Genomic DNA, 72,089 nt, shown 5'->3' on the forward strand with positions numbered 1-72,089 from the left:
ATTGCTTCAACTTTAGCTCTATCAACTTCAATACCTCTCTCAGAAATTTTATGTCCCAATACAATTCCTTCATTAACCATAAAGTGGCATTTCTCCCAATTAAGAACAAGGTTAGTTTCTTCACATCTCTGCAAAACTTTATCAAGGTTTCGCAAGCAACTATCAAAAGAATTCCCATAAACAGAAAAATCATCCATGAATACTTCCACAATACTCTCACAAAAACCATGAAAAATGGCAGACATGCATCTTTGAAAAGTAGCAGGAGCATTACATAAACCAAAAGGCATACGTCTATAAGCATAAGTTCCATAGGGACAAGTAAAGGTGGTTTTCTCTTGATCTTTAGCTTTAACGAGCAATTTGTGAAAATCCAGAATAACCATCAAGAAAGCAAAAATGAGTATTTTTAGACAATCTTTCTAGCATTTGATCAATAAATGGTAAAGGGTAATGATCTTTCTTAGTAACTTTATTAACTTTTCGAAAATCAATGCACATTCTATACCCTACAACTACTCTTTGAGGAATGAGCTCATCATTATCATTAGGCACAACAGATCATACCTCCTTTCTTGGGAACGCAATGCACAGGACTAACCCATCTACTATCGAGCAATAGGATATATAATACCAGCTTCAAGAAGTCGTAATACCTCATTCCTTACCACTTCCTTCATCTTCGGAATTAGACGACGTCGAGGTTCAACAACGAGCTTTGCATCATCTTCCATATTAATAGCATGTTGGCAAATAGATGGAGAAATCCCCTTCAAATCATCAAGAGTGTAGCCAATAGCTCCTCGGTGTTTCTTCAATATTTGCAATAATCTTTCTTCTTCAAACTCTGTAAGCTTAGAACTAATAATAACAGGATATATTTTCTTATCATCAATATGAGCATATTTAAGATTATCAGGTAAAGGCTTTAAATCAAAAACAGGATCTTCCTTAGGCGGCGGTGTTGTACCCAAATCTTCCACCGGTAAATCATGCTTGAGAATAGGTTGGCGAAGAAAAATCTCCTCAAGCTCCTCTCTTTCTTTCCTAAAAATTTCACTCTCGCTATCCTCCAAATGTTGCTGCAAAGGGTTGTTAGGAACAAGAACAATAGATGCACACTGCTCCATTTTAAAATCATTACTAGGCAAATCAGCTTTATAAGGAGTTTTAGTAAATTTAGAGAAGTTAAACTCGTAAGATTCACCAGCAAATTTAGTCAAAATTTTCTCTTTCTTGCAATCTATAATAGCTCCACAAGTATTTAGAAAAGGTCTACCAAAAATGATAGGACAATAATCACTAGCAGCAGAACCAAGTACCAAAAAGTCAGCAGGATATTTAATCTTACCACATAGAACTTCCACATCTCGAACAATACCAATTGGAGAAATAGTTTCTCTATTAGCCAGTTGAATAACCACATCAATATCTTCAAGTTCACAAGAATCAATTTCATGCATAATCTCCGTGTAAAGCTCATACGGAATAGCACTAACACTTGCACCAATATCACATAATCCATAATAGCAATGATCACCAATTTTAACGAGATAGCATAGGAACACTAGCTTGTTTGGGTTTATTAGGATGTGAAACAATATTAGAAGCATCTTCACGAGAAAATAATATGACCATCCTCCACATTTTCGAGTCACAAGATCTTTAACAATTGCAACAACGAGGTTCAACTTTTATTTGTTCTTCGAGTTCTCTAGGTTTCTTTTCACTTTTATGAACCGCACTATTTATAACGAGTACTCTTTCATTTTAGCGGGGAAAGGAGTTTTTTCAATATAAGCCTCGGGAATGACACGATCGGCAGTTTCAATTACAACACACTTATTAATAGATGAATCAATTTTATCTTTGTATGGTTCATGATACTTATCAAAATTCTTCTTAGGCAATTCATAATGAGAGGCAAAAGCTTTATAAAGATTTACGAGCAACTTGGGAATCAAGACCAGATGTAGCACTCATATTGCGAAATAAATCAGTATGCATAAAAGCTTCAATGCATTTATAATCATAAATTATACCCGATGCTCTATCCTTGTCGTTCTCCCAACCTTCGGTATTTTCTTGGATTCGATCAAGAAGGTCCCTTTTAAACTCTTCTTTGTTGCGTGTAAATGATCCAGAACAAGAAGTATCCAGCAAGGTCTTGTCTTGAAAAGAAAGTCTTGCATAGAAATTATCAATAATAACATTACCGGGAAGCTCATGAATGGGGCATTTGAGCATTAAAGACTTCAATCTCCCCCAAGCTTGGGAAATACTCTCTCCATCATGAGGCCAAAAATTATATATGCGATTCCGATCTTTGTGAATTTCACTTGGAGGATAAAATTTGGAATAGAATAAAGGCACAATGTCCTCCCAGTCAAGAGAATCACCATTCTTCAGCAATTTATACCAATGCGCCGCTTTACCGGACAGCGATATAGAGAATAGCTTCTTCCTAACTTCATTCATAGCAATACCTGCACATTTGAATAACCCGCATAATTCATGCAAAAACAGTAAATGATCACCGGGGTGGACAGTTCCATCCCCTTCATAGCGGTTATCCATAACACGTTCAATAATTTTCATAGGTATTTTATATGGTATCACTTCCTCACCTGGCGCCTCATCTACTACCGTTGCAGTAGTAGTATATTTCCCAAATAGAAATCGAAGAGAAGATCTCTCCATAATGACTTATAGCAGCAGGCAGAAATAAAATCAGCACAAACAGTAAAGGTTTTCTTTACCAATTCTACTTACCAATAGCGCTTCACTCCCCGGCAACGGCGCCAGAAAATAGTCTTGATGACCCACAAGTATAGGGGGTGTATCGTAGTATCTTCGATAAGTAAGAATGTCGATCCCAACGAGGAGCAGAAGGTGTTGACAAGCAGTTTCGATGAAGGTTTCACTCGTAAATGCTCACGGACAAGTATTCGGGGGTTTTGATGTAACGAGATGAAATAAATACGAGTAAGTAAAATGCGAGAGAAATAATTGCAGCGAGTGGCCCAATCCTTTTTAGCACAAAGGACAAGCCGGTTTGTTTACTTATAATGACCAAACGTTCTCGAGGACACACGGGATTTTAGTCTAGTGCTTTCGCTACATACGGCTAAATAATCTTCATTGTTATGATAAGTGTTGTGTGGGTGAACCTATGCTAATGTACCGCCCTTCCTAGGACTAAATACATACTTGTGATTATACCCCTTGCAAGCATCCGCAACTACAAGAAAGTAATTAAGAATAAATCTAACCACAGCCTTAAACTCGAGATCTTGCGATCCCTCCTCGCATCGATATACCAACGGGGGTTTAGGTTTCGTCACTCCGGCAACCCCGCAATTAGCAAACGAATACAAGATGCATTCCCCTAGGCCCATAAATGGTGAAGTGTCATGTAGTCGACGTTCACATGACACCACTAGAAGAATAACACCACAACTTAAATATCACACCATTGAATATTACTCAACCATAGTTCACTACTAACATTTAGACTTCACCCATGTCCTCAAGAACTAAACGAACTACTCACGAGACATCATATGGAACATGATCGGAGGGGATATGATGATGAATAACAATCTGAACATAAACTTGGTTCAATGGTTTCACTCAATAGCATCAACAACAAGTATAGATCGATACCGGGAGAGTTTCCCCTATCAAACAATCAAGATCAAACCCAAATTGCTACGGCGGTGACGAGGTGCTGCGGAGGAGATGGCGGTGATGATGGTGGAGATGATGATGATGATGGCGATGATGTCCAGCTCGATGTCGGTGACGATGGCGTCGATTTCCCCCTCCCGGAGGGGAATTTCCCGGCGGATTCCCGCCCGCCGGAGAGCTCTTTTCTCTCGGTGTTCTCCGCCCCGCAGAGGCGGCTGTAACTCTTCGTGAGGTACCCTCTGTGGCTTAGGTCTTCGGGACGAAGGGTTTGGCGAAGAAAAGGAGGCGAAAGGGGTCGTGGGCCCCTCACACCACATGGTGGCGCGGCCAGGGCCTGGGCCGCGCCGCCCTAGGGTGTGGGCCCACCCTAGCTCCTCCTGGCTCCTCCTTCTGGCTTCCTTCGTCATCTTGAAAAATAGGATTTTTGGTATAATTTCCTTCCACAGCTTGATCTTCCGAAATATTGCGTTCGACGGTGCTTTTTCCAGCAGAATCTCGGCTCCGTGTTCGATCCTCCAATAATGATGAAACATGCAAAATAGATGAAATAACATAAGTATTGTGTCCCAATATGAAATATATCGATGAATAACAGCAAATTATGATATAAAATAGTGATGCAATTTGGACGTATCGTATTCACGTGAAATATAGCCTAAGAGACCCACACGGTGCACACACTCGTCACCTTTACACACGTGGGACAAGGAGTCTCCGGAGATCACATAAGTAAAACTCACTTGACTAGCATAATGACATCTAGATTACAAGCATCATCATATGAATCTCAATCATGTAAGGCAGCTCATGAGATTATTGTATTGAAGCACATAGGAGAGAGATGAACCACATAGCTACCGGTACAGCCCCGAGCCTCGATGGAGAACTACTCCCTCCTCATGGGAGCAGCAGCGGTGATGAAGATGGCGGTGGAGATGGCAGCGGTGTCGATGGAGAAGCCTTCCGGGGCACTTCCCCGCTCCGGCAGGGTGCCGGAACAGAGACTCCTGTCCCCCGGATCTTGGCTTCGCGATGGCGGCGGCTCCGGAAGGTTTTCCTTATCGTGGTTCTTCGCCTCGGGGTTTTCGCGACGGAGGCTTTATATAGGCGAAGAGGCGGCGCAGAGGGTCGAAGGGGTGGCCACACCATATGGCGGCGCGGCCGGGGCCCGGGCCGCGCCGGCCTATGGTCCGGGGGCCCGGTGCTCCCCCTCCGGTCCTTCCCGGGTGTTCGGATGCTTCCGGTGAAAATAGGAACCCGGGTCTTGATTTCGTCCAATTCCGAGAATATTTCGTTACTAGGATTTCGAAACCAAAAACAGCGAGAAAACGAGAACCGGCACTTCGGCATCTTGTTAATAGGTTAGTTCCAGTAAAATGCACGAATATGACATAAAGTGTGCATAAAACATGTAGGTATCATCAATAATATGGCATAGAACATAAGAAATTATCGATACATCGGAGACGTATCAAGCATCCCCAAGCTTAGTTCTGCTCGTCCCGAGCAGGTAAAACGATAACAAAGATAATTTCTGAAGTGATATGCCATCATAACCTTGATCATACTATAAACATATGAAATGAATGCAGCGATCAAAACAATGGTAATGACATGAGTAAACAAATGAATCATAAAGCAAAGACTTTTCATGAATAGTACTTCAAGACAAGCATCAATAAGTCTTGCATAAGAGTTAACTCATAAAGCAATAATTTAAAGTAAAGACATTGAAACAACACAATGGAAGATTAAGTTTCAGCGGTTGCTTTCAACTTGTAACATGTATATCTCATGGATAATTGTCAACATAGAGTAATATAACAAGTACAATATGCAAGTATGTAGGAATCAATGCACAGTTCACACAAGTGTTTGCTTGTTGAGGTGGGGAGAGATAGGTGAACTGACTCAACATAAAAGTAAAGAGAATGGTCCTTCAAAGAGGAAAGCATCGATTGCTATATTTGTGCTAGAGCTTTTATTTTGAAAACATGAAACAATTTTGTCAACGGTAGTAATAAAGCATATGAGTTATGTACATTATATCTTACAAGTTGCAAGTCTCATGCATAGTATACTAATAGTGCCCGCACCTTGTCCTAATTAACTTGGACTACCGGATCTTTGCAATGCACATGTTTTGACCAAGTGTCACAATGGGGTACCTCCATGCCGCCCGTACAAAGGTCTAAGGAGAAAGCTCGCATTTTGGATTTCTCGCTTTTGATTATTCTCAACTTAGACATCCATACCGGGACAACATGGACAACAGATGATGGACTCCTCTTTAATGCATAAGCATGTGGCAACAATTATTATTCTCATATGAGATTGAGGATATGTGTCCAAAACTGAAACTTCCACCATGAATCATGGCTTTAGTTAGCGGCCCAAAGTTCTTCTCTAACAATATGCATGCTCCAACCATAAAGGTGGTAGATCTCTCTTGCTTCAGACAAGACGGACATGCATAGCAACTCACATGATATCCAACAAAGAATAGTTGATGGCGTCCCTAGAAACATGGTTATCGCTCAACAAGCAACTTAATAAGAGATAAAGTGCATAAGTACATATTCAATACCACAATAGTTTTTAAGCTATTTGTCCCATGAGCTATATATTGTAAAGGTGAATGATGGAATTTTAAAGGTAGCACTCAAGCAATTTACTTTGGAATGGCGGATAAATACCATGTAGTAGGTAGGTATGGTGGACACGAATGGCATAGTGGTTGGCTCAAGGATTTTGGATGCATGAGAAGTATTCCCTCTCGATACAAGGTTTAGGCTAGCAAGGTTATTTGAAACAAACACAAGGATGAACGGTACAGCAAAACTCACATAAAAGACATATTGTAAACATTATAAGACTCCATACCGTCTTCCTTGTTGTTCAAAACTCAATACTAGATATTATCTAGACTCTAGAGAAACCAATTATGCAAACCAAATTTTAGCAAGCTCTATGTATTTCTTCATTAATAGGTGCAAAGTATATGATGCAAGAGCTTAAACATGAGCACAACAATTGCCAAGTATCAAATTATTCAAGACATTCTACCAATTACTACATGTAGCATTTTCCGTTTCCAACCATATAAAAATGAACGAAGCAGCTTTTAACCTTCGCCATGAACACTAAAAGATAAAGCGAAGAACACATGTGTTCATATGAACCAGCGGAGCGTGTCTCTCTCCCACACAAGCATTTATTCAAACAAAAACAAAAACAAAAGCACACAGACGCTCCAAGTAAAGTACATAAGATGTGGCCGAATAAAAATATAGTTTCAAGAGAAGGAACCTGATAATCTGTCGATGAAGAAGGGGATGCCTTGGGCATCCCCAAGCTTAGACGCTTGAGTCTTCTTAGAATATGCAGGGGTGAACCACCGGGGCATCCCCAAGCTTAGAGCTTTCACTCTCCTTGATCATAGTATATCATCCTCCTCTCTTGACCCTTGAAAACTTCCTCCACACCAAACTCGAAACAAACTCATTAGAGGGTTAGTGCATAATCAAAAACTCACATGTTCAGAGGTGACACAATCATTCTTAACACTTCTGGACATTGCTCAAAGCTACCGGAAGGTAATGAAACAAAGAAATCCACCCAACACAACGAAAGAAGCAATGCGAAATAAAAGACAGAATCTGTCAAAACGAACGAATCCGTAAAGACGAATTTTAAAAGGGCACCAGACTTGCTCAAATGAAAATGCCCAAATTGAATGAAAGTTGCGTACATATCTGAGGATCACTCACGTAAATTGGAATAATTTTCTGAGTTACCTACAGAGAATTAGACCCAGATTCGTGACAGCAAAGAAATCTGGAACTGCGCAGTAATCCAAATCTAGTATTTACTTTACTATCAAAGACTTTACTTGGAACAACAAAACATAAAACTAAGATAAGGAGAGGTTGCTACAGTAGTAAACAACTTCCAAGACACAAATATAAAACAAAGTACTGTAGCAAAATAACACATGGGTTATCTCCCAAGAAGTTCTTTCTTTATAGCCATTAAGATGGGCTCAGCAGTTTTAATGATGCACTCGCAAGAAATAGTATGTGAAGCAAAAGAGAGCATAAAGAGGCAAATTCAAAACACATTTAAGTCTAACATGCTTCCTATGCTTAGGAATCTTGTAAATAAACAAGTTCATGAAGAGCAAAGTAACAAGCATAGGAAGATAAAACAAGTGTAGCATCAAAAATTTCAGCACATAGAGAGGTGTTTTAGTAACATGAAAATTTCTACAACCATATTTTCCTCTCTCATAATAACTTTCAGTAGCAACATGAGAAAACTCAACAATATAACTATCACATAAAGCATTCTTATCATGAGTCTCATGCATAAAATTATTACTCTCCACATAGGCATAATCAATTTTATTAGTTGTAGTGGGAGCAAATTCAACAAAGTAGCTATCATTATTATTCTCATCGAGTGTAGGAGGCATAGTATAATCACAACAAAATTTACTCTCCATAGTAGGTGGCACCAAAAGACCACTATCATTATCATCATCAGAAATAGGTGGCAAAGTATCATCAAAGAAAATTTTCTCCTCAATGCTTGGGGGACTAAAAAGATCATGAAAACCAGCTTCCCCAAGCTTAGAACTTTCTATATTATTATCAACAATGGTGTTCAAAGCGTTCATACTAATATTACTACCAGCATGCAAATAATATTTCATAGGTTTTTTAATTTTCGCATCAAACAATCCATGTTTTAAATCAGGAAATAGAATAAGAAGCTCATTGTTGTCCATTATGCCAAACTAGTGTAAACAAGAAACAAAAAGATGCAATTGCAGGATCTAAAGGAAATAGCTTCGAGCACAAATACAATGGCGCCGTAAAAGTACCGTTACCTGGGACCGGAGTATGAGTGCCTTTTACCTTTCCTCCCCGGCAACGGCGCCAGAAAAGTGCTTGATGTCTACGGGAGCTTCTATTCTTGTAGATAGTGTTGGGCCTCCAAGAGCAGAGGTTTGTAGAATAGCAGCAAGTTTCCCTTAAGTGGATACCCAAGGTTTATCGAACTCAGGGAGGAAGAGGTCAAAGATATCCCTCTCATGCAACCCCGCAACCACAAAGCAAGAAGTCTCTTGTGTCCCCAACACACCTAATAGGTGCACTAGTTCGGCGAAGAGATAGTGAAATACAGGTGGTATGAATAAGTAGTAGCAACAAGCACCGGAAAAGTGCTTTGCCCAGGACAATAAACAAGCAGTAGTAATGCAGACAAGTAGTAACACAAGAAAACAAGTAAACAAGCAGCGATAGCGATATTTAGGAACAAGGCCTAGGGATTACACTTTCACTAGTGGACACTCTCAACATTGATCACATAACGGAATAGATAAATGCATACTCTACACTTTTGTTGGATGATGAACACATTGCGTAGGATTACACGAACCCTCAATGCCGGAGTTAACAAGCTCCACAATAATGCTCATATTTTAGTAACCTTTAGTGTAAGATAGATCAAAAGACTAAACCAAGTACTAGCATAGCATGCACACTCGTCACCTTCATGCATATGTAGGAGGAATAGATCACATCAATATTATCATAGCAATAGTTAACTTCGCAATCTACAAGAGATCATGATCATAGCATAAACCAAGTACTAACACGGTGCACACACTGTCACCTTTGCACACATGCAGGAGGAATAAAACTACTTTAATAACATTGCTAGAGTAGCACATAGATAAATTGTGATACAAACACATTGCAATCATAAAGAGATATAAATAAGCACCTCACTATGCCATTCAACAGTGAATAAGTATTCTGTGAAATATAGCCTAAGAGACCCACACGGTGCACACACTCGTCACCTTTACACACGTGGGACAAGGAGTCTCCGGAGATCACATAAGTAAAACTCACTTGACTAGCATAATGACATCTAGATTACAAGCATCATCATATGAATCTCAATCATGTAAGGCAGCTCATGAGATTATTGTATTGAAGCACATAGGAGAGAGATGAACCACATAGCTACCGGTACAGCCCCGAGCCTCGATGGAGAACTACTCCCTCCTCATGGGAGCAAGCAGCGGTGATGAAGATGGCGGTGGAGATGGCAGCGGTGTCGATGGAGAAGCCTTCCGGGGGCACTTCCCCGCTCCGGCAGGGTGCCGGAACAGAGACTCCTGTCCCCCAGATCTCGGCTTCGCGATGGCGGTGGCTCTGGAAGGTTTTCCGTATCGTGGTTCTTCGCCTCAGGGTTTTCGCGACGAAGGCTTTATATAGGCGAAGAGGTGGCGCAGGAGGGTCGAAGGGGTGGCCACACCATATGGCGGCGCGGCCAGGGCCTGGGCCGCGCCGGCCTATGGTCTGGGGGCCCAGTGCCCCCCCTCTGGTCCTTCCCGGGTGTTCTGGATGCTTCCGGTGAAAATAGGAACCCGGGTCTTGATTTCGTCCAATTCCGAGAATATTTCGTTACTAGGATTTCCGAAACCAAAAACAGCAGAAAACGAGAACCGGCACTTCGGCATCTTGTTAATAGGTTAGTTCCAGAAAATGCACGAATATGACATAAAGTGTGCATAAAACATGTAGGTATCATCAATAATATGGCATAGAACATAAGAAATTATCGATACGTCGGAGACGTATCACCGGGCAGCCTCCTCCTGGCTGGCGTCCCAGCCCCAACTACAAGGGCAAGAATCCGATGTACTGGCCGCCGCGATCTGCCACTCCACCAGCCGCCTCGACGCCCGCGCCAGCACCTGCCGCTCCTCCCGCTTGGCGCCCGCCACCGGCGGTACCGACGCCTGCGCCGGCACTCGCCGCGCCGCCTACCTCGGCGCCCTCCTCATGATCCCCGGACCGGCATGGTTCAGGCTTGGTCCATGCCCCGGGCGGCCCCCTCTCCGATCGGTGCTCCTCCGGCCTACGCGGGTGCTCGGGCGCCGGGTCTTCGCCCCCACACCGGTTCCCCTGGACTCCTCGGCCGGCGCGCCCCGCCGAACGCCTACCACGCCGCCCCGGCCTACTACGACGGGGGATGCCATACATGCCATATCAGCACCCCCGGATGTTTCAGCCTTCGCCCGTCCTCATGCCGCCCTGCTCCAACCGCCCCGATGCATCAACCGACCTCCGCTCCTTCACCGAGCTGGGACCAATCTGCGTTCTTGCAGGCCATGAACAACTTCGCTGCCTGGGGAAACTCGGGTATGGACTGGATTTTCGATTCCGGTGCTTCTAGTCACATGTCTGCTTCTAGTAATATGCTGTCAAATTTGTCCACCACACCACTTTCATCCATAGTCCTAGGAAACGGCACTACTATACCTATATATTGCACCGGCCAAACCACCATACCTACACCCACCAAACAACTCCTCCTCCGTGATGTCCTTATTGCACCCGCGCTGATCAAAAACTTAATTTCTGTTCGTCAGTTCACCCGTGACAATCTTGTTTCTATGGAATTTGATCCGTTTGGTTTATCTGTGAAGGACTACCAGACCAAAGCGGAGATCGCTCGGTTCAATAGCTCCGGCGACCTCTACACTCTCCATGGCGCCGCCACCCACGACCCACCCACCTCCATGGCGGCGTCCGTCGACCTCTCGGCATCACCGTCTCGGCCACCCCCACAACGCTACCTTGTCTTCTATACTTAGCGAATTTTCAATAAATTGTAATAAGGATAGTCATAATACCTCCATGTGTCCCTCTTGTCGGCAAGGAAAACATGTTCGCTTGCCCTTTAGTTCCTCTACTACTGTTAGTACCTTTCCTTTTGAACTTTTGCACTGCGATTTATGGACATCTCCCCATACTAGTGTCTCCGGCTTTAAATATTATCTAGTCGTTCTAGACGATTTCACACACTTTGTCCGGACTTTTCCTTTACGCAACAAATCGGACGTACACACCATTTTCCTAAACTTTCAAAAATATGTCGCCACACACTTCTTTCTTCCCATTAAATTTATCCAATGTGACAACGGCAAAGAATTTGATAACTTTCAAAACCGAAACTTCTTTCTTCAACATGGCATTCTTCTCCGATTTTCTTGCCCATACACTTCACCTCAAAACGGCAAGGCGAACGCTCGCTTCGCACAATAAACGACATCATTCGCACCCTTTTAATCCACTCCTCAATGCCACCAAAATTCCGGGCCGAAGCCTTACGCACAGCCACCTACTTACTTAACATCCGGCCTCACAAGTCCAATACAAACTCTACACCATTCTACTCTCTTTACCTTAGTCATCCCAACTACTCTGAACTTCGCGTCTTTGGCTGTCTTTGTTTTCCAAACACTGCCGCCATCTCCACCAACAAACTATCACCTCGCTCCATTCCATGTGTCTTTCTAGGATACTCTGATGAACACAAGGGTTATCGCTGCCCGGATCTCGTCTCCGGCCGCGTCCACATCTCTCGGCACGTTACTTTTTCCGAGCATATCTTCCCTTTCTCCACACCGGACACCCTCCCAAACTCCCATTGACCCATCGCCTACCCTACATCATCCCATAGCTCACCCCGCTAGGTTTCCTCACCACTACACCGCTCCTACCGCCACCCCAGTGCCCTCCTCGCCCTGCCGCGGCAGACCCTTCAGCCGACTCCACCGCCGCGACGGCCGGGTCGGCCGCTTCCTCCGCCGAGTCCGCACCTCCACCCGATACACCCATCTCCCCCGCCGCTCCTTCTCCACCTATTCCACCATCTTCGACGTCCGACTCATCCGCTCGCGCCCGACGTCGTTGTTCATCCCACTCCACCTCTACCACCCCATGCTCGTTCCTACCCAAGCTCCCACAAATGATCACACAATGCGCACTCGGGCCAAATCGGGATTTCACGTTCCAAAAGGGCCGCGTCTCAATCTTCATGCCACCACTTCTCCGATCTCCCCCATCCCTAAAACCTACAAAAGTGCTCTTCTCGATCCTAACTGGGCTGCCGCTATGCGTGATGAGTATTCTGCTCTCATTCACAATGATACATGGCGCCTTGTTCCTCGCCCTGTCGGTGCAAATATTGTTTCCGGCAAATGGGTTTTCCGCCAAAAATTTCTCTCCGACGGAACTCTCTCTCGCTACAAGGCTCGCTGGGTTTGTCGTGGTTTCTCTCAGCAGCACGGCATCGACTACGATGAGACCTTCTCTCCCGTTGTCAAGCCTAGCACTATTCGCACTGTTCTTAGCATCGCCACTTCCTCTTCTTGGCCCATTCACCAACTCGATGTCAAAAATGCCTTTCTTCATGGTGCTCTCCAAGAAACTGTTTATTGTCAACAACCTTTAGGCTTCGAAGACTCCTCTCGCTCCCGATCATGTTTGTCTCCTTCAAAAATCTCTTTATGGTCTCAAACAAGCCCCTAGGGCTTGGTTCCAACGTTTTTCAACTTACATTCAAACAATCGGTTTCACTCCCTCTCTCACCGACACCTCTCTTGTTGTCTATCACACTTCCACACACACAGACTTATCTTCTTCTTTATGTTGATGATATCATTCTCACTGCTTCCACTAAGACTTTTCTTGATCATATTATTACACTGCTTAACTCTGAATTCTCTATGACTGATCTTGGTGTGCTTCATCATTTTCTTGGCATCACTGTTACACGTGACTCTAATGGTCTTTTTCTTTCCCAACGTCAGTACATTCTAGATCTTCTCAACCGCGCAGGCATGATTGACTGTCAGCCTGCTCGTACACCTGTTGACACTAGCGCCAAACTCTCTGCCGATGGCGAACCATTCTCGGACCCAACTCTCTACCGTAGCATTGCGGGTGCACTACAATACCTTACTCTAACACGCCCGTAAATATCTTATTCTCGTCCAACAAGTCTGCCTATATATGCATGATCCACGAGTTCCTCACTACAATCACATGAAACACACTCTTAGATATCTAAAAGGAACATTAGATTATGGCCTTCACATAAACACCACTTCACCTACCAGCTTTGACAGAGATACTCCGATGCGGATCGGGCTGGATGCCCCGACACTCGTCGGTCCACGTCCGGATACTCGTGTTTTTATGGGTAACAATTTGCTTTCATGGTCTTCTAAGCGACGAGTTACGGTTTCACGCTCGTCCGCGTAAGCTGAGTATCGAGCCGTTGCACATGCAGACTTGCCGAGACAAGTTTGGCTACGGCAGCTTGTTGGCCGAACTTCATCGTCCCATCCAGCAGGCCACTATTGTTTATTGTGATAATATTTCAGCGGTTTACATGTCCAGCAATCCAGTTCAGCATCGGCGGACAAAGCATATTGAGATAGATATTCACTTTGTCAGGGAGAAAGTTGCTTTGGGCCAAGTTCGAGTTCTTCATGTTCCCACTACAGCACAGTTCGCCGACATCTTTACCAAGGGACTGCCAACACAGCCGTTTCATGACATTCGTTTCAGTCTCAACGTGATTGAACCCCACGTTGACACCGCGGGGGGATGTTAGATTATATGTTTTGGTTAAGCTAGACTTGTAACGCAAGCTAGGGTTTTAGGCTTAGTCGGTTGGCTCTACTATTTATATCCCTTGTACCCCAAACAGTTTTGTATCAATTGTGAGACATAATACAATCTTACACTCTAGAGTGCATAATAGACCGTTGCAATTTAGACCGAGTAGACCGTCCACGAATAGGGTAACCGTCCACGAATAGGGTAACATGAAGATTGGTGGTAACCCCTGTGCATTCTTCGCCAATAGGTACCTAAGATTGAGATCCCTTTTGGCCCCTCCATTATTGACCTTCAAGAACTTGTTTTCCCCTCTATTGCCCCAATAAATCTTGCATATACTTGAGGCAAAAGAAAGATTAGATCTAGTTCTATAATTCATCTACACAAACACATATATTTGAGGCAAAAGATAGTAGACCTAGATCTAATTAAACGCTTCTCCAGTGGTGGAGAAGGCGGCATTCACTCTCACTTGTAAGGGATTCATCGGGCAGCACCCCACTGAGTTATACCACAACTTTGAGCGCGCCGTATGCAATAAGCAAATCACAAAAAGTAAGGTCTTTACCCGCCATCCTCTTAGACATGGACATGCTCATATCCTCGAGTTTTTGTAGCGCTTTCGCGTGTGCCAACCCATCGAATTTTAGTCTCATCCTTAAAGAGCACTAAGCTCCCAGGGTTGCGCTCGTCTCTGATCGCGCTGCGCGTCGTTGTCGCGGGTCCCATCTCGCGCGTTTGCATGTGTCAACGCGTTCCAGCGTGTGGGCGGTTGTGCGCAACGTGTAAGCCAGAAGAGGCTTCCCGGGGTCGGTTTCAGATTGCTTTGACCGTGGCTTCCGTCTTTCTCCTTCTTCTCTGTTCTTTTTGTCGCGGCAGCAGGATTTGCTGAGTGGGTGATCTGTTCTTCCTTTGGGTGGCGCCGCCCCTCTTCTCCATGGCGGCCGTTCCTTCTCGCTGGTATGTTTCCCTCTTTCCTTCTCTGATTTTTCTCGCGTTGGCCGATGAGATTGGAGCAGTTTGTGGGTACTGGATCTGTGATGCTCCTGTGTGCAGCCATCTTTTGGGGATTGGGCTCGACCTGCATCTGGTCGGGGCTTGATTGCTGTGGATTCACCGGTTTATTGTCGCAATTTGCTACCGTTCTTTCCGGCACCGCTGCTTTCCTGTGCTCATAGTTTTCTGGGCGCCTATGGCATGCTTTCTCAGCGTGCTTTGTTGGGGGGATAGACGTGGGGAATGAGAGTTGAGGGGATACGGGGCTAGAAGTCCCTTGTTTGATTGAGGATATGTGAAATTAGGTGGGAAGTGGATTGGGAGTTTATGGAGCAAACTCCTCAAGATTTCATCCCAGGGAGGATCCTGGTAATTGATCGAGATGAGAAAAATGCCTATGTTCTATTGCCCACCTCTGAACTGCAAAAACGCATGAAACCTGTCAAGAGATAAACAGAAAATGGGCAGTCAATGACCGACGATGACGAGCTTCATTCTTTTCTTTGTGTTGCAATCAGCGATTTCTTTGCATTGTGTTGTGCTACCTGCCCACAACAAGAACTGAGTCGTTTGACTTGCTAGCTAGGAAGAAGGCTGTGTACGTAGTAACTTTGCCGGCCGGAGGCTAGCTTTGCACACACGTTCGGATCGTTCAGGCTGCTCCAAATGCAGCGTCCGGCAAGCTAGCTTTGCACACGTTTGGATTGCTCGGATCGAGATCAGCGTCAACGCTTACGACAACAAGGCCTCGGTTATTGTCGGCGAGCTCTACGTGTATGAGCTTTTTTTGTTTTTTTGCTGCCGGTGGAAGTTTACATCTGACGACACAACATACCCGGTGGAGGAACCCATGGAAACACGACGATCGGGCAGACCATGGGTAGTGGCGGAGACAGGGGACCAGCAGGGCCCTGGCCCCCCTAACACGGTTGATTTGCTGCTAAATTTATGTGAACAGTGAAGAATTTGGAAATTTTCCTCTAACCGGACCCCCTTAACTTCAAAATTAGTGAATCCTGCCTCCGCCACTGGTCGTGGGGGACTGACCGTGGCCGCCGGCGACGCAGCGTAGTCGTGCACTCGGGTTGATGGAGATGGCGAAGGACACACAAAATTTATTGATGGAGGTGTCAACCATTAAAGATGGGGTGGAAGACACAATCCACAAACATAGAACATTGTCGTCTCATTTCCCCATATTAATTCCACCTCATACTAAATGTGGGACCAAGAGTAATAATCAATTTCACAAGCCTAATCCTCCATCTAACTCCCCGTTTCATACTCCCACTCCCATTCTCCACGGCTGCCAATCATGCAGTCTAGGGATTTAGGTGGGTGGGTTTGAGTTTTGACTGATTCGTGTCCATGCAGGCATGACTGCTTGTGATTGCAGCGGTGGCTCGTGTTTGTATATCTTTTTCGCCTGATGCAGGCTTATCTTTTTTGTTTAGTTGTTTTCGAGTTGGATGGGATTAGTTTCATGTTCTTCCAGAAAAAAATTGTGTGTACCTTGCTTGAAGTTTAGGGATTTCAGTAGCAACACTGACTTATAGCAATCTTCCGTGTCGTCTCAGGGTTTTGTTCATAGCTATTCTGAGGTAGGTGTTGCTTACTGTCTCTGTCCAGAGATGTTCTATATGGGAGCCATGTTGTGAAATTTTGAATCTTTGGCTGTAGTATGTGTGAAAGAATGTTGGTTGACTACACAACTAATGTACTGAATGAATCTGCTGCGCAGTCCTTTGATACTGAAGTTACCTACATTTTGTTGGTATATTATAGCTATGCTCTTACTGGCCTTATTTTTGAATGGTTAAGAGTATGTGTTTGTATCATGGCCTATGGTGTTTTTTTAGCTTGATGCTTTCGAAGTAAGATCATGTCGTATTACCTGTACAGTTGATGTTTCTATACAGGCTATATATATGTTCTTGGTGTTGTGTATAATGTTTAGATTGAGGTTCTTGCCTCTAGGGGCAAGTCATAAGAAATCTTCTTTTGATTCTCACATGAATTCCTGGTAGAGGTTTATCTTTATGTGTGTGAGGGCTCTGACCAGACAATAGATTGTGGATCTTATCTGTTATCCGTGTATGGCGCAATCTGAATGATGTATTCCAAATCTAAAAGGCAAACTTTGTAATGAGATCGTGGGTTTGCTTTCCCTAGCTTGATATCTGTTGGGCCATGTGTTACATACACATGGCATGTCTATAGTTTTTGGTCTGCTGCAGAGTATGCTATGTTTGTTCTTTACTTTCTTGCAGTATCGAAAATGAGAGTGTCCTGCTATGTCAGGTTTGGATTGATTGACCACTTTTTCATGCTTAATTGGCGTTACGGTTGAAGTGCCATGTGAACAAGGGCCTGCCATACATAGGGGACGATTATGTGTGTCTTAGCTCGCAAGTGCAAACTTGATGCATCAACTGTTAAACCTTTGTGGAAGAAAGAATTCTACACACGATCTCAATGATGTGATAACCATTTCTTCTATTCCGAATGCCTCTTGGTGCTGTGTTTTTCCACCTCAGATTATGTGACCTGATTTTTTTTTTCCTTCCGTACGCACAGATGATTTATTTGGTTGAGCAAAAGTTTAGATGCCCACTGCTTAATCCATGTTGAGGTAAGAAATTGTCTCATGCGGTCCTGCTTCTTCCTTTTTGCATCAAGCAAATTTCATGATTATTTGCAGCTATAAGCAATCTCATGGTTTCTCTTTCTCATCTTAGTGTAGCTTGGGCTGGTAAAACTTGCAAGTCCGCATTGCTCATTAGTTAATTTATAATGTTGCGGATTAAATCAAGCCATCTGATGGTTGCACTTTTCTCTCTCTTTTGTACAGCTGAATGAACAATACTGAACCAGTGCGTAGCAAAACAGAAACTATATAAATACTTAATTACTATAGCATATGGATATGGTGATATGGGAACTATGTTGTAAGAGTATTTCTTCTAATTTTCTTACTGACCTTGTATGTAACATGCTTAGCATTGAGGCAAGGAAGTTCAGGATAGGGAATCCATCTATTAAAATCCAGTTCATATAGGCTGTTAATAGTCTAGAAATATCGAAAATTCTCGCTTTGTTTATATTTATAAAAAATGATCCAAGTTCTGGTGTATATTTTTCTCTTACAAGTTTTCCGCCTCTCAATGCTCTAATTGTATGACAATTTTAGTATTTCATATATACATGTCAGATCGAATCCTCATTTTGTTTGAAGTCATGATATCATTTATATTTATAAAGCTCATCCTAAATATGAACAATTTGGCTTAGAAACTCATTCTCATGTATCATACTTTTATTCTTCTTTTAGCGCCATGTTTATCTACCAAGTTAAGACCCCTTAGTCACATTATTGTTTTATTAGATTTTAAAGAGAGCAGAATCACCCATTTCTAGATAAAAAAAATTTCAACACAACATCTCATGTTCTCCTTGCACCAGGAATTGTTGAACTATAATATAAGCACAGCGGTTTCACGAGTTCGTATGACGCAGGCACGTTCGGTTGACTCAGTATACTTACAATCAATCTGTCATGATGTTCTTAACCATCTTACTTTCTCTCTGTCTTAAGATATCATTGTTTCTTAGTGAGTGAGATTCCGGATAATGAATTAGGGGGAACCTGCCATTGTCGTCTTCACAACATGGGTTTCCTTAACCGTTTAATTGTTCTTTCCTAAATTACTGTTAGTGATAGAAAGGATAGTGGTTGTCAAAGTTTGGGTCCTTAGTTCTGTTATTAAGTAAAGCTCAATATTTCACCTTTGTGCTCTTGAATATTATCAAATATAGTGAAAAAAAGTTGTGTTGGTCAGTTGTTCAATAACAAAATTATTATTTTTCGAAAAACTCTCTTATCGAAACAAATTCTCTTATCCAAATAGTTCATGTTCTACATATTATTTGTCTAACTGTCTTGGACAGACTTTTTAAAATTTTCATGGTACTGAATGTTTTGATGAAAGCATATATTCAGCTAGGGGTTATCGAGTAACCTGATATGTAATGTGTTTTCTTGGATTTTGTATCTAGGTGTACACAAGGCTAGAGAAGTTCCTTTTAGGGACAGTGTGGTTATTTAAGACTGATCTAAAAAAGCACCGTCTTGTTTTCATCGTTTGATATTTTTTAGGACTTCAGGTTTTTTAAACATTCGTGGTGCTGACTCCTATAATTTTCTTTTATAACATACTATGTATGTATTTTTATTCCATGTGCTTTACTTTTATAGGATTTCTATGTTATTCAATATTCGGAAAACAATATAGTTCTTGAAGTTACATGCAAGATCGCTTTCCCCATCTTACCCGTTCTTCCATGTTTTTGAACATATACTGAATCCCTGTTATTCATGTATTTATCATATTCAATATTTGATCATCCATCTGTAATGGGATCCAAAAGAATAAGCAGAAGTTCTTGGTACCACACTATTTGTGAGACATGTCTCTTAATTAAGGGAACTTCTCAATGTTTTGAAGGTTTGTTTCACCTACCTATCAAGAATTTGTCCTCTTTTTTCACACTTATTAACAACGATCAATGTGCAAAATGGTATGTGTCATTGTTCCTATTGGTGGCCATTTAGATTCCTGCATAGAATACAATCATATTTTGCATATTAGTGACCATGCGGAAGTTCTGGTTGTTTGCTATTTAACCTTTACATTGTAGGTTCACTTTTCATCTATCCTTTTTCTAGACCTTTTCTTCTGGACGTCCGTCTACCTGTTTGCTGCACAGCTATGGATCATGTCATTTTGATTCATCCATGCTAATCTGGATATTAGCTTCCTTCCATTATCATGTTATGTTTCCTTTCCTATCCAAGCACACGACGACACATTCTCTTTGTGGACAATAGCAGCTGATGTGGCCCTTCCTAATTAAGCCAATGACTTAATTTTGTAGCATCAGCAACTAGGTGGAGTTCAGGTCGATATGGTTCAGTTACAGATTGTAGTTTCGCCAGTGCAGAACCAACCAGTGACAAGGCTGAACTCTTGCTATGGATGTGATTAAAAGCTCAGCCTGGCCATTTGTGCTTAATGTATGTTTTGCTTCTCTTCTCATGTACCATAGAAATTTACCTGTCTCTTAATCCAATACATGTAACCGAGATGGAGAAGATGATGTGATCATAGACAAGCTCTTTGAAATTTGTAATATACTTCCTGGAATTTAGTTATATCGGCTCAATATTACAGTACATCACTGATACATATGATATCCTCCTCTATACAACATGCCACTTGAAGGGCTCGGGTCTTGATGTTGTGTTCAGTCACACCGTTATTCAGTTTGAGAACAAGATATACAATTTGTTGGTGCTTAGCTAATTATTTTTCTGAGGAACTTCATGTATACATGTTTCCAGGAGATGGCCCATTGTTAGTTTTTTCTGTCTGTGTTTCTTACATATACTTTTTTGTTCTTCAAGTATATTTTTTATCAGTTCACTGATGTACACACATTCACTATTTAGTTTGCTTTATTGTTCTTCCGGCGGGTGCAATATTTTGCTGACGGGAGTGTTATTATTTACATGTTTATAGACCAATTAGGTTGGTTGTGTGTACAAAATTGTAAAATTAAACGATAATATCAAAGATCGGCGCGGCAAGACGCGCTAGGTCCTTCTAGTACCAACCTACAAATCTATTGGCGGAAATCAAAACCCCAACATAGACATGTATATTGTTGTTGCTTTAAGTGGAACGTGTGCTAAGATATTGTATACGTTCTTATTGAAATTGATTTGACTGTTTTTGACACAATTTTGGCCTACTCACCATGATTAATAGCTGATTTAGCTAATTTTACCTGATTTTTTGTTTAAACGAGAAATCCATCATGATTATACTTGATCTTATGAGAAATCAATTTGGACAAATAAATGTTGGGCTAGCTGAGAACTAATTTTGTGACGCCTCTGGTCCTAACCAACCCCGTTCGCTCGCCCCCCCCGCGCGGGCGACGGGCGAACCCTAGCGCCGCCACCCCCAGTACTCCTCCTCCCTCTTCCCCCGGCCGTCGCCGCCAGCATGGGCCACCGGGCGTTGCCCGCGCGGTGCCGGCGGCGGCGGGCTGACTTTTCCCGCGGCGGGGGCGCGGGGGCTCCTTGGCGGCGGTCCGGTGCGGCTGCGTGAGACCCGTGCGTCGGGTGGGAGGAGGGACGGCGGCGCAGCCGTTGGCGGCGGAGCGGCGAAGGTGGGCGACGCGGGCAGGGGCCTGTTCGGCCTAGATCTGGCCCAGATTGGGGCCCAGTCGGGCTGGGCGGGCTGCCTGCGTTCGGCTCGCCGGCGATGCTCCCTGGCGGCGGAGATGGTGCAGCGACGGTGGATGGGCGGCGGCGGCGCTTCGGCCAGCCTGCTGCAGCTTGGCAGTAGAGCTTTGCGGGCCAGTTTGGGCCCGGCCGCGCCAGATCGGGCCTGGTTTGCTCTCTTTGCCTTGTCCGGTCGGTGACCGCGACGGCGGTGGAGGTTGTTCCCTCCCGCCCGGTTGTGGTGCTGCTACCCCCGTCCCTGCTGCATGTTATCTCTTCCTCTAGGCCCTGTTCCGGTGACCACAGTGCGATGGCGAGGGTGACTACAAGACCGTGGTGGCGTGTGCTGGTGGGTGGCATGTTTGGTGGAGCACGTCGGAGCGTTCAGGGTGGTGGGTTTGGTGGTCGGGATAAATCCTTGTCTGCATGTCCGACTTCGATGCGGCGACGCCTGCGGGTGCCGCCTTCCTTCTTGAATGGCGTCGGATGTATTCCTCCCCAATCCCTTCCGCGTACCGGGGGAAACCCCTAGGACTAGTCCGGGCAGCAGCGTCGTCGTCGTTCCCTTGTTGAAGGTGCTGCTTGGTATGCGGCGTCTCAGCGTGCTAGGAGCATGGTGGTACTTCTCTAGAGGGCGCAATGGTTGCAGGGTCATCCTCGATTTCATCAATTTGCCGGTGTCGGCATTAGTTTCTTTTTCTTTTCTTTGTCTTTTCGTTTGGGCTTGTGCTGTGGCTCCAACTATTTCATCGTATGGTTTCTATATTAATATAGCAGGACGAAAGCTATTTCCAGGAATCAAATATATTGACACAGTTTCAGTGTCTGACGGTAACGCCAGAAGACGGCGAGAGCGAGTTAACGGAAGAAGACGAGCTGGCGACGTCAACGCAAATCAAAGGCCCGCGACATACGCGAGACAGCAACAAACCGAGCCAAAACGAAAACAAAAAAGCAACGGAGGCTCCTCGGCCGGCGCACGACGGCGGGAGCAAAACCCCAGCGCGCGCGTCATCCCCGGAAAATCCCCTGATTCCCGCCCGTTCCGAGGCTGAATCCGCCCCAACCCCGCCGCCGGCGGCCTCGATCTGCGCCGGGACCGCCTTGAGCTTGTCCCGGGAGGCGGGGAATGGGGAGCGTGGACGGCGACAGCCAGGGGCTCCAGGCAGGTGAGGCGGCTGATCCCGGATGCACATCGGGTTGCGAAATTGGAGCCTGCGAGCTCGATTTTTTTTTGTCAGCGAGCGTGCTCTCTGGATTCTCGGGCTACATATCCGGCGAGTTTGTTAGCTATATGCAGCCCGACTATTCTTAAGCTCTGTCTCTGATTCATTGCTTTTTACTTTGGAGTTAATTTCATTTCTTGCTCACGTTGCTCGATCCCTCTTTCGTCGGCAAGATTTTTGCTGAAGAAGCGACGATGTATTGAAGCGGCTGCTATTATTTAGTTTGATATCCCCTTGGAGTTGAATTTTGATTGCTTTTGTCGTGTATCTTCTTGGAGGGACCGTCTGAATGTTAGTTTTGGGCCTGGTGGTGTCGCTAGTGCTTTCTCCTTTCTCTTTCTGACTTGTAATTTGACTCTGTACTTGAGGCTTTGAGGCTTGGCTGATTATATGTTCAGGCTGGCTTAGTCCCAGTAAAAAAAGTTTTGAGTTTTTGATCCTGTACTCGTGAATTTTGCATGTCTGTCATATTAATTGTTTTACATGGTGGTGAAAAACCTTCCTAGATGCTCGGCGTGCGGAGGTGATCAAATGGCTCGGTGCCTTAATCCCGGAGTACCGTCTGCCATCAGATTCATCTGACGAAGAGCTCCGGGAGCTGCTCGGCGATGGCACGGCTCTGTGCCATCTCACGGACACGCTCATCCCTGGTGCTCTTGAGGTGTGCCTTTTGCACTTTGAAAATTTCCGGGTTATGTTGATTTACATGCTTTGATTATGACTGTTTTTTGTTCAGGGGTTACCTGGTGGTTATGCATCATCGGAGCAGCGGTCGGGCAATGTGAAGAAGTTCCTGTCGGTGGTTGCTGACATGGGTCTGCCAGGCTTCAGCGTGAAAGATCTCGAGGAGGTGAGGTTACTCTTATCATATAAGTAGTTGGTACCATGCTTGAGTTTTTGATTACAATAACTGTTGAAACTAATTTATTATTGGTAAGTTGGATGTTGCTCTTATTATTGTTGTATAGTGAGGTGGTTAGGGTTGTTGGTCGTGGTTTGTGTTACTGTCAAGTTACATTATAATAACCCTGGATGTGATGATTGCAGGGATCAATGTCTTCGGTGGTGGATTGCCTCTTGGTTCTGCGGGACAATTTGAGTCCTGGATTGGTTAATGATAATTCAAGAGATGTTTTAAAGACTCCTTCCCGGAAAAAATGGAGAGTTCCAGAAACTGATGTGTCTCTAGTTGCTGCTGGTGCAGCACAAGGGAAAACACCCACAAGAGAGGACAGGGGAAATGGGCTTCCCTATCCCAAGTCTCAGCAGAAAACTCCTGCCTTTAATGGTATGCGCGTATTGTAGTTCATTTTGCACAATTTCGTAAATACTGTAAAAGAAGTCCCTTGGGAGTTAGGCTCCATTTGGCAGCTTGTTTTTTAATAAACCAAAGTATTCCAAAACCATGGTATTCCAACACCTAGGCAAGTGATAATACAGTCTTCTTAAAACTGTAGTTTTTGAAAAAAGAGGTTCAGACCTCTTACCTCAGTTTTTTTTTTGGATTACGACGGTTTAAAAACAAAGGTATTTTACTGTACTAAACAGCTCAAAGTATTGCAAACTACAGTTTTTTCAGAAACTCCAGTACAAAAATAGTGAGGAAGCTGTGTTGTCAAACAGGCCCTTAGTCTTTTGCTCTAGAATTATTTAACTCATAGTTTATGATACAACATATATGTAATTATTTATTCATATTACCCTTTTATGATATCAAACAATTTATACTTTCAAGAGGCATGATGATCTGATCAGGTTGAGTGTGTTGGCAGGGCTTTAACATGGTTCAAATTCTTCATGCTGACAATATTATTAAATATTTTATGCTTTGATACAATTCTCATCGCTGAGTACAAATACCAGGTACCGTAATTTTGGGATGCTACTTTTCTGCAGCCTTTTGATCTATACAATCCTGTTGTATATCCTGCAGGACAAAAGCTTCGTGAGATTTTCCAGCTAAAACGTGGATCTTATGCTGATCTTCCAGCTGCCAAGATTTCAGAGATGATGCATTCAAACAGTTTAGATGTAACTCCATCATTGACATCTAGGATATTTCCTAAATTTGTTGAATAGCTCTATCTTGTGATGTCCCTTTCCTAATGATAATTATATTCGCAGAATGCACCAACTCAGTCTCTTCTTACAGTTGTTAATGGTATCCTGGATGAAAGCATTGAAAGAAGAAAGGGAGAAATTCCACATGTATTTCTTTGTTTTAAACCACGAATCTACCTCTTTCTCTCTTTTTGTTGTTAAATTTTTCATCTAACTCGTCTTCTCACATCAGCGTGTAGTTTATTTACTGAGGAAAGTAGTGCAAGAGATTGAGCGTCGTCTGTGTGTTCAAGCAGAGCACATAAGAAATGTAAGTAAAACCTTTACTTGAACTTTATATTTTTCCTTTTGTACTTTGAATACAGCTCTTGAATCAGATGATCCCTTGCTTTTCAGCAAAATACTATCATCAAGACAAGGGAAGAAAAGTACCATTCAAAAATTAAAGCACTTGAATTATTAGTAAATGGCACAAATGAAGAAAACCAGGTACATCTTTTTACTTGATGGTCAGGATAAATTATAGAGGTTCAGAATTGTTATCCACTGTGCTGATGTTGTGCAGTTTTCCTGACCAGATGGCAATAAATCTGCTCCACGTAGTCAAGGTACAACTCATATATACTCCCTCCGTTCCAAATAGTTGACTAACTTTGTCTAGATACACATGTATGTAGACGCGTTTTAGTGTGTAGATACATGCACATCTAGGCAAAGCTGAGTCATTTAATTTGGAACGGAGGGGTGATATTCTAATTTCCTTTTTTTCCGTGTCTTTCCTCATTCTACACTCAATGCATTTTGTTTGATTCTGTAGTATTATAGTTTACCAATATGTTCTACCCCCTCCGATTCATATTACCTGAGTCTAATATGAATGGATGTAGACACATTTTAGTTCTAGATACATCCATACTAGAGTCAAGTAATATGAATCGGTGGGAGTACTAATAAGATACACATAGATGAACAGATGAAATGAAAAATGACATCATACAGTTATTTTTCTGAGAATCTATGATTATTTATACTAATAGTACAGGTGATAAACAAATAAGATAATCTTTTCCGTCACTTGCGCTATTAGTAGAGATTATGCTGGTAGTAAGTCATAGGTGTTTGTTGCAGGAAGAGAAGTCGAAAATTGAAGAGAGAAGGAAATTCAGTGAGCAAAATGTTGTTCGGTTAGTGAAAGAAAAAGAAAATGCTGAGAACATGATAGCAGGCCTTAAGGAAGAAATGGAAGAAATGAATAGGCTGTATGAACAACAGCTTGGTCAGTTTGAAGTTAAGACAAAGCAAATGGAAGACCAATTAACAAGCAAAGTGAAGGAATTTGAGCTTCATGTAGTGCAGTCAAACAGGAAAATAGAAGAAATTGAGACTGCCTCTAAGCTGAAATCACAGTTATGGAACAAAAAGGAAAATATTTTTCAGAATTACATGAATAGTCAACAGTTAAATGTCAAGGTATGTTTGTTTATAACTTGTTAAAATTCTTTTGTGGTTTTACTTATTTTCTGTTTATTTGCAATGGCAGTCTTTAACTATATCATCACGGTCAATAAAGAACGACCTGAATGTCTTCCAGATGAAGTGGAAAGATGAAATGTCTAATTTAGGTAAGTTCTGTTGCATTGTTTTCTGTAAAATTACATGGTTAGTTTTAAGTTTGAAACGTTTTCTATTTGAACTTGTGCAGGGTCCAATTTAAAGTGTTTAGTTGATGCCGCCGAAAATTACCACAAAGTTCTCGCTGAAAACCAGAAATTGTTTAATGAAATGCAAGAATTAAAAGGTATCCCATTGCCCAGAGATTGTTTCAGTTGTAGAGCATAGATATCATATTAACTTTTTTTAGTATCTTATCTTTTTTGTAGGTAATATAAGAGTATACTGTCGTGTAAGACCATTTCTTCCTGGTCAAGATAAAAAATCGACCACTATTGATTACATTGGTGAAAGGGGTGATCTTCTGATTTCAAATCCTTTGAAGCAAGGAAAAGACGGACATCGCATGTTCAAGTTTAACAAAGTGTTCAGTTCATTTGCTTCCCAAGGTACAACTTTATAATAGTACTCCCTCCAGCCCTAAATACTGGTCGCATGTTTGATGAACCTAAACATATTTTAGCGTATATTTTGCTTAAATCTGCGACAAATATTTAGGGCCTGTGGGAATAACATTTTTTTGTTTTTGTTTACACATGTTAATAAGTTTTGTAATTGACTTTTTTTTTTAATTTACAGCTGAGGTATTCTCAGACATTCAGCCGTTGATTCGGTCAGTTCTTGATGGATTTAATGTGTGTATTTTTGCGTATGGGCAAACTGGTTCTGGAAAAACTTACACGATGGTACTGATTCTAATCATGAGTACTAGTTTTTTTTTGTATTGTATTAACTATAATTATTAATGTCTTATTATCTATATTTTTTTGTTCACTAGAGTGGACCCAGCATGTCAAAAACAGATTGGGGTGTCAATTACCGGGCTTTAAGTGATCTGTTTGATATCTCACTAAGTAGGAGAAACGTTTTCTCGTATGAGGTGGGAGTACAGATGGTTGAGATATATAATGAACAAGTTCGTGATCTTCTGTCAAACGATATTGCACAGAAACGATATCCTTTTTATATTATCGCGTTGCCGTTTTTCGTTATGTTTCTTGTGTTTATGTTGTTAACATTACAAAAGCAATGATGGTACTCCTTGACATAAATAAACACTTGGGATTTGGAGCACTTCTCAGCCTAACGGACTTGTTGTACCGGATGCGAGCTTACACTCCGTTACATCAACATCAGATGTGTTAGACTTGATGGAAATTGGACTAGCAAATAGAGCAGTTGGTTCGACGGCCTTAAATGAAAGAAGCAGTCGCTCCCACAGGTTGACTGAACTATTAATCATAGTTATATTTGTATTTATTCCTTATAATATGGATTTATTAAAATAATATTACTACATGTAGCATTCTAACCGTGCATGTTCGAGGATTGGATATGAAGAATGGATCCACCTCTAGAGGATGTCTGCATCTCATTGATCTTGCTGGCAGTGAAAGAGTTGAGCGGTCTGAGGCAACTGGAGATAGATTGAAGGAGGCTCAACACATTAACAAATCACTCTCTGCTTTAGGTGATGTGATTTTTGCTTTGGCACAGAAAAATGCCCATGTGCCCTACAGAAACAGCAAGCTAACACAAGTTCTCCAGAGCTCTTTGGGTAATTGATTGCTTACTCATTGGTAAATAATGCATTTTTATATTTATTCCTTTTATAATTATTTCTTAAAATTATTTATTGCAGGTGGACAAGCAAAGACACTAATGTTTGTTCAAATAAATCCTGATGTCGAGTCCTATTCAGAAACTATAAGCACTCTAAAGTTCGCTGAAAGAGTTTCTGGAGTAGAGTTAGGTGCTGCAAGAAGTAACAAAGAGGGAAAGGATATGAAAGAGCTGTTGGAACAGGTTTTTATACTTCAGCTTTTATCTAACTCGCCTGGAACTGGAGTTTAATTGTTTTCCTTTTGAGTACTTACAGAACTGTTTTGGTCAGGAAAGAAAAGAATACTATGTAAAAGAAAATGATAGACTTACATATGAATGGAATATTTAAATTGTTAACATTATGGAAAAACGAAGTACATATTTTCCTTCTATGATCACTTGGAACACAGGTTGGAACCCAATGTTAGGACTCGAGAGGTTATTGTAAACTTGTGATTAGAATTGGTAAGGTTTTAAACTGTTAAAACTACTATTCACAGCCCTGTATCAAAACAATAAGCAGTAAAATAGCAGAGCTTCGAGGCTGTCCCTGCCTAAGTTTTCTGTAGGTTCCTAACCTTTACGTATCCAATGTTGGATACCTAATTACATCAAGAATATGCTAGAAATCAATGCCATCAATCATGTAGGGGTATATGTCACAACCCTGTTGAAATAAACTTTTGAATCTATTATATAGTAAGAATAAGCTAAAAAAAATTGTGGAATAGAGAATCGCAAAATTTTCATAGGACCATGTGTACAGCTTTAGGGCTCCTTTGATTTAAAGGATAGGAAAAGCATAGGAATAGGAAAGGTATAGGATTGGAATGGCATGTCTACTTGAAACCTATAGGAAGATGAAGTTTGTTTGATTGTAGCAAAGGAATTTTTCCATGAGGTATGAGTTAATGCTTTTTTCCTATAGGAATTACACTACAAGATTCCTATAGGAGTTTTTCCTATAGGATATGTTCCTATGAATCAAACAACATGTATAGGAATTTTTCCTATAGGAACCATATCCTACACAATTCCTATGCAAATCCTTTGAATCAAAGGAGCCCTTAAGCTTTCTATAATTCAGTAGCTAGAAGATGAGGAATCGTTGTATTACTGTTAGATATACAGTATATGATTCAAGTTTTATGTTGCTAATGGCGTGAAGTAATAGTTGGAACTCCAAAATGATTGTTCCTACTTCCTGTAATTGATCTTACTGACGATGATTATCTCTTGTACTGCGGACAATTTGTCGTCTCAGTTTAAGACTTGCTCTTCATGTTTTTCTTTTCAGGTTTCATCTTTGAAAGATACAATTTCACGAAAAGATATGGAAATTGAGCAGCTCCAACTCATGAAAGACAATGCTAAACCCCCAAATTTGTTCATTGACAAACCAAGCAAGTTCAATTCCAACCAAGCATCGCTGGTCACATTAAACCAACGGATCACATTATCAGATCATCTGAGTTATGCTGAGGTGAATGCAGATGCTGGTCATACTTCACCCATTGGCATTGCACCTGTGAGATTGGATGAAGCGGATTATGAAGAAAATGTATCTGGAGATGAAATGACAATGTACTTGATAGCTTCCATCAGAATTATCAATTGTTTTATTTCATTTTATATCTAATTTGGCAACACAGTTTGATCTTTTGAAAACTAGGCTTGCTAATTTGGTAATGCCAATAATTTCAGGCGTACAGTTCCATCCCGAGTAGCCAGATCCACTCTCACAAAAACCGGGCAGCCAACAACGTCCAGATCAAAACCAAGAGACTCAGTTTTGAAGACTCCAAGTATGTACCATAAACCACACAAGTATAGAACTTCTCTACTTTGACATTATAGGTTACTATTATGGTGGCACCTGCAAAATGTTAGTACTAGTGCTCAAATAAAACCTTGACACTTTGGAAAATCTCATGTTGCTTTGCCCATGTAGTCTTTGTATCTAGCTGTGAATTATGCATGGTAAACATTCAAACTAGATCTAATTTCCCTATATCTAATGGGAATCTTGCTGACTCACCAGGTCAAACGAAACCTCCATCGAGCCAGTTGACAGGAGGCTCTTCAGCGAGGACCTCCAAAAGATGGCAGAAGTAGAGCACCTTCCAGGTGTTTGGTATTTAAACGGGCTCCAGAAGATGATAGAAGTAGAGTACATCATACCTCCCAGGTGCTCGGTTGTATTTTGTACGCTCACTGTGGCTCGACGAAGGTGGAAATAGGCGGGGTAGCTTAGCTGTACAATAGATGTATGCTTGTAAGGTGTAACTCAAGCACAGTGAAAAATCCCCTGACGAAAGATGAGCTTTTGGTGCCTCGTGTTTTGCCTATACAGATCAAAATCAAGGAATGCCATTGTGTTTCCGTTTATTCTGAGGGCACGGGGTGTTTTGAGATCCTAGCATGCTTGCTTTGCTGTGCTCTAATCATGGATTGTGAACTTTTATGCTTGGTTTGAGGTGACGAAGGTTTGATATTGTGTGCTCATGAGGTACCATTAACAGGCTTGGAAAAGACACAAAGTTTCTTGTTTCAGTCACATAACCATGTCAAACTTGCTGGATCTCCGATGAAAACGCTGTTGATAGTTCACACTTCACACGGAAGATACCACTTCTGAAGAAGGCTTGACAGTTGAGAAAAAAACGGAGTACAATGATTTTCAGTCTTTTTGAAGATTAGACTAAAAAAAAAAATTGCGGTGAGCGTGGATCGAACACGCGACCTTCAGATCTTCAGTCTGACGCTCTCCCAACTGAGCTATCCCCGCTTGAATGATTTCATGCAAATTACTCATTATTTATATATAATAGTAATCACTTCATGTCTTCTCAATAGTGCTTTCTCGAATAAACGGCAGGAGTTCGTGTTGCCATTTAGAAAAATGAAGAATTCCCACCATCCTTTTTCAGTTGCTTCTTTGCACCAATCAAAGAAGAAAGAGTCCCAAATTTCAAATTTTCTATCATATCGAGGGCATGTTGGGAGCACATGCACGTGCTGTGGGTTTTTAAATAAATACGAAGTATACATGATTTTTGAATAAGTATTCCCGATCGAATGTAATTAAGAACTTTCCATGAAAAATGTATCTAGATTGTACAAGCAGTCTGTCGTCGAAGTCTCAATTTCTTTTAACATGAGCTCATGCTTTAAATACTTTTGTCTGACCTTGGCTGAAACTTGTGTGGTGAATTGAATATCATTAACAATTTATCATGGATCAATTGACAATTCAATGTATCTTGTTTGTGTTTTTCTTGATGATTGTCGAAGGTGTTTTGTTACCCCCGGTTGCAATGTTTCGAAGAAAGTTAAATAGCAATAAAAAGATGTATCACAGAATGCTGCAATGACACCATTCCGCACTGTGGAAAACCCATCGAGTTGGTCGTCAGGTGAATATGTACTATCTAATTTGAAACCATTCGCCAAGCCCGTCTAGCTCAGTTGGTAGAGCGCAAGGCTCTTAACCTTGTGGTCGTGGGTTCGAGCCCCACGGTGGGCGATCAAATTTTTCGCGCGCTCAGTCTTTTTTTTGTTTTTTGTGGGTCTCTCGTTCATTCAAAGTTTCAAACAGTCGGAAATGTTCAACTTTTTCGCGCGCTCAGTCTTTTTGTTTTTGTGGGTCTCTCGTTCATTCAAAGTTTCAAACAGTCGGAAATGTTCAACTTTTTCGCGCACTCAGTCTTTTTTTTTTTTGGGTCTCTCGTTCATTCAAAGTTTCAAACAGTCGGAAATGTTCGTCCTCAGTTCTCCAAGAGAAGGCCATCGTCAGATCAAGATAGTCAATCAGAGGGTGAAAATTCTCCTCACTTTCTTGAGCTTCCTCCGGCAGAACGGGCAGCTGCCACCATCTCCCTCCACAATCCTGCGACACGGCAGGCACCAACTCACCATCTTCAATCTCTCAACCACACAATCTTCCCCGGCAAAAACACACTGTACGTACCTGGTGCCGCACGGGTGGCAGGTGGCGGAGTGGCCGCAGGGGAGGAAGAAGCAGTCCCTCCGGGCGTCGCAGCACACGACACACAGCCGCCGCTCCTCCTCGTCCCCTCCCAGCTCCTCGTCGTGGTCGCCGTCGTGGGAGACAGAGTCGTAGGACGAGCCCAGGCTCGCCTCCTCCTCCTTGTCCGCCGCTAGCAGAGAGGTCGTCGTCCTCTGTTCCCCTGCGCCGGGTCCGGGAGAACGTCGTCCGCCGTCGCCACCGGTGCAGCACCAGCAGCAGAATCCGAGCATCGTGCTCAGTACCTCGTACAGGAGCAGCAGCGCCACCGCCAAGATGGCTACCAACGTCAACGTGACATTCAGCATTTCATTGAGGCAATTTGATCGAACTGAACCTGTGCTTTACCGTACCTGAGCCGATGAAGTAAACTATCCAGCGAGGCTCGTACGACAGTACCACTCTCACGTACTGTTCGTCGTCAGAGTTGGATCTCTGAAAGGTTTGCGTGTTAGCACAACAGTGGCTGCAACTTTAATTTAATGTTCAGATGTTTATTTCACCTCACTGAGACCAGACGAGAGAACCGCGACATTCTGGCCCAGAATCGGCAGCCTGTACGTGCAAACGGAGCTGCCCGGCGAGCACACGTAGTTTGCTCCCGTGGTGTTGTAGAGCACGGCCCTGACTCTGATATCCAGCGCCACCTGCCAGTTCACATAGCTCACGAAATCTTCAGAAGAAGAACGGCTAGCACTTTTGCTGTGTCGCGGGAAGCGTTGATCTTACCGTTGTGTCTTGATGGTGCAAGTTGCCCACGGCGACGTAGTAGTCGCCGGGCGAAAGGATTTCCTGCTTAACTGTTCCAGTTCCTGAGATTCAGAGTTTGGCGTATTAGGATTTTAGAATGCTACAGTCGACACTCAACAGTGCCTTTTTCTTTTCTTGCGGTGAAAGAAGTCAGAGACTTTGACAGTGCTTACCCTGTACCAAACGCCATGCTAATGTGGTGTCATGTACTGATGGGTTCTCTGTCCACTGAGTAAAGCTTTTATTACCTGTGGTGAACTCAAAAGCTCCGAAAATGAGTTACATATAGTGTATCTACTATCGGAGAAACGGAGTTATAGTAGTATTGGCAACTTGTGTATTGTGTACGCAGTGCTGATCAGCCCAAAATCCTAAAACGGGATTAAACAATCGAAACGATGGATTTTGTGGATATTACTGCCTAGTAGTGTTCACTGTTCTGTTCTCACAGGCAAATTGCACCACTGCGTCGAGTGGTATACATGCTATGACATTGTTCAGACATGAGAGATGGAGTAATTCCTCTGTTTAGGGAAACCTTTTACCTTGTGCAATGATGATGCAGAATGGATTAATCAGTTCAGTGGCAGGCTTGACACTGTAGCCAACTTGTATTTGACTCCGCGCGTTTAGGAAATAAACCCATTCCTGCTGGAGACACAAGATGTACTAGGTAAATCACACCAAGAACTCGGAGCAAATGGTTTACCACTCTGATCTGGACTTCTGAATTTTTCTGGACCAAGCATGACAGTACTCGGAGAGTAGTACACGGCCCGAAACTAACTGACAAGTGGATATACAGCGAGTGATGTGGTAATGCAACGGTACATACCCGGTGCGAGTTGGCAGGCACGACGACGCGGCGAGCCTCCGACCACGCAGCCGGCACGTCGAGGCGCGGTGCCCCGCCGGGCAGCCCATAGAGCATGAGCCCGTTCTCTCCCGGCCATTGTTCCTCCGCCATCCTCACCGTGATTTCCTTGAAGAAGAAGGGGTTCATCTGCACGAGTCGCGAGCAGCCTGGCCCGACGACCAGCTCCGCCGGGCCGTAGTAGTACCCCGCCATCAACGCCATAGACACTACATTATATGCACCATACATGAGGGCGAAACATCAACGCCAATTGACTAGAACACTGCCAGCTAGCGCCATTGTTACGGACCGAGAAGGCAGAACGTGAGAAAGACGAGGGAGCAGAGCATCGCTGCCACCGCCATGAGGCGTTCAGAGATGGACTTCTAGACGGCGTAAGGGTCAGGGCACTGGAGAGTGGAGACCTCGGGAAGGCAGCTTAGCTTAGCTTGCGAGATCCGAGTGCTTAGCTACCTACTGGTCCGAGGGCTCGTGCAGGAACAGGGGAACTACCGTTCTTAGCGGACGATACAGCTTGCGGTGGTTCAGGTTTTTGCTGGGCGGGAGACGGGAAGACATACCGTTAACTTCTCATGAAGACGTGGAGGGCTTGAACCGTAGGCAGATTCTGAAAGCGGGAGCACCGTGGACTAGCATATACCTAATTTTTAAATAGCTGGCTATAGCTCGGTTATAGTTTTTTGGAGATCTGCCGCTGCGGGTATGTCATTTATAGACTAAATGAGAAAACCCGCTAATAGCCAGCTATAGTTATATTTAACCTCTAATTAGCCTCAAATTTAACCGGTAAACCTACGGAATTTTGAATTTTGATTTTTTTTATTTCTTAATGTTTTCAATTTGCGTTCAATATGATTAGATAAAACTTGTGATTTGAATAATTGAATACTTGTTTGCTTTGAATAATTGAATAAGTTGTGTCACAAATCATGTTTGAGTCGTAGCTTTTCTCCCTTTTTTGTAAGATATGACTGAAATATTCCAAATTTAGAAAAATCACTAAATGGAATTGCCCGCGATAACCCGGTTGTAGCCTTTCATAGCCTCCAAAAATGTCGCGGCTAAATAAGATAGGGAGGTATTCGGCCGTACGCACCCATGCTTTTATTTCGACCGTTTCGTTCTGGAGGGAGTGCCGTGAAGCTCTATTCTATGTTGCTAATAGATAACATTCTGGTCCATGGTGAAATCAGAGGCACATAATATCTTAAATGTAGGATGGGAGGACTAGCAATGGAGGTTCGAGTCTATGTGTTGTTGATGGATTTGCTTGGTATTCTGGGTTTCCCAGCAACATTATGCAAGTGAGGGCGGCATTACAAGTGAAGTTCAAAGTCTTACATTTCAAGGTGAAAATTCAAGATCTGATCTTAATTAGTTGTGCCTGGCAATGACTTTGCTGAAAGCATTGTTTTGAGAGCGGGGACTATCTCCAGGGTGAAAATCTAAGATCTTTTAATCGGGTGACGACGACGCTTGTGCACTATCCTTTTTTGGAGGCGTCGTTTTTGGAGAGGCTGAATTTAAGGTGTTGTCTTGGTGATGGATATACTGTTATTGTTAGCTCTAAAATACCGTAGCAGGACTTCTTTTTTCTTAGTTTTCTTTTTTCTTTTTTTGGTTGTGTACATCCGTACTATCACTAGGGTAATTGGTACCTATCGATATTAATATATTTTTTTTGTAAAAAAAGATAGCCAGCTATTTTAAACTATGGCAGATACTGAAAACGGAAGGTAGCATAATGACATTTGGAAATGAGATTTCCAGCAGTTTTGGGGGTTCTTGCATACGTAAACTTCAGAGAACCACCACTTATCCAGTCATGATGCTGAAGTCTAGCACTGGTCTTGATGAGCCTATCACAACCATTGATGATATTTAGAGTACACTTTAGCGGTGATACTGTGACAGACTGACAACCATGTTCCTGAAGTCACAACCCGAAACTAGAACAAAATTTTCCGATAGCCGACGAGGAGCTACCAAAATATTGCAGGCAACCATTAAGATACCGGATCATGCTTAACAAAGTATATAATGGCTCTATTCTGGCTTGGTTATGCCTAAATCACAGTCAGCAGTCAGACTGGTCGCTGTTTCCATTTCTGGTTTGGTGAAGGTCAAAGTCTCACACCATTTAGAGGTTCTCCAATTGTTTGTGACATCAAGTCCCTAAAACTTTATCTTGCTGAACACACTTAATTGTTTGGGCAGGCAACTTCCACAACAGTGTCTTCTTTCTTGAATCTTTTCGTGAGTACATGGTGTTCTGACTACTAGTAGTTGCGAAAATTAAATATGTATATAAGTTCTTCCAAAAAGATTTTAGCTATACAGATGTGTGATCCTGCTGAAATATCACAAGCTGCATGCTTAACACCATGCGAGGTTCTTAACAGGTGATGTTGGCCATCAGCTGTTTGTTTGAGGTGGACATAGGCTGTGTATAATTGGTAGGGTGGGGTGTGCCATTAAACATGGACAGTGATATCAAGCTTATGAGAGGCTGCTGCTGAATGATGGACTTCTCCCTGTTATAAAACTGTAGTACATAACCATTCGAATTAATGAATATTGACCTCTGGCTGGCTAGTCCAGCTGGTGACGTCAAAAAATTTCTTTTTCTTTCATAACTAGATGATACCCCGCGCATTTCTGCGGTAATTAGATGCATAATATATTGTATTTTACATACATCATACTAATAAGAGAATATACGGTGGATAGTGCATCTGTGAAGGGACAAACAGAAGACCTGTAAGCAACAAAAGAGTATGTGATAGGCTTAAAATTCAATGGAAAAAGTAACAGCTACTAATAAACAGGACTTCCCTAAAAATTCGAATAGCTAAGCAGTGCTATTCTCCACGGAAGCCCAATGTGAACCCATGTGAATAAGGAGCTATGCAGGGATATGGAGATAATATCATCGCTTAATCACTTCAGGTTATACTATTTGCCTTATCTCCTTCGGGACCATATTTATTAGTTTCATCAAACACCTAGCAATCATAAAAGTGCCAAAGTAGAAAAAAGATAAGGGGGCAGGTAGATCGAGAGAGCAATAGACATTCCAACGGGAGTAGGGGAAACAAAGAGGAAGTGAAGGAGGGGCCTGAACTCCCTGAACATACTCAATCAGACCTTTTATTTGATTTACAAATGATATAGAAAGTTATGGTGTAGTGTCAAAGAATACATGCTGTCACCGTTTCACCTACATCCAGCAAAATAGCAGCGAATTGAAAACTGGTATTCTGGAAAAATAACAAAAAACAATCAATATTTTCCTTCCATACCAGATATTGGGTAACTACCATTAAATGATATCATAGAATTTATTTTTCTCAGATTTGTGGTTTCTCTCTGATCCAGCGACTGTAAAGAGAAATGCACATAACAAAAGAACATATCAGTATCATATAAACTAAGCAAAGAGACTTGGTGAATTATTTTTTTAGAAATGGGGGAAATCCCCGGCCTCTGCATCCAAAAGATGCACACAGCCTTTTATTGCAACTTGGTGAATTATTAGTCGGTCGAAATTGCAGAAGGAGGAGATGCGGCAAGGGAAAGAGAAGGACATGTAGGCTGCAGAGAGGCTGCTTATTGGAGAACTAACAAAAGATGAGAGAAGTCCAATTTACCCCCTTAAACTTGTCTCAAAGTTCAGCTTACAACCCTCAACTTTACTTTGGTTTAACTTTCAACCCTGAATTCTACAAACGGTTCAGAATCACCCCTTGCATTGTATTAAGCTGGTTTTTCGTGTACCGTGTATGTTGTATGTTGATGAGTTGGCACATTATATAGGAAGAAAACCCGCTAACTGGCGAGAAAAACTGGTTCAAAACATGTCAAAAAGGGTAGAAGGTCCGATTCCGAACGGTTTATAGAATTCAGGGTTGAAGATTGAACCAAAGTAAAGTTGAGGGTTGCAATCTGAACTTTGAGACGAGTTTAAAGGGGTAAATTGGACTTCTCTCACAAAAGATACACAATATTGAAAGAGGGGCATGGTACTCACCCGGCCACTGGAGGTCTGTTTTTGGAGAACTAACAAAGATACGCAGTATTGTTTAGCTTCTAAACCGGCCAGCCGCAGGGGTGACCTCCATGTGAGTAAAGCCCTGCGCGGATGGGACTCTTCTGTGCTCCTCCCACTCAAGAGGTCCTGCGATCTCACCTCACTTCACCTCATGGAGATAGATCATAGATTACTTTGTGACAGAGCGGAGGAGGATTGAAAAGGGGATAAGTAGTGATTAGACTATGGGAGGTGGGAAGGTGTAAGGGCATGTACAATGGTAGAGAAGGCATGCCTTCTCTTTCCCCGCCACATCAGTTAGAGAAGGCATTAAATATAAGTCACACAATGCATTATCTCTTACAGCCATCTCTAGTAATTAATATGAATAATTAAATTTTGGTAGGAAATTTATTGCTAAGGGAAGACATATGTGATACAATGGAGAAAATAGGCTTCCCTTATTTCCTAAGAGATGATCCCTTATCTAAGGGAAGACAACCTTCTCTCCCTTAATTCTCTCTCCTCCAACTAAACAAAAATCTTATGTGGCATCTCTAAGGGAAGGCTGACATCACCGCATTGTACATGCTCTAAGGGCGGCCATTAGAGAATTGATTTAATTGGAGATTCATTGCATGGTAAAGAGGATACTAATGAGCGATTGATGGCTTTCGGTTTGTTATGAGGAAAACTGAGAGCAAACGAGAGAGACAACAAATGATTCAACTATTCTATTCCATTGATGATTCACATCTTATATACAAGGGGAAGGGACGCGAATATGGGTCACGTCCGTTCGAAGAGGTGTGAGAAAGAGTTGTGTCTCTTGACCAACGAATCAACATAGAGAATTACAAGAGGGAGGATTATCCCTTTAATTAACCTATTAATTAAATCCTAACACTCCCCCTAATCCTTCCTTGTCCTTATGCTTGGTCATCTCTAGAATCATCTTTGGAATCATCTCCTCTAAAAACCCTGTGGGAAAAATATGAGGAGAGTAGTGTGTATGATATGTTGCTAAAACTCCTTAAAACCCAGTGGGAAAATAAGGAGAAAATGGTGCAACATATAATGGTTAGATATGTTGTTAAAACTCCTTCAAAACCCAGTGGAAAAATAAGGAGAAAATGACACAACATATAATTGGTATTGTCTCTTTGTTAACTCGATATGAGAAAAACCTTGTGAAAGGGAAAATCCCCATATAGTATAGAGAACAATATATGTCGTATATATTTTCCTAAAAACCCCGGTGGGGAAAACAGAAAATATGACATATCATCTTGTGTTGATATTACCTCATTAAAAACCTTGATGAGAACCTGTATAGTAAACTCATAAAGGGAAAAAGAGTGTAATATGATGTTTTGAACATGATTGATTCAAGAAGATACTCCCCCTGATTCTTGCAAATTTGGAAGCCGTCACATACCAATTCCATAAAATACTTATGGAATGCTAAAGTTGGTAGAGACTTCTTGAACAAACCAACGAGATTATCACATTATTTGACTTGCAAGATATTTATTCCCCAACTCTTCCGGAGTTCATGGAGATAAACAATTTAGGGGCAATATGCTTTATGATATTGCTCTTGATGTATCATGTTTGCATCCATGCAAAACAAGCGACATTATCCGTGTAGATAATAGTTGATGATTCAAGAGAACCAATACCACATGACTTATATATGTGGTTTATCATTCTGTAAAGCTACACGTGTTGACGCGGCTTTGTATTTCAGAATGATTGGTAGGTGTAGTCACCGGAGTGTCAATTCTACCAAGTTGATACACATTGTGGGGATCATTCAAGTAGCCAACATCAGTGTATCCTGATGATATTGGAGTTCAGTTTTCTCTGAAATTACAATAATATGTCAAGTAATGTGTGGTGCCTTGAAGATATCGAAAGATATTCTTGATTCCCAATCAATTGTGTTGGTGGGTCGAATGGCACTAAGATATGGAACTTCAAGTCCCAACATTCGTTCTACATCATCCCGTGGTTTGTGTGAATCTTTCTCTAAGTCTAGAGATCGAACAACCGGCATGGGAGATGGATATGACTTGTCCATTTTAAGTTTCTCCAATATATATGATGTAGACAACTTGGTGTACCACAATACTTGAGTGAAGTAGCTCGACTTGTAATATCAAAGCACTATTTGGGTTTCACCAAATCCTTCATCTCAAATTCCGTCTTTTAGATGATCACACGCTTCGTCATTGCAAGAGTGATCCTTGTGTATGACAAACACACATGGGTAATCATCATTGTAGGAGTAATACTTGCGTATAAGGAACTCACTACATCGGTTGTACCAAAATATACCGAAAACAATAAGCCATGTTGTGATTTATTGAGTTTACACAATACATGTTGCATTTGCATTTCGATTCGGATTGAGATTCCATCGGGAACCATACATGTCCAAATATAGTGATCCAGATGGATATGTAGTCACTACATTTATCAACTGCATAGATAGATGATTTTTTGTACTGCCAATGATATAATGTATCGGATATAGGATTCCACTTGCTTATGGAGATTAGGTCTCGGATCTCTGCGTAAACCCGACCTTGTGCTACAAGCCTTGCTTTCTCACCACCTTATTATCTCGTTCCATTTCTGGAAGAGAACATATTGAACCGCATGGAGGGGAGCAGAGAGATAATAATTATGCCTTTTCGTTTTGTCTAGATTTTCTCATCCTAACACTGTATGATCTGTATTGACACAATTTATCATCATGACAAGTTATACCTCTTTTTTTAGTACCATTTTTTGTCACCATAACAATGTGACTTAACACTGTTCAGAGTTTCATACATTGCTATTAACTACATGGAGTATATGTTTAAATGCGAAACTAATTTGTTTTTCCAACAATCATGCTAAGGCCTCCTATTGGGGATTCATGCGAGAATTGGGCTGTTTCAGCTCAAGTTGTTTTGTGATGAACCGTAGCTAGATTGATCTGGAATTTACTGACTGATTATCTACAGTACTGTCTATACCCCATCTTATTGTTAGTTTGTCGCTCCTCTCTATAAGATTTGAATACAAAGTCAACTTCATCATGATGATCCCAGACTTATGGGCTAATGACACTAGTTAATGAAATGATCAAATGCCCTTTTCTTTGTTTATGCTTGTCGATGGTCCCAAGCATGCCCACAATGATTGTGGTTTCTCTAGCTATTTCTTAATGGTGACATAGTCCTCTTACGAAAAAGGCTCTCGGTTGTCTTAACATAGCTTAGGGTGACTTCTTTTGGGTTTCCTGCACATTACAAGTAAAATCATAAGAGAAACTTCATATGCAGCTATGGTGATGGAGGACCAATCCAAAGACTAAGCAACCATCCATGTTGGATAAAAATGTCTCTCGTCTTGTCCTCTAACCGAGAGTAGACATTTCCATAAACATGTCATGGTTCTCCACATGCTGTAGAGACGACCATGAACAGAGCCAAGCAGTCCATCAGTAGATAACCTTGTTATTTATACTTTCAAACACATCTTATACTATTTTCCCCCTTGATTAGATGTTTTATACAAAAATTCCAGTTTATATAATTTCCACATGTTTTTTTCCAAACTATTTAGTCCATTCAGGTAATTTTATTGTATTTTTAAATATTGTTTCTATTGTATATGAAATAACTACCGCTTGATCAACCCTAGCACTTTGGCTGAGACCTAGGGCTAAAGTTCTAGTCTTTCAAAAGTTTCTGTTCAGATTCAGTGCCGAATCTGGAGTCGACAGCTAATTGAGGAAACCAAATTACATATGTTTCCGTGTCATTTATATATTTCATACTTTTTGAAAGAAGCGCATCGTCATGGTAAAGTGTCAACCGGCAGATCATGTCAATATATCAAGCAAGCAGCATTGTGATCCCTTTTCTGGATAACATATTACTCAAGCTAAACGTGGAAACTCTTAGTACGTGTACCTGATGAAGCTGGTCAAAAAGCGGGTCTAAAAGCTTGCTAATCCCATGCTACCTGTATCGTATCAGCTGGCAGCTGTGGCATGACACGCAAGCTTGTTCCGACCCCCTGCCTAGCTCCAGCGAGACCTTGCATGTCGGAACCACTCGCAGCCCACCACGTCGTGAACGAGCAGATTAGCACAAAAAGAACAATTTGAAGACTATAGTACTCGTGGTATCAATGTCGATGATTTGTCTAATTAACCATCACACACGACATGATCCTCCTTTAAATACCACGCCTACTCTTCCATCCTGTCAGACAGACACGGACACAGCTTAGTACTACTTGCTTGTCCTAAGAGCAAAGCTAGCTAGGCCAAAGAAGAGGGCCCAAGACACAGAGTATAATTTTCCAAAAGGAGAAGGGATACAAGGTAGCCGATGAAGATGAGCAGCGATCATGAGCAGGCGGCGGTGGAGCAGGACGGCTTCGGCCATAGCGACCAGGTACCGTCACCGGCGTCGTTGAGCGCCAAGAAGCTGTGGCGCATGGTGCGGGAAGCGCACGTCGTCATCGCCAGAGGCCTCGGCAAGCACCAGCCCAAGTTGGCAGCGCTCGGCGTCAGCCTGCACCACATGCTGTCGTCGTCCAAGCGCAACCATCACCACGGTGCGGCCGCACAGGACCATGAGAGCCCGGCGCTGATGACGTACCTGGCGGCGGCCCTATCTTGCCGGTCCATGGACTCGGCCGCCGCCGTGCACCCGTACCCGCGCGGTGCGTACAGTGGCAGCGGAGTCGCTGGCCTCCCCTCGCTGTCGTGCCGTTCCATGGATCCCGGCGCCGCGGTGTACGAGCAGTACCGGCCCCGTGAGGTTGAGTTCAGCTGCAAAAGCACGCCGCTGCACAGGCGGCACCGGCGCGCGCACCGGCACCGGCATAGGGATCAGAACCTTCTCCTGCCGCAGCAGCAGCAGCTCGGCGACCTTCCGAAGTACGGTTCTACCACCGCCGTCAAGACACTGTACGAGCTGATGGACGAGGACGAGGACAGCGACATGGAGACCCCGATACCGTGGGCCGCGTCGGCGGCGGCTCGCCGGCCGGCGCCGCGGCAGGTGCGGATTACGGACTCGCCGTTCGTGGCGAGGGAGGACGACCAGGAAGGGAGCATGGGCGTGGTCGACCGGCGCGCCGACGAGTTCATCCTGTGGTTCCACGACCAGCTGCGCATGCAGCAGCAGCAACAACAATGCCCCGCCGCGAGGGATCGCACCACGTACTAGGTACTGTAGATCGGAGCAGAGAGCAGTACATCCGTGCATGGATTGAAGATGCTGAGATAATTAAAACTGTAGAACTTTTGGAAGAAAGAATGGAGCTTGTTCAGTTGCACCGAAATTTGTATGTTAGGCTTAGTTGACAGCGATAGAACCGAGGCAAAGGGGCCGGACAGTAAGATGTTCAGGTGTATGTATATTTCAGATTTTTTTCGAAATGGGAAATTCCCGCTCTCGACATCAAAAAATGCACACAGCCTAATTTTCATTAAAAAAATGGGATTTCTATTTTCGTGCCATCGGTTCCTTAGTTGTGCTCAGTTTTCCCCAACTCCTTAGTTTTTCCTCAGTTTTCCCCAAGACCTTGTCTGAAACCATCACAGGTGCTGCCGGTTGCCCGACGGTTAACCGTTATCTTCTGACTAGTGGGGCCACGTAGAGCCCGCAAAGACACGTCAGACCATCCATCTTTGTTTGACCGTAAGCATCGCTGTATCCCTGACCAAAACACGCACGAGTGGGGCTTCGGTATATCGAATGACAAGTGGGCCATGGCGCTGATACAAGGGGCAATACACGGGTAGGAATAGATTTTTAAACGGAGCTCTACAGCGATGGCACGGAGGAGGTGGCCTGCGGGGTGCCGAGATGAGATCGACGTCCACAAAGAACTGCATGAGGCGAGACCAGACGCATTAGATAGATATGAACTAGACGCGTTTAACCATGCAAAGAAGAGAAGAAATGGTCGACGACATCGACGACTACCTCAAAACTTTGACTGACCGTGGCCGACACGAACGCGAGCAATGTAGAGAAAACTAGTGTCTCTCCTTTCTGGCGTGTATAGATGGGTGCTAGAAGAGTGTGGTGGCGAAGGGAAAGACCTCGCGGTGGTCTGTGGCGTCCAGCATAGCGGGGCGGCGTGGCCGTGCCCACATCGGCGTGCATGCATGTTCGGCATTGGCATCAGCATGTACGTTCGGCATTGGCCTCGGCGGTATCTCTGGTGTGTCAGTGATCGAATGAGGGGACGGGATTGAGGGTGCATCCCGACGGTGACCTAGAAGTGGCGGCGAGCATAGCCGTTCTGACCATGACGATATCGGCATCGGCAAAGTTTGGAGACTGTGGTGCTCGAATCAAGGTGGGATTTGTTTCTTGTACGCCAAAAGAGATTTGAAACAAGTTTCGTGTTGAAGGTTAGGTAACGAAAGTTTGTAACTAAGCCCAAAATTATACTAGCGCCATGGTGAGGTTCTTTTTGATAGAGCTATACAGTTGGGCAAACTTTTTTGACACTTTTTAGATAGGGTTCCTTGTTGTTACATGTATGGCATCATGTATGGCAAATTTGGGGTCATTTGGAGATGTTCGAAAAAATCACTTTGCTTAAACTCATGCCGTTTCGTCTCACTGAAACCAGCTTTTCTAACTAGGTGATTTATTCTACCTTCTATAAAATGACCTCAAATTTCATACATCTGATCTTCTATACATAGATAGATAGATTGTTTCGTTTTTATATTTTCGAACTTTTTATTTCCCTTTACAATACCCAATTGATTTTCAGGTTAAAACCTCGAAAAACAGCATAATGTATGGCATCATTTTCGCCCTAAATTTCAAATTTTGTGAAACTTTTCCTTTTAGATATTCCTTGTTGTTATAGATATGGCATAATGTATGCCAAATTTGGTTAGGTCTCACTGAAACCAGCTTTTGTAAGAAGTTAGGTTTTTTCGACCTTCTCAAAAGGGATTTTTTTCTACCTTCTCTAAATGACCTCAAAAATCATACAGACGATCTTCTATACAAAGATAGGTAGATTGTTTCGTTTTTACATTTTTTTTGAAATTTTATTTCCCATTATAATACCCATTTGTTTTCAGGTCAAAACCTCGAAAGTTAACATAACTAGATGGTGAACTCTTCCAAACTTCAAATACAGAGATAGATAGATTTGTTCGTTTATCATTTTTACCGTGAATAGTAATGGCTACAAGAAATCGGTGATGGTTTATAATTTTTTGCGTGAAAAGTAATGGATACAACAAATCAGTGATGGTTTATCATTTTTTCGTGAAAATTAATGGCTACAACAAATCGGTGATGGTTTATCATTTTTTGCGTGAAAATTAATGGCTACAACAAATCGGTGATGGTTTATCATTTTTTGCGTGAAAAGTAATGCCTAAAAGAGTTTATAATTTTTAGCGCGTGAAAATGAATACGGAAAACCGCCCTTTAGTATACTTAGAGAGTGGAAGGTAACCGCCGACAGAGAGAGAGGGGTTATCCTGCCCGTTAGATCATACGATCAACGGTCGGCGGGCATGATCCGCGTGACATGGGCTAGACCAATCTGGGCAATGTTGCACGTGTGAGAGAATTTGTGGAAGGAGAGGGCAAAACGGAGTAGTATCAAGAAACCAAGGGCACCTATGTAATAAACAGACTAAGAGATTCAAATATGAGATTTAAAAAATGGAAAATGCGTGTTTTGTACAATGAAACCCATCTTGGCCTATCTCAAACTATTTGCAATACAAATATACATGAGTGTGAGAATTGTGCCCTCATTTAGACAAAGTATGTTTTGGGGAAAGCTGTTTTGGGAAGGGCTTATTGTGGAAAACCATGCACCTTCATAGCTACTAGGTGATTTGAGAAGGCCTTTGAGAAGTGTCAATTTGTGGTAAAACTTGATTTATCTATGACTTATCTATGTTTTGAGAACTGGCAATTTGTGATAAAGACTCCATGAGTATGTGCCACTATTTTTCGGAATTTTTTGCACATTAAATGACTCATTTAACTAGTTAATCCCATTTGTTGACTGTCTGTTGACCAGCTACTTGAGGGTAAAACTGAGCATATTGCACTAGCCAGTATTAGCACTCAAGGGGAAAACTGAGCACACAAAAAATGCTAGTATAATACTCGAGGTTATACCTGAGTATATCTAAATTTCCAGGGTTAGACTCGAGGACGCGTGTTGCGGTGCAGAAATGGAAGACATGCAATTGTTGACGCGTAGACGCGGGTCGCGGTGCAGAAGTCGAAGACGTGCAATCGTGGACGCGTGTCGCATTGCAGAAGTCCAAGACGTGCGGACGTGCGGCGGTGGACGCGTAGGACGCGGGTCGCATTAACCACCCCTTGCCTTTATAGACGCCTCCTCCCACTATCTCTGTCACTCTCACTCGCCTACGCAACGCCGCCTCTCTCACGTCCCATCATCTTCTCCAGAGCAAAAAATCCTCTCCCTCTCCCTCTCCTCTGCCGGCGAGATGGACAAGGAGAATGCCAATCCCATCGTCCATGGCGCCGTCGGCTCCAAGCGCGACGCCTCACTCTTCGACGCCGTCCCCTTAACAGACGTCGCCGCCGTCCCCTCAACGGACGTCACCGCCTCCTCCGCCGGTGCATCGGAGGCTGCTGCCGCCGGTGGCGCTTAGATCCCGCCGGGATGGGACCCCTACGAGGAGGTGCCGTACGTCCGGCCCCCGAACCCCTACGACACCTCCATGGAGGACGCATGGAACGAGGTAACTACGGTTTGCTTTCTTTTTTGTTCCCCATTCCTTTTTGAACCCTATTTTTGCTGGTGTAGATGGATCTATGGATGGATGAGTATTGGGCTAATATTTACGCCGATTTTATTCCATTTTGCTTTGATCCCTCCTTGATTTCGTTTAAGATTTGGGGTTCGGCCGTTCGGTTAATTTATGCAAGTAATAATGGGATCTCAATCAGTTAATTTATGCAAGCAATCATAGGATCTCAATCAGTTATTTTATGCACGAATCAAAGGATATCAACCGTTTAATTTTGCAAATAATCTGGAATGTGTTCAAGTTCAGATCTGGAATCTGTTTCTTTGCCTATGATGAATCGGTGGGAACAGATTTTTACAGGGAGGGTTCAGCGAACCATTTCTGTGTACAAATCTGTTGTGCATGAGCTTTGGTTCGCTGACTACATCCCTGTAGACATATAATCGTGTCCACTCTAACTGAGGCTGCCTCTGTTTTTCCTAACTTTGTTATCATGCACGTTAGTCATCGTTGCCGTTTGATATGGATCAGCTGTCTGGCAGCGTCGACGAGCACCATGACATCAAGACTCGCCAGGTGCTGCGGAGGCTGCAGGTCGACCAGTACGTCTCCTACTTCGCCAAGGGTGTCTACAGGTGCCCCTTCTGCACTAGGAGGCTCGGCGGCACTGACTTCAACTGCCTCCTCACGCATGCCGAGAACATCGGCAACACCAACCCCAAGGTCGGCGCGTCGGTGAACCCCCACTCCTTCCGCGCCAAGCACATGGCGCTCGGCATGCACCTCCGCAGCATCCAGCGGGTGGAGATCTCCACCGGGCGCATGCCTCCGCTCAAGCCCAAGGCTCCCAAGGGGAGCAACAAGTGGAGTCAGAGGCAGATGTGGTAGGCGGAGTCCTGGACGTGTGTTGCTGCTGCCTCCTCCATTTTGTTGTTGGGATCCCTTTGTTGTTAGCTAGGGATCCCTCGTTGTTATGTTGTTAGTATGATGGTGCTGTGAAGAACCTCGAACCCTACTATGTTTGGCTGCTGAATGCAACTTATTATCTAGGGAGGGATCCCTATTATCTATCCCTATTCTACTATATGACCTTGTGAATTTATCGTATATTCCCTGTAGATTTGCTTCTAGATTTAACTACATACATATGGACCAGATGGAGTACTAGATTGGGCTCCCTACTAGATTTGTTGCCATATTGGGCAAACAACGAGGGCCAAAAGGCACAAATAAAAATTGAAGAAAGATAGAAATGCAAGCTTCTCTAGATTTGATACTAATTAGGTGAAAAAGGCAGAGAGAAGGAGGCAGAAAAGATACTCTTAAAAGGGAAAATGCCAATTTGGGCCGAGAGAGACAAAACCCAGCTCCTGCTCACGTGCAACCAAACGCTATCTCGTCCTGTCCCACGCGGTCCCTTTCTACCAGCCCCACGCGACGCGGGCCCACACGACGCGGCCCCACACGTCAGCACGGAACGGTCAACTAAACGGGAATCCTGCCGTCTGAGCTGCTTCTGCACGTTTCAAACAAGGACTTGGGGTAAACTGAGGAAAAACTAAGGAGCTGGGGAAAACTGAGCACAACTAAGGACCCGAGGGTACGAAAATAGAAATCCTTAAAAAAATTGAGTACCAATTTATTAGAACTCATGGATCAAGTAAGGCTGATACAAAAATCAACCATCTAAAGAAAAGGAACACATTGCAACTAGACATATGTCAACCTACTAGTATGCCATCACCCTGCCCAGCTACATAAATCCCGTGAGACCGTCAGCCAATTGCACCTAATATCCATATATTTCAGATATCATAGTTGTTGCTTTAACCGAGCCATCACCACAATATTTGTATTGAAATTGTAACCAAATTTGGAACTAACCTAGAGCTAATATGAGAAGCAAGGTGTTGTATATATGCGCAACATTAGTCGCTTGCAGTTCTGATGATCCGAGATACACTAACATTGATCCTTTTATTTACACACCTTTATTTCCAAATAATTCTTCGCAGTAGGTACAATTAGTATGTAACTGTAAGGAGGATACATGCCAATCATGTATGCTTATTACTGATTGATGTATGAGCAGCATTCAGTGCTTAAATTAAATGAAAGTTCATGGCCATGGTTCAAATTCAATTGTGACTCCACTTGTACGTGCTGTTTTGCTCAATCTACCAGAGGTCTTTTCTATCACATATACCGCATCTATTTTTTCAGTATAAGACGTTTTATGAACTCTCAAAACATCCTATGTCTAGAACATATAAGACGCGAAATTTTGGCGTCCATGCCATCCCCCCCCCCTCCTTTGACCTTCACCACGTAACAAAAAAGACATGTCCATCAATTACTCATTCCTAAGATCTGCCGCCGCCATCACAACCATCTCCATCGCTATTCCCTTGCCCTTGGTATTATCATTGGCCATCATACTTTTAACATTAATTACTTTGCATGATTGGTGACATTGTAAGACTATGTAATTTTATACAATCTATTGCTTGTGTGCATGTGGTTAAATTGTGTAGCTTTGCCCACATCTAAGCCGCCAGACAATCGGGATGATGACTGCAAGCCGGATAATCGGCAAACTGCAACAATTATCTCGGCAAGTGGGGGCGGCGACATGAGGTGACTTTTTTGTTGGTGCTCCTTGATCTCCGCATCTAAATATACGGAGTGAAGACCGTAGACTGTCCTTCATTTGTTGTACTTTGCAATGGTAGATCTCTAGTTGTTTCCTCTTTGAAGATAATATTTAGAGATTGGACCGTGGGATGAAAACTTATGATCTGACTATAGTGGTTAAACAGGAGGCAACAACGCTTGTACAGTGTTACCGTCCTGGAGGCGTAGCTTTGGAGAATTTTTAACAGGGTCTAGGTATCGTCAACGGTAGTGTTTTGTTTCATGCTGCTGCAAGCCTGTAGTCGCTCCGATGGAATTGTTTGTTGTTGTTGTGTGCATCTTTAATGTTAGACTGGTTCTGGATATCATGTTGTTGGAGAGGCCGAATGTATTTGATATTACCTCGTTATTAATATATTTCCTTTATAGAAAAAGGCTAGAGGGTTATGCAGCCCACGGGGAGCTATTTAGCGAAAATGGCAGGCTACTATCAAGACACTGGGATGCTATATTCTGGTTTGGTTATGCCTAAATCTCAGTCAGCACTCAAATCGGTCGCCACTCGCATTTCCTGTTTGGAGAAGGTCAAAGTCTCATACCATTTTGAGGTTCTCGTATAATGTCCGGACAAAGCATAGACTACTTCTTAATTTTGTCACATCAGTATTCCCCTAGAATTCTGTCTTTCTTACCACACTTTTGTCTGGCAGACAACAACTTGGGCAACAGTGTCCTTCCTGAGATCTTTTTGGAAGCATCTGTTCTGAATACTAAAACAGGTGCCAAAACTAAACATGTGCACATGTTCTTCGGAATGATCTTATCATCTTAACAATATATACACGTGTATGAGCCTACTTAATCATCACAAGCTTCATGCTTAACACCATCGTAAACTCTTAACAAGGTGATGTTGGCCATTAGCTGTTTGTTTGAGGTGGACATATATAGGCTGTGTATAATTGGTGGGGTGTACCATTAATCATGGACAGTGATCTCAAGCTTATCAGCGGCTGCTGCTGCTGATGGACACCCCCTGTTATAATACTGTAACGCATAAAACATTCAAATTAATGAATAGTGACCACCGACTGGCTAGTGCAGCTGGCGACATAAAAAAATACACTTTTTTCTTTCATAATTTATGAGGGAGATAGAGACAACTTGCCTCTTCTTTAATTTTGGCAACATTTTCTCATCATAGCACGGTATGATCTGTATTGACACAATTCATCTTTTCTACCATGCACAACTTCAATCTAGATGTTTACTATGCACAATTCATCTCTTCGATACACTAATTCAACCTACTCCTTCCGTTTCATGAAAGATGTATTATATTTATCTAAATTTAAATATATCTAAATACTAAATAGTGTTTACATAAATTCAAATTTAGACAATTATAAGACATCTTTAATGAGACGGAGGGAGTAGATGTTTACCATGAACAACTCTCATCTCTTTTTTTACATCATTCTAAGGTTAGGAACCTTTTTCGGTGTCATGGGAGAATTGTATTGTTCCACCTCAAATTGGTATGTGGTAAATAGAGCACAACTAGTCGATCTGGAATCTGTTGACTGGTTATCCACATTGCCAAAATCCCATCTTATCATTAATTTGTCACTCTTCTCAATAAGATTTGAAAAAAAGTCAACTTCATCATGATATGATCCTACTTATTATTTTTCGAAATAGGGACAACCCCAACCTCTGCATATATGATCCTACTGACACTAGTTAATGAAAAGTTGAGAAGCCATTTTTTCGTGTATGCCTACCGGTGGTCCCAAGCATGCCCATATTTTTCTTCATGTGGACCTAAGGTCTTGACACCAAAAAGATCTTAGTTGTCTTGATGATGATATTACGAAGGTACATATTTTACTCCTCTAACTCATAACCTGTTGGAATTTTTCTAACATATATGTGTTGTGTTTGGACTTGTAATTACATGCAAGAGTTGAATTAAAATAACCCAATCTTAAGAGAGAAAGATACAAAATGTTAGAATAAATGGTCAGAAAAATTCGGTAGGGACAAATAGTTTTTTCTTTAACAAATCTGACCCCTTCGAAAATCTAATGCCTCATCTAATCAGCCAGCGAATATTTTGGAATATGACCTCTCGGTTCAGCTCCAAGTAGGATGGAGTTGAAGTTGTGCAAGTTGGCGCCAAGAAAAAGCGGCACATAAGCAATGCTGAGAGTTCGGCACCATTGCACTTTTGTGCATCGGGTGGCTTGGCGCCGACTGCTTTCGTGCGGCTATTCCTTGGCAATGACCCGCACAACTTATTCTCCACCCTACTTGAAGCAAAACTGACCTAACCCCCGTGCCGTCCCTAGGGCGACTCCACGCGCCGCCGCCAGAGCCCCTCGCCATTGTTGCTCCCCACGCGGCCGTTGCCGCTGGCCCTTGCCACAACAGAGGGCCATGCCGCAGAAGGTGGTTTGGGGGTGGAGGTCGTCGTGGAAGGCCACCATGGCTGCTAGGGCGGGTCTGGCCGGCTCATCTTCGTGCAGCAACCAGGGCGGCGCCCTTGGTTGGGGTGGTGGCGGAGATCCTCGCCTGGCGGCGCCATGGCCAGCAGTGAAGAAGCAGGGCCGACAAGTGGTGGCCGTAACCTCAGATCACTATCTGGGTACCCATGCCACCGCCCCGATCCTCTTCGATGCGTGGTTGGGCCGGATCCGGTGGGGGATCAACCTTGCTCGATCGTCTCCTTTACCAGTGCTGGTCTAGCTACCCTTAGGGCTGCTAGTAGGGTTTGGGGTGGCTGCTTGCAGGTTTCTGGCGGGTGGCGTGGGGGCTGCTCGCAAGGCTTGAATAAAGGTGGTGGTCCTAGGGTTCTTCTTTTGTGAAGATGAAGACCTTCTGGATGCCGATTCTTCTTCATCTAGCCGGAGTGATGAGTTCCGAAAGGCGCCCTCGGTGAATGGAATAGTGCATCTTTTGCCTGAAGTTTGCTGGATCTGGTGGTATTCGGTACCGCTCACCCATGCTTTTATTCCGACCGTTTGGTTCCGCGAAGTTCTGTTCTGTGTTGCCATCAGATGGCATTCTGATCATGGTGAAAATCAGAGGCGGGGAATATCATGAAGGTCGGATTGGAGGACTAGCAATGGATGTTTTAGTCTTTGTGATGTTGAGGGACTTGCTTGGTGTTCTAGTTCTCTCAGCAGCAGTATGCAAGTGGGGGTGGCAGCACATGTGAAGTTCAGAGTCTTACCTTTCAAGGTGAAAATTCAAGTCCTGGCCTTAATTGGTTGTGCCTGGCAATGACCTTGTTGAAGACATTGTTTTGAGAGCGAGAACTATCTTCAGGGTGAAAACCTAAGATATTTGATCGAGCGACGATGACGCTTGTGCACTGTTTTCCTTCTTGGAGGCATCGCTTTTGGATAGCCTGGAGTTCAGGTGTTGTCTGGTGGTGGATGTATTGTTGCTACTAGGGCTGGAACACCGTTGCGGGTCTTTCTTTCTTAGTTTTCCTTTTTTACTTTTTGGCTGGGTGCGTCCATATTAACACTAGGGCAGTGCGTAGTTGCAGAGGCTTGGTGTAATTGGTTTTTTTTATATTAATATATTCCCTTTATCGAAAAACTTGAAGCAAAACTTAGTGGTTAAACTCCGAAATTGTTTTGCTGTGTGACCTAGATGAGACATCATTTAGCCAAAGGGTCAGATCTAGCAAAAAAAAACACAATTAGAGGTTCAAGGGAGGGATGGTGGTCTAGTCGCTCATGATAGGGGTTCCTAGACCTTCCCTGCGGAGAAGCCAGTAGAATTAAGCATTGGATTCATCTATCTAAATCTGTAGAGTGGAACTATGTATTTAAGGTGCTAAGTAGATATTTAACCTGGATTACACCACATTCATTTGGGTTCACTTGAACCTAGCCATTGCACCCTTGCTCCGTCATTGGGCCAGACATTTTTGAAGCCCAAGCTTTGCAGCACTAGGCATAGGCTGTACCGTCGGCATAGAACTAACGACCGTTTGGAAAATCTGGTTCAATTTTTTTTCTTCAAATTTTCTTAATCTCTCACATATTTTTAACTCTAACTATACTTAATGTTAAGTCAAATTACACTAATGGTCAAACTTCTCGCTCGGTCACCCATTCTCACACTACCCCAACCCTAGCACGCTTAACTTCTCCATTCATTTGGGTTGAGCTTTCAAGATAGAATTAACATCTTTGTGGATAATACTACCATACCAATCCTATTTACCCTTACCGTGATATCACAACTCTTTATAATTTTTAACTTTAAACAATTATTTCAATTAACATCAGTAATTAAATAATAATAATCTTTATGCAGATTCAATTTATTAATTTTATTTTTTAATAAAATAATATAAAAACCTGAATTTCTATCAAAAACTAAAATTCTCCTTCTTTCATATTTTTATTTGGAATTTTGAGAATCTAAAAATTGGCTAACTTTTTCCCACAAACCAGAAAAGCCGTTTTACCGATAAATGACACAATTTTGCAAAAAGGTTTAATTTGAGTTTTTGTTAAATTCTCTTGCATAACACATGGACATCTCAAAGGATTTTATTTTTTGATGTTTTTACCATTTTATTTTATTTTTTTTCCAAAACTGAAAAGGCGATATCGATCGGGGGGGGGTGCGTGGAGGAAAAAAATCTTGTGCCGTCGGCACAAAGCCTACCCCCTAATGCCGTTTTGCCGCCATTACAGCGGAGGACCTGCGCCGATGGTGGCCGTCAGCACAAGATTTTCTTTGCCGACGGCTTTCTTGTGCCGACGGCCTTCTTCGTGGCCTCTATTTGAGACCTGTGCCGATGGCCCCGATAAATTGCCGTCCGCACAGAATTTGGCCATCGACACCTTGACTGGTTCCCGTAGTGCCAGGGGTTGGGTTGTATAATGTTAATGCACGAGCTGGATCACGCGAGCAAGTCCACCCCTCTAGGCTTTGGGGAACCCGTTACCAAACATCGTCTACCTTCTACAATTATCTAGCCGCTAAAACCTTGACACCATGTATGTTGTTTAAGAATATGCGAGCCATCAACATAGTAAATTCGGAGAAAACAACTTACATCTGAAACATTGCATCGATGTTACTAGTCCACCATGAAATATATTTTCATTTAAGAAAAAGATCCACCTACATTCTCGCAAGATTCTGTTGTGGTCGATGATCTCTAACACCACATATATATCTTGTTCCTCAAACAAATAAGATTAAACCAATTTAATCATAGGCCGATATAAAAGTGGAAGGACTAGGACATGTGGGGGTTTTGCACAACCATAGAACATAAAATATTGAAACCATGGAATTCTTCACAAACGAAACGAAAGAAATTATTGAAACCAGATAATTATTAAAAAATGAAAATATTGTAATTAATCGTAAATATCTCAAAAATGGAAATTTGCAAGGACTTGGAGAAAATTTAGTATTAATAATGGTTATTTAAAGCACAATATTTTATGATTTCTCTGTGGTTTTTCTGCAGTTACCTTGTTTTTCTTGTGCTCCTAAAAATCATTTTCTCTAAGAATATATACATTATTTCCCCATTTTTGTAAGTTTTTCTCAAAATACGCATAATTTTTCTTTGATTTGGTGTTTTTCGGTTTCCTGACTTTCCCTATATCTATTTCCTTTTTTGTATTTTTTCTTATATTTATATTGACTATTCTGCCCTGTGGTGTGTAAGGGGTGATAACACTTGACTGAGATTAGGGGCTTTGTTCAAAAAAAATAAATTTAGGGGCTTAAGTTCCTTAGCTTAAGAAGCTTAGAGTTAGAATTCAATTGCCAAATCTTGAACCGGCTGATAATTGAGGAATCGAAACTAGATATTTTAGGAAACTTATAATGATAGTAAAAGTGTCACCCAAACGATCATGGGAACCTACAATTTGACGTTTTTTTTTGGTCGATTAAATACCATATACGCAAGCTAAACGTGGAAACTCTTAGTTAGTGTACCCGATCGAGCTGGTCAAGAAAGCGGGTTTAAGAGCTTACTAATCCCATGCATCTACAGTATATCATATCAGCTGCCAGATACTATGTATGGCATGACACGTAACCTTGTATTGCTCTCCTGCAGGCTAGCTCCAGCAATACCTTGCATGCATCTCGGAACCACTCCCAGCTGACCACGTCGCGGACGAGCAGATGAACACAAAAAGAACAATTTGAAGACTATTATATGGGAACCAATAATTCTCCTTGGTATCAATGTCGAGTGATCTGTCTAGCCATCACACACGACGTGACCCTCTTTAAATACCACGCGACTCTTCTTCCATCCTGTTAGACACAGACAAAGATTTGAGCTTTTGTCCTAAGAGCGAGCGAGCTAGTCCAAAGAAATTCACAAGAACACTAGATTTTTCCTAAACGAGAAAGGAGACAAGGTAGCTGATCGAGATGAGCAGTAGTGATCACGAGCAGGCGGCCATGGAGCAGGATGGCGCCGGCCGTGGCGATCAGGTGCCATCGCCGGCGTCGTTGAGCGCAAAGAAGCTGTGGCGCATGCTGCGCGCTGTGCACCTCGTCCTTGTCAGGGGCCTCGGCAAGCACCAGCCCAAGCTCGCCGCGCTCGGCGTCAACCTGCACCACATGCTGTCGTCGTCCAAGCGCCACCACCAACACCTCGGGGCGGCGACGGGGGATCAGAGCCCGGCCCTGACGACCTACCTGTCGGCGGCGCTCTCCTGCCGGTCCATGGACCCGGCCGCCGCGGTGCACCCGTACCCGCGGCGCGGCGGGCACGGCGGCGGTGCCTCCTCGATGTCGTGCCGGTCCATGGACCCCGGCGCCGCCGTGTACCAACAGTACCAGTACCGCCCCCGCGAGGTCGAGTTCAGCTTCAAAAGCACGCCGCTGCACAGGCGGCGCCGCCGCACGCAGCGGCACCGGGATCAGGGCCTCCTGCAAAAGCAGCAGCTCGAGGACCTTCCGGAGTACGGCTCTGCCGCCAAGGTGAAGACGCTGTTCGAACTGATGGACGGCGACGATGACGTGGACGACGACGGCGACATGGAGAGCGCGATACCGTGGGCAGCATCCGCGCCGGTCGGCCGGCTGCCGCCGCGACAGGTTCGGATCACTGATTCGCCGTTCCTGGCGAGGGAGGACGACGAGGTCGGGAGCATGGGCGTGGTCGACCGGCGCGCCGACGAGTTCATCCTGTGGTTCCACGACCAGCTGCGCATCCAACAACACCAACAGCAACAACAAGGCCCCTCCTCGAGGGATCGCACCACGTACTGTTTTAGGTAGATCGGAGAGCAGAGCGAGTACACTCCATGTATGCATGTATTATTTCATAAGTTCTTAATGTACATGTGAGTTGGACTTTGGATTGTTGGTTTTTGTTTTTTCGTTTTGGAACAAACTTGTTTGCCTCCTTGCTTATATTTTCCCTTCTGTCCATTTGGGTTTGATCGATGCTGAGATGATTAATGTTGGTTGAACTTTGGGGTCGATCGGGCAATTGTGGAGTTGTGGTTAGCTGCATCAATAAATTTTGATGGCAGGCTTAATAATTTGTTGACCGCACAAGCATCACCAAGGGGAACAAGTGGGATGCTGAGATTGATATATGATTCACATTTGCTAGATGTTTCTTTCATCGAGTTGTCACGGCAATGTTTGCACGAAAATACTGAAACCATGTCGGAATTCTTAAAATAAACTATAGTCGAAATGAGAAGAAGGGCACTACATTTTTTTGGCAACTGGAAGAGCACTACATTGTTCTCTAAAGAAATGCACTACATATGTGCATCAGTACATTTCTAACGACATGAATGGTACGAGAGCACCTCCCGTGCACACATCCACCATTCCTTTGCGTTGAGATTGGCACCCCACAAAACATTTGCATGTTAGACTACCCAACAAAAGTAATCTCTCATTATTTAAACAGGATTTAATTTGTATGTTGGATTTGAAAGAGCCATAAGTATTGGAAGATATGACAGATTAACAATCCGGTTGAATCTATGAATTTATTACGATGATATATTTTCAACAATCCATAAAAGTGTTCGATTTAACAAAGTTCAAAATTTAAATTCCGAAAAACATGCAAACGTGATGATACACAATAAAACTGGATAAAATTAGATTCACAAAATTGTGTCTCCGAATTGAAAAACAAGACAAATGACAAATATATTCCAACTGTAAGGAACCAAGTTTAAAATAGAGTGAAAAGAAATTGTTTGAAAGAAAAAACCATCAAGCTTCACCAAGAATAAGAAGTCAAAATTTAATTTCTAAAACACATTCAAACATGATGATATACAATAAAACTCGATAGAAAGAATACAAAAATGTATCTCAAAATTGAACTATAAAACAAAACGTATGATTAACCAAGTTTGGAACAGAGAGAAAAATTGTGTTTGAACGAAAATCTTCACCAAGTTTCATCAAGTATCAAAAGTCATTTTAATTTTTTTTTTGTCAAAGATATTCAATGTCAGTCTTATTTTGAAGCTCCCCTCACTAGAAACTCAAATATTCAAATGGTTCACAAGTTAAAGTTATGGTTCAAAAGCTATAATTTTTTAAGTTTTAGAACTAGATTTAGTAGGGTGGCAAACTAACTAATCTTTCTCAGGCAAATCTAAAAAAGAGACGAGAGAGAAGGTGGGCCATACGGTATATCCCCAGCATGCTAGAAGAACTAAGAGCATCTCTAACAGAACCTATAAACACGCGAACTGAAAACATCGAGTTCAGTGTAGCGAACTCGTGTTTACGGGTCGGAAAATGGCTAACGCAGATCGGAACACGTATGGCCATCACCATCCGAACCCGTATGGCCATCACTATAAAACAAAACGTATGCTAGAATATCTGTTTTACAGCTTTGATTTATGGGCTCTGTTTTGCGCCAGCACCATCCGAACCCGTAAAACTAGGGTTTTTCATAGAATTCATATGCAACATGGTATAAACACAAACATACACCAATCGATCATAATTAATCGAATAATAGTTTTCAAAACACAATAATCATCCAAATTATTACAACAGATAAACAAATGTCTCAACCAAATTACAACAGCTTTCAAATAATAAAACAAATGAACAAATGTCTCAACAATGATTAATCTCACACATAAATAAATGATATGCTAGGATCATTGGCGACGACCATGTCGCTGCCTGTGGTGCATTTTGAGATCATAAACGATTTGGACATGGGTAGTGACTTTCTCAATTAATATGCCTCAAGAAAAGCTTCAATGCGATCAGGATTCCGTTGGGGTTGCACTCAGGTGCCAACGTTATCATAGAAGCAGGGCAAGCTTAACCCTCTTTCATCCTCGATGATCATGTTGTGAAGAATCACACAACATGTCGTAATGTTCACAAGGGATTTTTTGTCCCAAAACCGAGCTGGACCCCGAACAATGGCAAACCTTGCTTGCAAAAAACCGAAAGCTCTCTCAATGTCTTTGCGAGCAGCTGGTTGAGCCTTGGCAAACTAAGCTTCAATCTTATCTCCGGGATCCTTCACAGACTTCAGAAAAGTTGCCCAAGCCGGATAGATGCCATCAGCTTCATAGTATCTCATTGTATATTCATTATTTATAACTTTGTAATTGCAAGTGGGTGCTTCCCCATTTGCTAGTTTCGCAAATAAAGGGGATCTTTGCAGCACATTGATGTCACTGATTGTTCCCGGTAAAACAAAAAAAATGCAAAATCCACAAATCTTGTGATGTGACAGCCTCAATTACAATGGTAGCATCTTTGCTCTTCCCCCGTGGCATGCCTTGGAACAATTCTTTCTTGTCCAATGCATACAATCAACACTACCAAGCATTCCAGGCCAACCTCTTTTCTCATTTATCTCCATCAATATTTTTCTGTCATTCTCATTGGGAGCTCGAAGATATGTTAGTTCAAACAACTTGATAATCATGCGAGAAAACCTACACACTAACTCTGTCGTTGTATCTTCACCAATTCGAAGATACTCATCGGTGTAATCCGCAGTACCATACACAATCACCCTCGTGGCAGACGAGATTTTTTGATAGGGTTGAAACCTATCACGCCGGCAACATTTCTACGTTGCTTGAAGTAATTTGAGTTTTCTTCGCAGGCCTTCACGATTGTGATGAACAAACTAAGGCGCATGCGATACCTCCTACGGAACAGATGCGGTGGATAGGTAGGTACCTCGGCGAAGTAGTCATCCATCAGTTGCTCGTGGCCGAGGAGGCGATTCCGTTAGATGTGGTTCCGGCCAATCACCGAGCCGCGCCTCCGATTCAGCAGCTTCACGCGGTCCTCCAGCTCCTGGACAGAGAGAAGGAGGATGGTGGCCTCCAAGTCGTCATCGTGGAGCAGCTCGTCGAGGTCGGAATCGTCCGAGCTCGACGAATCGGACAGATCGGCGTCATTGATCTCGTCGGCCGAGCTCATCCTCGATTCGGCCGGCGCGGCGGCGGCGGGACCCGGAGTTGAGTGAGGAACCGCGGGCGGGATGCGGGGCAACCGACACTAGCTCCGCTTCGCCGGGCTCCACCGAATCGGGCGATGCAGCGGTGGCGACGACGGAGTGTGTTGGCGGCGCGCGGGAGGAGGGAGAGACTGAGCGGTTGGGTGAGGTGAAAATTAAGCGCGCTCTAAATATGGATCCACGTTCGGTTTGCTCGTTCGACCCGTACAAATACATGCCGAATTAGATTTTTGCTCTCGGCCTAAATTTTTTTTTTCGGTTTTAGCTCGTTTACGGTGACTGATCTGCGCCGTTTTTCGGCCCAAACTCGTAAATTAGCGGTTTTTTTTTCGGTTTTAGGCTTTTTACGGGCTCTGAGAGATTGCTCTAACATCATATCTTTTGATCGATCTAACACACGGGCCCTATATTTCTGAACAAAGCTCCAGAATAGTAGTCATATAAATACTTATATATTTCTTATTATAACTTCGAATATTAATCCAGGAGAGCAATAATAAGCAGCGAGGATGGACACATGTCGATCGCGTGTTGTTAAAAGTCCGTCATTGTCATGGTTCTTTCGATCTACCCAAGTAACCCAACCCAACTGTTGTACAGCGATATATGCAGTTATATTGTTACTGATTGATATACGAGCAGCTTTCAGTGGTCAAGTTTAACTGGAAGCCCCTGTGATTCATTTGTGTTATCTTGCTCGGTGTCTAAAAGAAGTGAAGATACTGACAGCTGCTCACAATTTCAGGCCGGGAAGTTGCCGATTTGCAGTAATATTTTCGTTACCAGGCAATATATTTATGCATCAAGAATTCAAGATGACGTGCATCAACATGATACCGAGACATCATGGATACGCAAAATCATATTATTATGAAAAGAAAAACTACAACAAGAAAATCTGGTGTATTATCCTTGAGAGCATACATGTGTTGCCGCTTTGCCAGATCCAACAGTTGAAGGCATATCATAAAGTTATTATCCTTGAGAGCATTCCAAGCACACTCCTGCACCAATGCCTCCAACAAAGAAGCCGAAAAACTACCCCATTACTAGGTTGAATAAGAAAATACTACCTCCGGTCCTAATAAATCGACGCACCCACCTGCCTAAGCACCCGCACGCGCAGCTCTTCCTCCGCGTCGATTAAATTCGACCGGAGGGAGTACCATGCATGGGGCTTTCAAACCGGAGATTTACTCAAAGTGCACAATCAAATCAAAGTTCCCCCTTGTTGCACCTGAACTTACTAAGTTAACACCGCTATACCACTCAATCCTTAAAAGATAATTGACGTATCATCCTCCATGACTTGACAATGCAAGAGACAATAAGTGAACACTTGTCCGGCGATAGTAGGTCGTGCAAGTCCACGATTTTCATCGATCGATCGAAACCAAGGTGACTCAAGCCTAGGAATGAAAACGTCTTCACAAAATCTAACCTGCCAAATGGAGTGAGTACTACCATGCATATGCATCATGTATGGACACTCCGTGTATAATGCATGGCAAACACATCGCGGAAATCCACCCAGTGTAGAGTTACAACAACGTGAATATGTACATGCTTACGAGTTGAGACATGGTATAAAAAAACTACTGTAACTAATTTGTGCATCAATCAATGCAGAGGCTATGTAATACCTTTAAAGAAACTGCAGATTTTTCCTTTGATATTCATTCGTTTTCTCATACATGCACCTAAAGAAACGAATGTGTGTGAAGGTACAACTAGAAACAAGCTATGACCTATGGTAAGAATAAAAAAGCAACAGAAGCAATATTGTTCTTTTCATATGAACATACAAACAATTTTGTTCTATCTAAGCTCTATCATTCAATATAAGTCGAAAAGAGTTTCTGACTTAACTAAAAAAAGGTGATGTGCACCTTCTTGTTGTAGGGTAAATGCAGAGACTAGGAAAACAATACAATTGTTTTCTTCTTTTCAAATAAGTTAGTTGAACAAAAACCCAGCAAAACCACATTTATTAATTGAGTTTTTAGCACTTTGCACTTCTGCTCGCATACAGATTTCAGTATTCTTTTTCTTAGAAGGGTGGATCTGACCTTCTTCCTTTTTCGATAATGATTGTTCCAAGGTACATGAACAAAACAAATACAAACAACCTATGATCTATGGTAGTGATAAAAGAGCAAAAGAGAAATTTATTCTTTTCATATGAACGTACCAAGTTATTATTTTCCATCTAAGCAAAGGCTTAAGCTTTGCCATTAAATATATGTAGAAACAAGTGTCAACTTAACTGAAAAATGTTATGTGCACCATCCTGCCATAGGGCAGATGCAGTGTATTTTTTCCCCTCCTGAAACGCGAGGGAAAAGCTTTGCTCATTCTATTAATGAAGAAGTTACAAAATACCGAGCGAAAATCGATAAAACATGACTAATCCAACTCGAACAGCGGCACCACGTGCCCACATCAACTGTAACTATAGGGCCGACACTCCTCGAACCCTGGAAACCCCGGTATACCTACTGATGCTAGTGATGCACTGAGCATCACGAAAGCACGCACACCACACGCACGCACCCACACACGCGCGCGCACACACACTGCATACAGAGGGTAGGAGAATGTAGAATCTTATTCTCCTTTCAATAATAAGTTAGTTGAACGAAAATGGCACAGAAGACCACATTTGCTAATTGAGTTGTGAACACTTTGCCCTTTTGCTGGCTTATAGTACACTTCAGTATTTTTTTTTTCTTAGAAGGGTGGTTCCGGCCTCGTTCCTTTCCGATAATGATTATTCAGTTGTACCTTCTGCTTGTCTGAAAGTGAATAATTTCAATCTTGATAAAAAAAGAAAGCAGTTCCAACCTACAAACTCTAGCTATGGAGCTGCCTCATGCGTGATAAGGTAAATGCACACGAACGCGCCGATCGAGTACATGCACTGCTTCATACCATGCTCCTCAATCTTGCTCAAAAAATGGTAGCAGTTCCAGCCTACAAACTCTAGCTACGCAGTAGTAGTACCTATTATAACTGATAAGCAGGTAAATGCACACGAAAGCTTTGATCGGTCAGCGACAAGCACAGTTTCAGTTTTTTCCTTCGAAAAGGAGGTCGCATGTATGCTGCTTCCTAATCAGTGTAGATCAACAACGACGACTTCCAAGTGACCAAGTTGATAATGATGTGTATAGTGGTCTTACCTTAGGTCGTATGCGTGTTAAGTTTGAGCAGGAAAAACGATGAAAAAAGGTAACTTAAAAAAAACAAATAAGCGATCGTCTCTTAGTGAAAAAGATAATATATTAACTTTCTCCAAACGCTTCCCACGCCCCTCGAGTCGTCATCGCATGGGCGACATTGGGGGCGACTAGGTTTTCTGCGTTAGCACCGCCTCGTCCGTGCACTCACCCTCGCAGCCGCTGGTTGGCCTGTGGCGGCAGCGGGCCTTGTTTTGGTCCTTCAGCCTCCATCCTACCTCTCATTTCTTCGCCTATTTCTCCAGTCGTGGTGAATCAAACTCCAACTTGTGCCTCAAGGTAGCACTAGAGGTCGTGGAGGGCTTAGGTGGTGCAGTCTCGTCCGCCGTGCACACGAGTTGGGTCGCCACTCGTTGGCTTGGTTTTGAGAATTGTTGTCAAGGGTTGCAGGAGATGGAGGTGTGGAGCTGGCCGACTCGTTCTCCCGAGGGAGACGGGTTTTGGTAGGCTCCAGGATACTTGAGCGACGGCTCCTTATGGTGGACACGACGACATCTGATGGTGGGTGCCAGTGTGTGGGTGCTGGTTAGCAGTCTCGATTGTGGGGCAGCGGGGTGGTCTACGTGGGAGGCATTCATGGTGTTGGATTCTTCGTGCTCCTTCCCAGATGTTGGCATCGCCTACCCCAATTTCCTTCGGTTTCACCTCTCCAGTTGTGCCAGGTATTGTGGCTAGGGATTCCATGGACGGTGGTCTCTATTTGGGAAAAAAGCTTTGCCCTACATGGTTGGTACCGGTGAGTCGACGCTCTCGACCATCGCTTCCCTCCTTGGAGGCTTCATTGTTAATCAAGCCCCTCCACCATTGGCCTCGGGTGAAAATCCACATATGTTCTATCGGTCAGGGCAGCAACGACGCCTTGGTGTCGCTCCCTTCTTGAAGGTGCTGCCTTGGTAGCCTTCGGTCATGTTAAGCTAGTTGTCGTGGGTGTGGTGCTTGGGCGGCGACAGTGTGGCTTACGGAGTGGCAGGCTTCCACGTGGTGGGTGTGCTCAGATTCTCCTCTTCTTTGATGGTTGTACTTTCGCTTTCATTTCGAGCTCTAGGGTGAGCGCTCCTGGCCGAGAGGGTAGGGGCCCTCTTGATGCTGGACGGGATGCACTGTGAAGGAGTATGTGTATGATCGATGGTGATCAAGGCCTAGCTTCCTCCGATGGTGTGACGTGTTCCTCCTTCTTTTGCTCTACCTCGATCAGAGAATGTTTCTGCGTATGTACATCCAAGCGTTTGCAGACTATGGGCCGTGTTGTATTCTATTGTGTGCCTCTAACTCTTGTTGTAGCTGGCTTTAGTATGTAAAGCTGGGCGTAATGCCTTACGTTTAACAAAAGATAAGATATTTTCTTATGTGCGAGATGTCTTATCTTAGACACATGTTTTGTAGTTTATTTTTAATCATGCTATAATTTAAAGAGCAAGCAACAAAATTATAGGAGAAAACTCTACAAGAAAATCCATAGTCTAACATGTTTTTTTTGTGCCTTCTTTAATCAGTCATATCTAAGATAAGATAGCCTTGTATATAATCCATCGTACACGCCCTAACAGCAACCAATTACATTTCCCACTATCGATCGTGATATATTCACAAGCTTTTTGCAGATAATTCAACCATGATTCTTCTCCTAGACCTAAACAGTTACACCAGCTGCGCAAGCAAAAAAACAGGCATAATTTCCTTCCACACGAGGATCACAATTGAAACCATCACATTTAGTTCAAGCAAATCACATCACTAGTGGTGGAGGGCGTTGATGAAACAAGTTGCACAAGCCATAGTGAGGGTAACATAGATAATAACATTCAACTATATGTAATATCAACCAAGCATTTTGGTGACATGACGAATAATTAAATGGGTAAAGAGAGCCTTATGTCGGAAAGTGTTGTTGGCTCCTGAGCACCAGTGCTCTCTTCATTTTGAAAATAAACTAAAAAAAACATGTTATAAGTTTCAAAAAAATTATGGGAGAAAATATGGACATGATCAATGTTGTAACCTGCAAGCATCCATAAGCTCAATGCAACGTTTTTTATATTATAGTCTACACAAAAATGACTCAGTCTGGTAAATTTGGATATTTTAAAATATGCATACTCAAAATCACACTTTCGTCCTTCAGCTTAAAATACAAAATATTCAAATTGATATTTCCGACATTTTGGAATACAACATTGGCCACATTCGGATTTTTCATCTTTTTTAAACCCCTGAATATACTTTTCAAATTTTCTAAAATAGCGAGATCAGTAGAGCTCAGGAGCCAAAAATCTCCACTCGCCTTATGGTAACATATTATGTTACTACAAAATCACACTCTTCAAGTTAAAAATATGCTTACAACCTAATAAATTAGTTTTTCTATGTTATCATTCATATGATTTTCCCATTATGAAAGTATTAACATATTTAGATTATGCTTGAACTCATCTATGAACATAAAGTTTTGGTGAAGCTATCTAGAATCTGATCCTTGCTGGAGATGAACCTGATATCAAGTTGCTTGCTAGGAACTCGTTCACGAACAAAGGAACAATCAATCATAGACATGGATTTTCCATGAGTGTCACACCAAGTTCTCGAACAAGAGCTTCAACCCAAATAAGCTCATCAATGGCATTTCCAAGCGCTTTGTATTTAGCCTCTGTGCTAGACCAAGAGAGAGAGAGAGTAGGTTGTTTTCTGCCACTACAAGAAATAAGATTGGAACCACAAAATATAGGAAATCCACCAGCGAAGCGGCTGGCATCTAAATCGCATCCTAGTCTGCATCTGAATAGGCGCTAAGACTAGTGGAGGAAAACCTCTGAAAAGTTAAACCAACTTGACTTGTGACATGGATATATACCTCAAAATCTTTTTGACAACAGACCAATGTGTAGTCGTTGGAGCATGAAGATACTGACAAACCTTATTAAATGAAAAAAAAACCAGATCGAGTCAGTGTAAGATATTGAAGAGCACCAACTATACTCCTATAGTGAATAATATATGCATAGCCAAGAGGAGAGCCATCTGTCAAGACCATTGTGTTAGTACTGGAAAGTGGTATAGGACATGACGTGCAGGAACTCATACCAACACGCGTCAACAAGTCTGTTGCGTCAACAAGTCTGTTGCATATTTTTGCTGAATTAAGAGCAAATCATTGGATTCTTTGTGAACCTGAAGGCCTAAAAAACAATGAAGATCTCCGGCCAAGATCCTTAAGAGCAAACTCTAAACTGAAATATGGAGAAGAGTTGAGATGGCCTTATTAGAGGAACTCATCACTTTGATGTCATAAACATAAATAAGAACGTACACAGTGATACCTGACTTGTCATATAGAAACAGAGAGGTTTCATCCTTGGATGGAATAAATCCAACAATGTGAAGTTTGGAGCTGAGACGAGAGCACCAAGCTCCAAGGGCCCGTTTCAGATCATATAAAGCTTTATCAATCTTGCAAATATAGTTTAGAGTAGCGTAAGACTCAAAACCAGGTGGTTGCTTCATATAAACCTCCCCTTCCAGGACACCATGTAGAAACATGTTCTTTAATTATACCTGCCGCAAACTCGAGCCTCTGGAACTGATATAGATAGAACAAGTCTGATAGTAGTAGCCTTAACAACAAGACTGAAAGTGTCTTCATAGTCTATACCATACCGTTGCTTGAATCTTTTTGCAACGAGACATGCTTTATACCTGTTCACAGTTCCATCAGCATGTTTCTTGATACGATAAATACAAATGGAGTCAATGATATTTTTGTTGGAGCTAGGTGGCACCAGGTGCCTGGTATTGTTGGCAATAAGAGCATCATATTCATCTTCCATAGTATTCTTCCAATTTGTACCGGCGAGGGCCTAAGTGAGTTTTGTGTGTTCTCCTGTAGATGTGAGAAAAACATACCTAACAGTGCCATCAGTATATATTTTCGGGTGACGTATACCTTTTTGTAGGCGAGTTTGAACTCCGGGTTCAGAACAGGTGGTATTGCAGCAGCAGGCGGAGTACGTAGAAGATCCCAAAGGAATTGGCCAACCAACTAATACTATAAACTGGGTCGATTAACCTAACCATGTTGAGATAGTTTATGCTGCCTTTTAGAACTTTCGGAGCATTTTACGTGTTGTCCTCAGCTGCACCCATGATGCTAGGCTTAGTTGACAATAGTAGCACATCAAAAGGGTCAATGAGAAACTGAGATCATGTATTTTAAAAATTTGCGCTGTGAATATGCATCTGAAATAGAAAACATGTTCGGTCCCAAGTTAGGGCAAAGGCCACCCATCCGATGCCTTATCACTACAGGAATCGCCCGAGACGCCGACGGCCTGCTGCCCTCGGCGTAGCCACGCCTGGCCCTCGGCGTAGGCTACGCCGACGGCAGCCCTCGGCGTATGGCCTCGGCGTCCAGGTCCCTCGGCATAGGTAGGTTCGCCGTCGGTGTACGGCTGGCCCTCGGGGTACGTCACCTACGCCGACGGCCAGGTGAGCCCCTCGGCGTCTCTGCCCTCGGCCCGTCCTGGCGGTGCGTCGTCACCGTTAACGGCGCGTCGGCAGACGCCGACGGCCTGCCCTCGGCGTACGGAAGCGGCCCGGCGACGAACGGGGCGACGTGGCGCGACGTGGTGCAGCAGCTGGGCACCTACGCCGAGGGCAACCCCCTCGGCATAGAGGCAGCGGCCCGGCGACGAACGGGCGACGTGGCGCGAGCTGGTGCGTGCAAGGTGGGCATCGACGCCGAGGGCTACCCCCTCGGCATAGAGCCGTGCATGCAATGGCCACGTGGCGGCCATCCAGACGCAAGGCCTACGCCGACGGCATGGCCGTCGGCATAGACCTGACCATATGGTCCATGTCAGTGTCTATGCCGACGGCAATGCCGTCGCCGTAGGCCTTGCACAATTTTTTTTTTCGTTTTCCAGTTCCTTTTTATGTTCCCTGTTGCAATTCAAATTCAATTCAGCAGGTCCAGTTCATCCAAATTCATCCAAAATCGACCAAATTCGTCATAATTCACATAAATATCATATAATCCACATAATACCATACATGGTGCACATAATAGCATACAAGCGGAGAGCGGAGAGTGCCATGTTATCCAAATACATAGTAGTAGCAAGCAAACCCTAGTTCTAAGCTGACTAGCGGAGGAAGGAACCGGGCGGGGTGTGTCCGCCCACATCGTTGGCGAAACGAGCAGCCCGGGGTTGCGCTCCGGTAGAAGCTGCAGAAGAACCACCCGGAGAAGGACCGGTGCTACGCGCGGGGAGAAGTCGACGGAGAGGCACCGGGAGTAGTCCCGGGAGTAGTCGACGGAGAGGCACCAGCGAACGCCCAGGAGACCGACCACCTTCATGAACCGGTGTGACCTCACGCCCATCCGGCGAGGCCTGGTTCCCGGACCATCCCGTTCCCTACGTGTTCCCTACATGTTAGCAACTTGCGAGGCAAAGGAAAGTGGTAACTACCGGTTTGGCAAAGAACTTACCTCCGGTGTGGATCCGTAGTAAGTCGCAGCGAAAGCTGCCCTCGATGGCATGATAGGCATGTCCCCCGCCACGGTAACTCGATCCGGTGGCGGTGTACCGATAGACATAGAAATCATCATTTCCTGCAAGATAGGTTACAAGTCGGGCTTTGCGAAATAAAGCATCAAGCCGAGACTTGTCATCTACTAGCGAGAAGAAAGATTCATACTTACTCCTATATACGCCATGTAGGCCGTATTCTGCCTATTCCACGGCGGCGGCCTGCCGATACGCTTCATTGCAGGCTTCGAAGGCCGCCTCGAACTCAGGCTACAATTTCAGAAACAATGAATCTCGTCAACACTTAGCCATGTAGGAAGGAAAACCGGAAAGAGGATGAAAATGAGGAAAACTTACATCGTAGGCGGGTGGACGAGCAGGCCGTGGACGAGGCTGTGGGCTGTCGGCGGTGAGGGTATGCTTGAGACGCGTGTAGCTCGTGGCGTGGGTAGGCTTGACCACCTTATTCAGAAAGGGGAAACGGCCATGCCGACGCCCGCGACTCGACAGGACCAACGACTCCGGGTCGGTCGGCATGCGCAAGGGGTCATCCACCTCCGGGTGACGAGACCTCACCATGTCGCAGTAGTCATCCTTGGCGGCCTTGGCATTGCCGTAGTACTCGTGGCTGAGGCAATGCGGGATTGGGCTTCTGCTTCATCCGCATCATGTCATATATCTCGGCATCATGAAGCACCACCCCGAGTGCTGCCTCGGCCACCTGCATCGCGAAAAGAAGAGTTATGCGTATCACAAATGAGACATGACGGGAAATGAAAGAAGGTCGTTCCATGTATATACATACCTTTTTCCCCTTGAAGCGGGTGTAGTCGCGGCTTCCCGCGCAGTGTGTGCCACCGGTGCCTCGGTTCTCCATGTTACGCCTCGACACGGCTGCAAACTCCTCGTCCTGCCTGAGCCACCTCGCCCTAATCAGCTCCTCCCATGCCTCCCTATGCTGCTCGGCCCACTCGGGACAAACCTGAAAACGCAATACTCAACTCAAGATAATTCAACGAAAACTTAGCAGCAATGTAGAATCTCATTGACATTTTACTCACCGACATGTACTCCTCAATGGTCATTGCCCATTCCTCCATAGGCTGGTTACCAACATAGTACTCCTTCTTGACCCTCTTACCCTTGTTAGCCCAGAAGGCACTAGCGCAGGTGACCTTTTGGTTGTACCACTCGCTGCGGTGTCAACCTCTCGCAAGCGCCACGCAAAGTGAGACGCGCCTGCGTGTCATGCTCCGGGTCCACACGATAGAAGCACTTCAATCATGCATAAATCAGTTGTGAAAGTCATGAGTTAGCACATTAGGGTCATCAACTATGAACGGTGCTCGAGAAGTATATGTCTTACCCAGAACTTGGTGGTCACAGCCTCAGCAGCTGTCGCGAAGCCTACGGCAGGGGCATCCTCATAGTCCGCCCAAGTAGTGGCTAGCCTCGTCTCTCCACCGGGGACCGTGCTAAGGGGAGTGTATCCGCCGGCCAGAACTTCTTAATCGAGCCCCAAGCAAGCTGTTAGGCACGCGGGCTGGCTTGACCTCCCATGTCCGATTTTGCTGCAAATAAATCACACATTAGTACAAATGCCAAATTGATTATTATGCCCTAGATGAAAATACATGTTCGAAATTTCTGAAGTAGTACACTTACTCATCGCTCGAAGGAATGATAAGGGCCTTGTCATCATGGGTCTTCGGCTCCTTCCTCGCATCGGGGACTCTAGCTTCTCCACGAATCTTCAAGGGCTTCGGCGCACCCCCACCCTCCATCACCTCCAACTCAGCCCTAGAGTCCGACTCGTGTGTAGACTCCGTCTCCATCTCCACCTCCCCACTAGACGGACCCTCTAGGAACAACTCAGGAGCCACGTCGCCAGAAGCGGAGGGTGGCTCATCAAAGTCCATGTGTACCCCGCCGCCACCTCGTCCTCCACCTCGTCCTCCTCGTCCTCGTCCTCGACCTCCACCTCGTCCTCCTCGTCCTCCATCGGTACCATCGTCGTAACGCGGATTGGGCACCGGGGCTCGATCACTCTGTCTAGTGGGTCTAGGAATATTCCTCTTCACCTGCGCCAGCGTCTTAAGCAAGCTCTCAGAGTCTGCCTTGCCGCTGCTCATATTGTCCAGTCACCTGCATTGAGAAGAATAAAACAGTTAAGTACAAATACATATTATATGAAGATACTAAGAATAAAAGGCACAATGCAATTAAGAAGCATGTTGACATAATAAAATGAAGATAGTAAGAATAAAAGGCACAATGCAATTAAGAAGCATGTTGACAAATAAATACTAAGAATAAAAGACCCTCACCAGCCATCATCGCTCTCACGCTCACTCTCATACTCCGTCTCTTTCTCTTTCTCTTTCTCTTTCTCTTTCTCTGGATCACTATCACTATCACTATCTTGTGAGTACAAAGTTGAAGGGTCGACGGGTGGAGGCTCATCATAATTGTCATTCGCCTCAAGTAACTTCTCCAGGCATAGATATGTCCTTTAGATCCACCATCGACTCACCACGAGTTTCTGCATCGTTCCCGAGGTCCTCTTGAACAAACGGTTCTAAAATATATTCCCCGAAGTCCTCTTCCTCTTGATAGAAAATCCCCTCGTATGTCACGGGGTCAATGTTGTTGTAATCATCCTCAGAGGGAATCGGTAGGTTACCATGTGGCGATACACGGAAGACGACTTCCCAACCCTTGAGTTCCGCTTTCGGCATGGGTAGGGCAAATAATAAACTTGCTTGGCTTGGTGAGCCACAACAAAGACATCGGCTCCGCTATAGGTGGTTGAAGGCTTAACTTCAACTAACCCAATGGACTTATCACTTCTCCTGTCCACCTATTGGGTCGAACCAATGACACTTGAATACGACGATATTGAGTTGCACGTTCGTACGATTGAATGTCAACTCGTATACACTTTGTAACCTTCCGTAGTAATCAAAGTTGTTGGCTCCTTTGGTGAAGACCCCAGTATTTATCGTTTTGGGATTCGCCCGGCCCTTCGGTGCGTCTACGTGTGGAAGCGAAACCCATTCACATCATACTTCTCATACTTGGTCACCTCACGGCTACAACCTTGGGAAACACATTTCAACTCATCTATCATATCAACGTTTCTCTCACGGCCCTACAAGAACATTTCAAATTTGTTGTGTGCATTAGTTACGTGTAATAAGAGGGACAAGTCACATGTTGCAATGTAAGAGGAAAGGTTAGAAATTACTTTTTCCATGAACCATGTCACAAAGTTTTTATTAATTCCGGGAGCACCCTCTTTCAGTAGAGTGTCCATCTCCGAGGTTTCGGGCAATTCATCATACGGCCACATTTCATCCGTGAATTCGCTGAAAGGAGAAAATAAGCATTAGACCGAGACGAGGTTACTAGCTGCAAAGTAATTTGTTCACCATTTTACCTTACGAATGGGATCACTTCCTCCATGTTCATAAGCACATATAGCATTATACAATCCTTCTCTTCGTTCTCCAATTTATATTTTGTTCCTTTACGAGCCTTGCCACCGGGGAATTGGAATAGTTTTAGCTTGGGGTCATTCTCGGGCACGTCGACATTGTAACGAGTGACCGGGTTATGCTGAGTGGGAACATCATCGGGATAGTACGTTGTCGCGGCATCTGCCATCTCCCGAAGGCATATTGCCTCAGC

At 43.5% G+C, this 72,089-nt stretch overlaps 2 protein-coding genes, 2 non-coding genes and 1 pseudogene across 6 annotated transcripts; 3 read left to right on the forward strand and 2 right to left on the reverse strand.

The window, feature by feature from the left end:
• The first annotated feature begins 22,413 nt into the window (after positions 1–22,413).
• LOC124707289 (kinesin-like protein KIN-14K) lies at positions 22,414–30,422 on the forward strand. 3 transcript variants are annotated; one of them, XM_047238949.1, is made up of 22 exons: positions 22,414–22,637; positions 23,201–23,355; positions 23,431–23,544; positions 23,742–23,982; positions 24,628–24,725; positions 24,819–24,902; positions 24,988–25,065; positions 25,152–25,244; positions 25,334–25,363; positions 25,884–26,225; positions 26,296–26,377; positions 26,458–26,553; positions 26,636–26,815; positions 27,006–27,112; positions 27,205–27,380; positions 27,484–27,648; positions 27,731–27,984; positions 28,069–28,232; positions 29,329–29,400; positions 29,440–29,615; positions 29,736–29,836; positions 30,073–30,422. In XM_047238949.1, the coding sequence occupies exons 1-22, from the start codon at positions 22,598–22,600 to the stop codon at positions 30,144–30,146; spliced, it is 2,922 nt and encodes a 973-aa protein (XP_047094905.1). In that variant the 5' UTR covers positions 22,414–22,597; the 3' UTR covers positions 30,147–30,422. The 3 variants fall into 3 exon arrangements, with proteins under 3 accessions (XP_047094905.1, XP_047094904.1, XP_047094903.1); XM_047238948.1 differs by having other exon boundaries at positions 29,329–29,618; positions 29,739–29,836; XM_047238947.1 differs by having other exon boundaries at positions 22,415–22,637; positions 29,329–29,615.
• A 324-nt stretch (positions 30,423–30,746) lies between these two features.
• On the reverse strand, positions 30,747–30,819 carry TRNAF-GAA. The gene has a single exon. It is a non-coding gene; the product is annotated as a tRNA-Phe (tRNA).
• Positions 30,820–31,484: 665 nt separating this feature from the next.
• Positions 31,485–31,557, forward strand: TRNAK-CUU. Its single transcript has one exon. It is a non-coding gene; the product is annotated as a tRNA-Lys (tRNA).
• Positions 31,558–31,841: 284 nt separating this feature from the next.
• LOC124707186 lies at positions 31,842–34,029 on the reverse strand (annotated as a pseudogene).
• A 21,385-nt stretch (positions 34,030–55,414) lies between these two features.
• LOC124649839 lies at positions 55,415–56,778 on the forward strand. The gene has a single exon (XM_047189404.1). It carries the CDS (start codon positions 55,579–55,581, stop codon positions 56,431–56,433), a length of 855 nt encoding a protein of 284 aa, XP_047045360.1. The 5' UTR covers positions 55,415–55,578; the 3' UTR covers positions 56,434–56,778.
• The last annotated feature ends 15,311 nt before the right edge of the window (positions 56,779–72,089 follow it).

Source organism: Lolium rigidum, chromosome 4 (assembly GCF_022539505.1).
Source record: "Lolium rigidum isolate FL_2022 chromosome 4, APGP_CSIRO_Lrig_0.1, whole genome shotgun sequence".
Taxonomy (NCBI): Eukaryota; Viridiplantae; Streptophyta; class Magnoliopsida; order Poales; family Poaceae; genus Lolium; species Lolium rigidum.

Bases quoted from the DNA above. Each gene is read 5' to 3' on its own strand.
- LOC124707289 (XM_047238948.1), top strand. From the start codon at position 22,598: ATGGGGAGCGTGGACGGCGACAGCCAGGGGCTCCAGGCAG. The intron at 23,983-24,627 runs GTATGCGCGTAT...TATATCCTGCAG, and splicing joins GAAAACTCCTGCCTTTAATG to GACAAAAGCTTCGTGAGATT. The intron at 29,837-30,072 runs GTATGTACCATA...CTGACTCACCAG, and splicing joins CTCAGTTTTGAAGACTCCAA to GTCAAACGAAACCTCCATCG.
- LOC124649839 (XM_047189404.1), top strand. From the start codon at position 55,579: ATGAGCAGTAGTGATCACGAGCAGGCGGCCATGGAGCAGGATGGCGCC.